Source organism: Dendronephthya gigantea, unplaced genomic scaffold (genome assembly GCF_004324835.1).
Source record: "Dendronephthya gigantea isolate DGI-Jeju-01 unplaced genomic scaffold, DenGig_1.0 000014F, whole genome shotgun sequence".
Lineage (NCBI taxonomy): Eukaryota > Metazoa > Cnidaria > Anthozoa > Malacalcyonacea > Nephtheidae > Dendronephthya > Dendronephthya gigantea.
The window spans coordinates 2,419,311-2,491,399 of record NW_021163024.1 but is presented as its reverse complement, the minus strand read 5'-3'; the positions used below and the strand labels follow the sequence as shown (position 1 = coordinate 2,491,399).

The 72,089-nt window shown below is 35.8% G+C and overlaps 3 protein-coding genes and 1 long non-coding RNA gene across 4 annotated transcripts; 2 read left to right on the top strand and 2 right to left on the bottom strand.

Moving 5' to 3' along the window:
• Nucleotides 1-36,123: 36,123 nt before the first annotated feature.
• Nucleotides 36,124-36,852, bottom strand: LOC114519758 (caspase-3-like). Its single transcript, XM_028539929.1, has one exon. It carries the CDS (start codon nt 36,850-36,852, stop codon nt 36,124-36,126), a length of 729 nt encoding a protein of 242 aa, XP_028395730.1.
• A 5,386-nt stretch (nt 36,853-42,238) lies between these two features.
• Nucleotides 42,239-43,638, top strand: LOC114519815 (caspase-3-like). Its single transcript, XM_028539992.1, has 2 exons — nt 42,239-42,314; nt 42,570-43,638. Exon 2 carries the CDS (start codon nt 42,590-42,592, stop codon nt 43,295-43,297), a length of 708 nt encoding a protein of 235 aa, XP_028395793.1. The 5' UTR covers nt 42,239-42,314; nt 42,570-42,589; the 3' UTR covers nt 43,298-43,638.
• Nucleotides 43,639-44,861: 1,223 nt separating this feature from the next.
• On the top strand, nt 44,862-55,649 carry LOC114519846. Its single transcript, XR_003686625.1, has 3 exons — nt 44,862-44,925; nt 45,215-45,470; nt 55,427-55,649. It is a non-coding gene; the product is annotated as an uncharacterized LOC114519846 (long non-coding RNA).
• A 10,537-nt stretch (nt 55,650-66,186) lies between these two features.
• LOC114519814 lies at nt 66,187-68,892 on the bottom strand. Its single transcript, XM_028539990.1, has 2 exons — nt 67,659-68,892; nt 66,187-66,804 (listed from the first exon to the last, which is right to left on the bottom strand). Exons 1-2 carry the CDS (start codon nt 68,760-68,762, stop codon nt 66,313-66,315), a joined length of 1,596 nt encoding a protein of 531 aa, XP_028395791.1. The 5' UTR covers nt 68,763-68,892; the 3' UTR covers nt 66,187-66,312.
• Nucleotides 68,893-72,089: the final 3,197 nt, after the last annotated feature.

The window sequence follows — 72,089 nt, the reverse complement described above, 5'->3', positions numbered from 1 at the left end:
CCGGCGCGGCGCCGTGCGAGGGTACTAATTCCGCCCGGAGATTAGGAATTACACCCGGGTATTGTGACAGAACATAGCGGAATCCAAAGTTGTCGAAATTCTATGTCATGGACCGTGGACGTTCAATGGTCATGGTACTTATGCGCACGCGCAAAATTTGAACGGGAAAGGACTGGTGATTAGCAACTTGCTGATTGGCTAGTAAGTAAGTAAGTAAGTAAGTAAGTAAAAACTTTATTTGACTACGCTAACCCCTACAGCATACGCTGGTTTCCAAGGAGGGCGTAGGTTAAAAATGTTACAAATAATTAGCTTACAACAGATTACAGATATAAACGAAAAGTTACAATTACACATTACACTTACATCTACTAATTACAAATTATTAATTAACACATATATTACTAAATTAGTTTAGTCTACTGGCCAGGTGTCGCACACTTGAGTTAAATAGATTAAATGATTGTATATTTCTTACTTCATCTGGAAGGCTATTCCACAACTTTGCTCCTCTATAACTAAGACTTTTCTTAAGATATTCTGTCTTGGGTTTAGGCAATTGGAGCTGCGTGGTAGAACCTCGTAGATTATAATGCTGAGAGGAAGGCGTCTTATGAAAAAGATCGGTTAATTGCTTGGGCGCTATTTCATGAGTTATTTTATACATGAGATTTGCTGAAAATTGAATTCTACGTTCTTTCAAAGTAGTCCATTTTAGTTCATTTAACGCAAGTTCAGATTGGCCGTGTTCAATTTTTACGACCTGTAATCACTCTAGCAGCCCTATTTTGTAATTTTTGGAGACGATCAGCAAGGGTGGTACCAATAGTATCCCAAACTTCGCAGCAATAGTCAAAGTGTGGTAATATGAGTGCATTATAGGCACTAATTAATGTATTTCGATCCACACAAGACTTAAGCTTTCTGATTGCTCCAATTCCGGTTGAGACCTTTTTAGCAATTTTGTCAATATGTTTATCCCATAATAAAAACTCGTCAATCAAGACTCCGAGTGATTTTGTTTCTCTTACTCTTTTAATTGGCACATCGCCAACAAATACATTTGGAGCGGCAGATAGATTATTGACGTTATGCCGTGATCCAATTAGTAAGTATTCAGTTTTTATAAGATTTAAGGATAATTTGTTAACAGAGAGCCACCGCTTGACGTTAGCAAGGTCACAATTGATGGCCACTTCTACATCAGAAATTGATTTACCAGAAACAGTTAGGGTCGTATCGTCTGCAAAAATTTTTTTTGATGAATACTGCAAAATGTTTGTATTTCAATGAAAACGTCAGCAATTTAACAGTCATTTTGCAAACTATTTTTTAAATAATGTTTCGTGAACACAATATGAAATGCGGAATCAAACAAAATCAGTGATATAAACACTGAAAAGATTAAAGTTAAGCGGTAAAAGTTAGGCCGTGAACAACTCGTACTTTATAATCCGTGAAATGGTAGGTGTCTACTTTGTTTATTTCGTGTTTTCAGTAAGAATGCATTTTATGAGCTTGGTATGTCGTTTTGCGAAGACCTAACTGACTATTTAAGGCTTTACAATATCGTTTTAACTTCAAAAAGAGTTCTCAAAAGTGTAATTCGAAGATTTGATGTAACAAATATAATTTTTTAGCTTCACCTTGTTTGTTCCGGAGTGTGGTGCAACTCAATCTCCTCCAAATAAAGAAATCTTCTTGCACACTACAATATATGAATATGCAATAATTGCAATGATAATGCAAAAGTCGAGCTTGTCGTTTATAATTCAAATAGTTATCGTTCGCTACTGCATAGTTTCCTTATTGGTAAAGTAAAATTTACTCTCTGTAAATCTTTTTTTATTCCAGTTGAAATCCTTTTACCTAGGTGAAGTCAGCCACGTGGGTGAAATTGTGAAAATGCACAATTAAAACGTCTGTACGACTGGTACGAAAGAGCACTGTATAAGTTTGTCTCCTTTCCAAATGGCCTGGCCTTTTGTCCCAGAAAATTTACAAAATTGCTAAAGCCAGTTATCTCCCACTTAAGGCGACAGGGACACATTTCGGTTAGTCATATGTTGATGAATTTTTTTTACAAGTTGATGACAATGAGGACTGTGCCAATAATGTGTTGGATACAACAAGACTTTTAGATGCTCTGGGGTTTGTTATACACCCATATAAATCATCCTTTATACCCAGTCAAATTTTAACCATCCTTGGGTTTACAATTAATTCTGTTGAAATGAAAATAGTTCCAACCACAGAAAAGATAAATAAAATAAAAGATGCATGCAAAGAGTTACTAGACAACCCATCTCTTAGTATTCGCCCAGTTGCCTCAGTGTTGGGACTACTAATTTCAAATTTTCCCGCGGCTCAATTTGGTCCATTACACTTTCGAGATTTGGATATGGACAAAACAGAGGCACTAAAACAAAACAAAGGCGCTACGCGCCTCGTCGGCTATTAGCTCATATATACGACTCAAGTTCACAGAATAACTGTTGATTATATAATAGACCAGGAACAGTCTGTCTAAAGCTTGGATTATTATTTCACTCAACTGCCCAAATCTTTCAGCCATTTTGTTTACTTTCTCTACTAGACAGATATGAGCTAATATCTGTCTAGTAGCCAACCAATGAAATTGCAGCATACTTCATATCTGGCGCTTGTGTATATAATAATTATATATTTCATAAGTATAAATTTTAATTTAGCCAATCGCACGTTTGTATACGTAAACGTTTGCTAGTTACCAGTTTTTTAACTCGTCTTAAACTCACGCATGCGCATAACTTACAAAAACGCTCAACGTCCATGACATAATGGCGGACAACTTTCATTTCGCATTTCCATTTGCGTGATTAAAATCTCCGGGCTGAATTAGTACCCTAGCCCGGTGCTTCGAACCGGTTCGGGAATTACCTAAAGACATCTCAGTTTCTACAAATTCCCTACGGAGCTAACATAGGCCCGAAGGTCGCAAAGGTTGATTAATAAACTTCCGCAATTAATTCGTCACCAACGGTGAATTTCTAATGTCACGAACGGTGCAAAACCAGTCACATGAATAATAACTGATAGAAATATATCCAATTGAACAAAGTGCCGTTTATTTTTAATTGAAAAGTACATACATTTCAAGCTATAGCTAATACATGGTATTAATGAGCTCCAGGAGTCTCATATTGACTTGTGTGGTTAAGAGGAGATTTTTTTAAAAATCGCGTATTTTTTGTAAAAAAGGCTCAAAACTTAGCAACCAGGCCTTCGCTAGAATATGCTTCCGCGGCCATTTTGAATTTACAAGTTTGGTCAAGTTTTCGTGTCGAGTGACAGCTGTTTTACTAACTTTTGGAGAATTTCAAAAGGCGAAAAGCTTCTTGAAATAAAGAAGAACATCAGGTGAGTGTTCGTTCAATTTTTTTGGTATTTTGAATGATATAATTTTCCATGGGCACATTTTTATTAGCGCGAAGGAATGACACACACCAATGGCAATGTGTAACATATTGAAATATACTGATTTTAGTGATTTATAAGCCTTGTGATAAATAAAATTTCAAATGTTACGGTTTTTATCCTAGGTCTCAACACGTCTGGAAAATATGAACAATAGTTCAGATACCGGTAAACTCGCATTTGGGTTGCAGTGGGAGAGTGGATGGTTTATTATTGCATGCTCTGTGTATAGGTTGAAGATCAGTTTATCACGACAATAATAAGACCTAAATAATCTCTTTCAAGAAACAACACAAACAAGGAGGAAGTCAAACTATTTTGATTTATTTAAAAACAACTGTCCTCTCTATTCTAACAATCAATTCCTTGTGTGGTGGGTACAGAATATAGGACATGTACTCATGTAGGACAATTGATGGGTCAATCATGGGACAGTTCATTCCAAAATTATAAAACTATAAGTAAGGTAATATATATATGTGGCTTTATTGTTAAATATATATTATAATAGTAATAAAAAGTGTTTTTCCAATCTTGAGTTGTTTCCACTGTTTTAAAGAAAGTCTGCAATAAAAAGTAATATAGGATTTTTCATATATGTAAATACGGATTTTTCATATTTTTTATCATGCAATGGAAAATTCCTCTATAAGAGATTTATCAGGACAAATCTGGGGTTAACAAGAAAGGATGCTGTAGACAAATTTAGGATGTAGGATCCAGAGATAGGCATTTAGGATGTAGGATCCAGAGACAAGCTGGGGTCTGTATTTGCACAAATTTGTGCAACATGTGTTTGTTTAACCAGGATAAATAAAACCATATACAATCTCCATAGAAATATAAAATGGGTTTAAAGCCAATTGTTTACACAGCTGACAGCATAGCTCTTTATTTTATATCCAAAAATCAGTTAGCAACACTGGGCTATTCAAGTAAATACAGGTTGTGTATATAGAAAATCTGTTTCATGTTGAAACATTGTAATTTTGTCACACAAACTCATATTGTACAAGCCAATTTTTGCAATATTTTCATCTTTGCCAATATTCTAGAAAGACTGAAGGTTATAAAAGATGCACTAATGTTGGCAAAAATAATGCAAAATCCAATTATTTAATTAACAAGTAAATCACTGTTGCCAAAGAAACACCTTGTGGATAGATAATTAAGGCTAAAAAACAATTTAAACAAGTTTTTATATTCAGAGCAAGTTATAACCCTGGACAAGCCTTGAGAGTTAACCAGGGATTGGAAAACATCACAGGACCACCTTAATTGAACCCAATGGAAATACAAATGAAAATAGTCAAATTCTGCGAGGACCATCCACCCCAAATTTTTAAACCACCTTTATTTTGTAGTGTGATACATAAACTTCAAGAATAAAACTACCTTGGAGTGTGCCAATCAATATTAAACATTATTTTTCAATTAAGTGAAGCCTTTCACCATGTTTGTGCTCAGTCATGCAAAAAGCTGACATTTTCAAAATAAAAAAGTCTCATAATTCTTTTTTTACGTTTCTTGCTAGAATATGGCTTCCATTATGATGATATTTGATCTTAGAGCTACATAATTATCAAACATTTTATTGTTTAACCAATAGCTAGAGTATTCTAAAACCAACAAAATAAAACCTTCAATTTTTGCTCAATGTAGGGAAAATGGAGTGACTAAACTCTTTAGTTAGTAAAATTTCGCGAGGACCATTCGCTTAGAATTCCTTGAAACAGGCACTGTTTTTTTCCATATACATTGTAGTATAATGTAATATAGGTCCCACAGTGTGCCAATTGGTCTAAACTTAGAAATATCTACAATATGATAAAATTATCGACACCCTAAAACGTCCGAAAAAATGGTATACAATAAAAATATTTGCCGATCAAAAATGAATTTTTATTCTATCAGTATTCTTTAAAACAAAAATAACTTGACGTTTATTTGCGCATACGATAACGCTTTTACACATGGAATACAGTTTTTTTGTGATCGGCATCAATTTCAAGGTGTATTTGCAGTATAATTTTTAAGGCCGTCGTTAATGAGGCTTTCAGACCTGAAAAAAAGGTCGCTCATTTAAAAGGGAAAAAACTTAATAACCTGGGGTCAAGATCAAACCGATCTTGGCAAGACACAACATTTGGGTACATATGTTGCCATCCATAGAAATATTTTCGAGATCTAACTACATAAGAATAGAAACAAAAGAGTTAAGATAACCATACCTTTGTGTGTTCGACATTCGAAGAATACGGCCCCAGTGTTCGAGGCGCATTATTCTCATTTGAAACGTCGTGGACCAAGCTAATGTACATCCATTACAGTCAAATATGTTGAATTTAATATTTCGTCTCTTAGATGAACCATCGAGTATGTTTTCATATCAAAAACAGAACAAAATTTAATAAATTCACTCCTTTGTCGCCATGTTCCAAAAAACAACAAAATTTACATATTTTTCGCAAAGCATGACGGTATTTTTGAGCCCAAATTTCTCAATTTTTAAAAAAATCTCCTCTTAAAGTTACAGCGAAATATTTTGAACGCTTTCACATGAGCTGAGTTACCGAGATTTGACGAAGCGTAAAATTTGACGAAGCGTAAATACTGCCAAATTTTGTTTACGAGTTTTTAAGAAATTGGAGACTACCAAAGTCACTTTTTTAACCACCGGACAGAGAAAAAGTCAAGACAGAAAACACAAAACTATATAAGTCTTTATTCGCTACGAAAGCGTAGCATGTCAGAGTCAATCACTTTCTTCAAACTTCTGCATTCCATTCAAATTTTTCTTGTGTCAACTTTCTTTTTTGCTACTGACATGAAAAAGCATCGCTATGGAAGTGATATATACTGTACAGAATTTCTAAGCCATACCCATATGCACCTTTCGACCTCTCTTAGGCCCTTTTTCTATGAGCCGAGCTGACTCGCTAGAGGCGAGATCCCGCTTCCCAAGTTGTTTCTTTATGTTTTGAAATTTGACTCACGTGTAAAGCGGGCCAGTCACGTATTTTTCTCACGCAAACTATATAATACAGCAAACCTATTGCCTGGTGACTCGCATAACATTCGCAATGCAGCTAATTTTAGAATATATAAATGCCAAAGAAGACTGCAACCTTGTACCGAGAGTCTTTGGAGAAGACTGGTTATTAATTACGTCAGCACCCTGATTAAAAAGTTTCATTTTATAAGGTCGATTTATATATAGAGAGATATATGAAAGACATGCATACATTTAACACTGGTGATTTTAAAATTTCTCTTCTGGTTTATTTAGATAAGTGTATCGCGTATATACCAGTGCTATATGTAATTAGTGACCAGTCAATAAACAGCATCAGATAGATATAGCCCCGAAATGTCTGAATGCTTTAGTATTGCATAGTCTAATTTGTGATGTTATAAGTTTTACTGGTTGCTGCTAACGAAGCCCTTGTTGTTCATGGTTTGATGTGATTCTATGTTTGAACTAGAAGCATAATTTTATTGATTCTCGCAAGAAATATTCTTAAATATTCTGAAAAAATTCTTACTTGGTGTCATACCGAGTTGTATTCAAATTGCGACACAATCGAGGGACAATTAACAGTTAATTTGACGGCTATATTTTTCGCCAAAATTTTTTAGAAAACTAAAGACAATAAATGCATCTTGTGGGATACGGATGCCTAATGCAGAAACACAAGGTTTTGTTTCATTCACGCCCCTAAAAAAATATAATCTATCTGTTTACAGACAGACTGTCTCTGTTATGCAATGCAGTTCAGATAATCATCAACGATTAAAGAAATTTATATAAATTGACCTGATGAGTGTGGCAAGCACTGCTTGTTATACGGAACTAATTAATTTTATAGTGAATAAAATCATATGAAGTAAACCAAGTTCATTGGTTTTATTGATATGATCACGTGTATACCAGTGCTATATAATTAGTGACCAGTCAATACAAAGCATCAGGTAGATTTTTAGACTTATATGTTTAATATGTCTCAATGCTTTAATATTTCCTACTGTAATTTGCGGTGTTAAACACAGCTTATTACTACAGCTTTTGCATTAGATTCATCTGATTTCTACATAGAAATTATTAACGATTTTAAATTTCTAAGAAATCTGGTTTTAGTCATTTAGATGAATAGGCCTATAACCTTTGATTTGATATCATACTGAGATAACATAGAAAGAGCTTAGCATCAAAATGATCAAATTAATGTGGTACAACAAGACGCTGTCACGCTACTTCCTGGTTATGTTGGAACTTATCTAACGTAGAAAGAGTCAATTCATATACGAACCGTATAATAATGTTTCCTTATGGGAAATTTGTCGATGACTTGACTCTTTCTATATGTCAGATAAGTTCCAATATAACCAGGGAGCAGCGTGGCAGCGTCTTCAAGCAACTTAGCATCAAATGTGGTATAACGACTGCCTAAAATAGACAAAACACTTCTCGACGTTTTGACCTGAGGACCTTCGTCAGGAGAGTTAGTGTGATAATATTTATTTTATAGTTCGTATAATATTAGTTTACTGTAAGTAATAGTGGTGCTAACGGCACAATCATGACAGTGTGAGTGAAACACAGAAACCTAACTCAGCCGTGATTATTTTACCGAAAGTTCATATAAAGCGAGGAAACACTGACATCTATCATTATATATTATACTGTCTTGTCTCCATTCTCACTCCTCACTTTCTCTGCTGCAATCCTGTATACTTTCAGTTCGTGCTGTTATATATAGTTATATGAAGAACGTTTAATCTTAACAGATATTATATATCTTCTCTCTCCGGGTTATTTGTGTTAAATAATCTAACTGAATGAACCAGTAAAAAGCGATTAGTAGAATGTTGTTTCATACCTGAGTTTTATATTGAAACAAATAGTCCTTTTAGTTCTTGCCAGTTCCGGAGCTGGATTATGATTTGGAAATCTCAAAATCTGTTCATAGTTTTAATCTGATTATTAAAAGACGCTGCATGGCGTAACTTCCCGTCGTTTAGGAATTTGCGGTATTATATTTCTGACACGTTCTGTGAGATTTGCTATAATCTCCTTTCTGCTCTTTTTTGTGCAACACCAACGCTATTACGCAAATATTTTCAAACTAGACGATAAACTACAGTTCCCAAAATCATGTATTTAACGACAGAGCCTGAGTGTCATTTTTACGAGTACCGAAAATAGAAACAATCACCCTATCATTGTTTCGTGTGATTAACTACTAGTTATATAACTGTTAAGCGACGTATTTTTTACATCGAAACTACATAATATTAATATGTTAAATGAAACTCATCTATGCAGGAGCGTCACGTATACGGGGGGTGGGATATTGGTGCAGCGTGCACCTCGACTTTTGGCAAGTTAATCATGGATTTGAAAGAAATGGATCGCAATGGCCCACGAGGGGTATAAAATTCTGCACAAGAGGTATCTGAAGGCCACATATACTAACAACGCATACCAAAATATTTCCCCGATGCTTGCAATGCCTGCACGTCTTTAGGCATCACAAGAGAAAATCATCACGGGAAAATCAACTAAGCATTTCAGCACGCGTGGCAAAAATGATCAAACATGCTAGATATTTGTCTAAGTCGCCGTAAAGTTAGGCGCACACGAGAGCAACTGGCTTACGCCAATGGCCATGGATGACATCTGCTAAACACATAGCTCTCGTGTGCGCCGGCCTACTATACCGGATTGCTTTCAGAGTGGATCAAATTTTGTAGCCGTTAAAAAACAGCAAAACATTTTACTGTCAGAGATCGAGATAAATATACCAAATCTATCAAACTTAAAAGCATTTGCTACTAACCATTGCTATTTAAAGGCAAACGAAGATATCGTGACCAGCGAATCCGGTGTAGTGTCACTAGTGTGGACGAGGCCTAAACTAAAATATGAAGAAAAATAATTAGTACATAATGATACGAATCATATACGCTTACTATACGTTGATTAGAAATGTAAAAAAACAAGCATAAACTAAATTGCGAAATGAGGCTCCATTGACTCAAGCGCGCGTGTGAATGATACTAACGACTATAGTGTATGTCACACACAAATTGAGAGAATTATATCAAACTCGCGCAGTAAAATTACTTTCACTTATATTAGAAAAGCACACAGCGTTTAGGAATTTCCTAGACTAAAAAATATAATTTGTAATTGAGGAACCCTGTTTGTCTTGTCAGTGTCCGTCAATTATTATTATTACGTATTTCGAAACGACTGTGGAGGTCGGCTTCCCGTCGTTTAAGAATTTAAACTATTTATTTATATTCCTTGCGTATTCTTCCAGATTTGCCATTTCCTTTCCGCACTTATTTATACAACACTGATGCACCACTGAAGTATACTTAGAGTATCTAATAGGTACTAGGTGTACATACTTTCAGAATATAGATGCGATAAACTACAGTACCCAAAACAATATCTTTGACGACATAGCGTGATTGCTGTTTTGATGATTATCAAAAGTTGAAACAATCACACTATCATTGTTCTGTGTGCCTCGTACCAGCCTCGTACCCAGGCGCATTAAAAGTAGAATATATAACGTTGCATTCAGTTGTGATTAATTATTATATAATTGTAGTGTAGTGTGAACTGTTTTTCAAACCAAAGCTATATTATAATGCAGGCATCTGATTTAATCTGATTATGAAAAGGCGCTCCATCGCGTTCGCCTGTATTCAAAAGCACACTAACACCAGCCTCGTACCCAGGCGCTTTGAAAATAAAGCATATAACGTTGCATTCAGTAATTGTATAGAGGTCAGCTGAAAAAAAAGGCGAGCGCGCGGGGGCGCCTCAAGCTGAACTCTATACAATAACTGAATGCAACGTAATACACTGCCGGCCAAAAAGAACAGCTCAAAACAAGTTAAAATGCTCTCAAATGAACGTAACTGTCCCTTTAACAATATACGAGTAAATATAGACTAGATTACATGCTAAGCTATATGAAATATTAATATTTTGTTGACCCTCCTTTGGCCTTATAATTGATGATGGCCTTACACCGGCGTGGCATACTTTCTGTTAAGGTGGTAATCTTCACGGTTAAAAGAAATTCATCCTATGGACAGCCTTTACAGCAACGCATAAATCATGGACGCTTTATGAATGAATTCCTTTCTTGCACTATCCCCTTGACATTGTCCCACAGATTTTCAATTGGGTTAAGGTCTTTTGACTGTGCAGACCAATCCATTTCTGTCACTCCCTCTTCCTGAAACCATTGTTTGACTATATCTTGGACGTGTGGCAGGTTGCATTACAATATTGAAATATTGCGTGGAATAAGAGAATTATCCAAAATGCCTATGAAGCTCTCTCCTATATTCGCTTCTTTTTTATGAATTTGTATCTAAACACTTCTTTTTCACCGCTAGTGTACCATAGAAGATAGATTGTTACGATTCCTGTTACAAACGATAATAGCAACATTTTGAGCAGTTCTTTTTCACCGCCAGTGTATATTTTACTGTTAAAACGCCTGGGTACGAGGCTGCTCTCACACTCATTGAGTATGACATGGGCATTTTGTGATTACTGATCAATGAGAAAGTTCAATATTAATCAGTTGAAAGATCTAAGGTAAAACACTGAAAATCAAGTTCCTATTGAGTGGAAATATCGCCTTGGAAACGGAAACTTTAAGAGAACACTCATTCATTTGAGATCTCCCACTAAAAGACTTTGAGTGTGCCCGTGAGTGAGCTTTTAGCATACCCGTCGCGTTTAGGATTCTACAGTATTTCATTTGTATTTCTGGAATAATCTGGCAAGATCTGCTATTTCCTTTTTCGTACTTATTTACTACAACACTTTTATTTTCATACTACACGTTGATATTTTTGACGATTATTAGAAATGGAAACAATCACCCTATCATTGTTCTGTGTGATTAATTACTATATAACTGCAGTGTGAAGTCTTTTTAAACCAAAGCTATACTACGCCCCACCTACAGGGAGACGGCAGGGAATCTGCATTCCCAGTTTTTGCAGTTTGGTCAGTTAAATGCAAAGTTGGTCGGCAATAGCGCACGATTGAGGGTCGGTAACAATTTTAATTGCAATATTAAGTAAAATAATTGGACATGTCGTCCAACTCGTCTGTTGGTAAATCGGTTTTAAAGTAACAAATAAGATTTTCAAAGTTTTCTATGCATAATAATGTCTCAGATCCCAGCTGTGTTACATTGACTGTGTGGATCAAAGTTGTGTCCTTTGATTCATTGGCACTTCAGACCAGCAGCGCGAGTCAAACAAAGTATGCATCATGCAGGTTTTCAAAAACATTTGCTGACGATAACGAAAATTTTATAAAAGGTTTTTAATTTTAATATTAACTACGAATAATGATACAAAAAGTTGATACAAAGCCATGGTGCATTCTATAAATTCTCGCCTCTCTTAATTGACACGGGCTTTTGACACAGCCTGGCGCGGTACTTTACGTGCATAAGAAATATCAAAGGATAAAAGACTATTATACATTGAGTACAGATCCTTAAGTCTTAGTTTCTCGACACAGCCCAACGTGGCTCTTTTTACGTGCATATCAAAGGGTATATTTGTTTAACTAAACAGGTGAGCTATACGTCGAGGATGAAAAGCTATTAAAACTTGTTCACAAGTGAAAAGTTCTGTACGTCGGTGTTTGCAGGTCGTTGTTGTTGTGATTGTGGTTGTGATCTCACGAAACAAACAGCTTCTCTTAAAGTGCTGACATAAGTACCAATTTGCTTTCTTTCACTTGAACTCTGGACCTCGTCGCCTTTTTTGAAAGCTAGAGCGAGAATTTCCGTAAGACTCAAGTCGAATGCCTGATTTCGCAATGCTTCACTCAATGCCCTAGCAGCAAACGATCCTTCCTCTGGGTATTTTGGGTATTCATATCCATCAACGCTGGCATAAGCAATCAACACGTCGCGTGTCTTAGGAACGTAAATTGGTACAACAAGTCTTGCTTTTTCACGTAAAAGGGTTTCTTCGTCAAGGCAGTTAGTTATAAAGAAAAGTTTTGGCTTGCCTTGCAAAGTGGCTATTCCTTCAAATGCTGAAACAATTTCTTGAACGGTAATAGTTCCGCCATCAGTTGTGCGTATTTCTCCTTTAATACCATGACTTGATATGAAGATGGCGACTGCGTCATATTCACTGAAATCTCGCTGAATGACGTCTTGGAGAAGTTGTCGTATTTCAACCAAAGAAAGATTACTCGTTTCGAAACTTCGATAAAAACAAAACAAGCAGACTCGCAAAATGCTTTAATAATAGGCAAGTCAAGTTCAGCGCCAACGCGTGGTGGTAGTCCACTTTCGGGGGGAAATTCGCTGTTGTCGATTAATAAAGCAAAACAATTCTCCATCTTGTACCGGCGGTCAGCCATGAGTACTGATTCAGTTAAACTAAAAGATGATGAAAAATATAACTTATACATAATAATACGAATCATATACGTTGCTATAAGATTAGAAATATGTCATAAAGTATACAGATTCTGTAACTTGAAATAAGGAGACTTTAGACTAACATTTAGCTCATCGTCCGGAATTTTCTTAAAATACATTTGTAAACTTATCATATTTGTATAACTTGTCAAGATTTGTATTACTTGTCAAGATTTAAGTAATTTAGCTATGTCAAGATTTGTTAAGTATTTTTCTTACTTTAATCTCAATTTTTGTAATATCAACTGTCAACCCTCACCCACTCTATCTCCTCAGTACTAACAACAAGTTTGTCACACACGAACTGAGAGGTATATATCAAATGCTATCAGTTGAATATTTTTACTTCTATACATTAAAAATGCACAGTAAGTGCAATTCCGGCGGGGCTGGTATTCATCTCTTAATTGTGCTAACAACCCGCATGAGGCCTCAAGAGTTTCGGCTTGATCAATTTATTACGACAAACTAATACAGGTAACAGAGCCCATGCAGATCCAAACGAAACATCTGTCAAGTCGAAGTGTATAATTGTAATATACCTCTGTTAAAACACAATAATAGAGAACCTAGTTTCTTATTTGGCAAAACAACACAGTGTAAAAAAAATGAAATAATCCGCATTTGGAAATATGCAGCATTTGTAACACAACAAGACGCCTGTTCTGGCGTTAACTCCGGCGCACGTTCCAGTCTTCAATATAGAGCTTCTGAACATAAACAATACAGTTCATATTTGCATTTAGATGCCTTGCGAGTTGCGAACCTATAAATGTTTGATTGCGAAATTTAGAAGCACATCGTACTTTAAAAAGTATAGAAGTTCAATTGTTCAAAAATGTAAATAAATCGCATAATACATTCGCTTTGTCTTACACTTTGCCTTTGGAATTCGCGCTTATATAGTTATATTAAATCTTCAATCCTGTGCAAACTACGACGTGTCAACGCGCCCATACACGACCACATCATCTTGTTAAACGGCGAAATAGCAGCGATATTATTAAAATCTACATGTATTAAATATATTCTTACCCCAAATCCCCAATTCAATCTAAACCTAATCGAACAGCATGAAAATAACGGTTTATTTGTTCCTCTTGGAGGAATTGCCGTATCATGCGAGCGAAATCGAATCGCGCATCGGAAAATTAGCCAAAGCTGTACACCACAACTCTTGGGAGATAAGACTGGGACGTATATAAATACGGTCACATACACATTTCAAATACTAGAATGGTTCGCGCCATTTCAGACTTGCGACGACGAAAAATAATAAAAAAAAAATAGGTGCGAAGTGCGTACATGTGGGTAGCCTCTAAAACATTTGCAAAACATTGGCTGCGATAAGGGCGGATTTCCACTTACAGCGAAATCGTTCGCTAGCGAAATATTTGCATATTTTCTTTTGAATTTTAACAGCATAAATAAATTAGTTCCACTTGACTGTTTCGAATTCAAAAGAAAATATGCAAATATTTCGCTAGCGAACGATTTCGCTGTAAGTGGAAATCCGCCTTAAAGGTATGGTTTGGCAAAGAAATTGTATTCAATGTCAAACTTCAGGCTGCTATAGTGGCAAGTAAATATCAACTAATGCTTATAATTTTTGCGTTGGGTACATTTTTGACAACAGAGTGGTGACATATGTAGCTAAAAGTATAGTTACAGAAGAAAGGAAATGCGTAGTTTTCGAAAAAGCGATGGTCGGTGAGCGTTGAATTATGTTAGTCAAAGCAATGATTTAATGTAGCCATGTCATTGACATTGTATGCGAGTTTTCTAAGGAAGTAAAATTGGTCAATATTAGGGGTCAGTTAATTTTAAACAACTAATAAAGCATTACCATATAGAAAAAGGCAGTAACAATCAGTAGTATCAGTACCAAGTTGACCTATTTTATGAATTATAATACAATATTTCACCTGGCTGTCAATTTTTTGCCTGTGGGCATGCAGCTATTAATACCAAATGCTTCAAAGTTTAAAAAGAAGCTTTTATTTGAACATAACTAACAAAACAATTTTTTAAAAACAAAACTTTTAACCCAAATGCATTTCAACTAAACAAAAATCTTTAAAATATTGTTCAGATACATAGATGAGTCCTTCAAAATTGTTATGCTTAAATGTTAATGTGCATATCAAGTAGTTTATCCTCAATGAAACAAAACTTTAAAACAAACGTGCATTTCAACTGAACAAAAATCTTTAAAATATTGTTCAGATACATAGATCATACATACATAGATTGTTCAGATAAGTCCTTAAAAGTTGTTAATGCGAGACATTTGAAACAATTTTGGACTCTTTGTTATATGTTACTGTAAAATGATCTGGCAGATCAAGTAGTTTATCCTCAATGAAATCTTTGTTAAGATCTTTCTTGTCCATATCATATTGACTAGTGGCAAGAAAAACTGCTTGCATTATTGCATCATCAAAGAACATGAGAGAAACCTTTTTCTTCGTTGAAACCTCCTCAACCAGTGCCTGGGCATACCAGTGTTGTACACATGCTGATTTCTTTTGCAACATGGAGCATTTTGGGTTTGGGCATCTTACCTTTGTCGAGTTTGACAGAATGTTTCCATTGTCAATTTTCTTTTTGCATTTAAAGCAAGATGAGTAAGGACTCACATTCTCAACTCCCATCAGTTGAACAGAGCATGTGGTAGTTGGCAAATCTACAGCAACAGCCAACACATCTTTCAATGGGTTTTCAGGTTTGATGGAGCTACCTGACATTGCTGTGTTGAGGAATACTTCCCCATTATATTTATCTTTTTTCACCCGTACATCATTGAAGGTATAGGTGCTCCCTTGTTGCAAGGTACCTACATATTTTTGCCATAATATGAATTTTGTTGTATCGGATGAATCTACAAGAACAACTTCTTGAAGGGTTAGGTTTTTGGTTCCAATATTAGATTTAGGTGGGTGAAGGAATGCCACTTTTGCCTTTAACAAAACAAGCTGTCCAACACATGCACTTTTTGCAGTTGCAATGTGCATGCTGATAGGGATTTCTTGTTTGTCAAAGTTTATGCTGGGAAATTGCTCAATGGTTACATCATGACCCATCACATAGTCTTCTGCATTAGATTTTGTATCAATTCGAAATTTCTTTATTTTCACAGGACTGTTTGTGGTGGTAAATTGCTCAAATGTTTTTCTCTTGGGTGGGGAAAAGCAAATACCACGAACTGTCCTCTCTTGTGTTTGTAGTTGAAAATCAAAGTATTTACCTTTCTTTATTGGGGAGAGGTTGTGGATGTAACCTGAAATTTCAGTGCTGTCATTTGATAGGCTTTGTTGACTTGTGGATGGTTGTTGACTACAATGCTGATTTTGGATGGTATTTGAAGAGAACTTGGGAGTTTTCTCATTTTCTACATTTTTTAACAATTCTTCAACATCAGCTTCACTTATGTCATCAAGAGCGAGTTCTTTCTGACAATCATTTATAGCATCATGAGATTTTTCCTCATCAACATTTGTGACGTAATCAAGTTCTTCCATATCATTATTTTTGACGTCCAAATGAGCTACACTTTCCTCACAACTCATACCTTATTTGTATTGCAACTAAAATACAAAAGAGAGCAAACAAAAAACTTAGTTACTAATGGCTAGGTTTAGTTTCAATACCTGCACAATAGCTAGGTTTAGTTTTGATACGTGGCCTTTCACGTGAATAGTACCCTGCTCTATGACGAGCAGTGCGAGCAACAATGGCTCCAGGTTATTTGTTTGATTTTGATTTTTGATACGTGCACCTCCGACACGTAGAGCGCCTGACAAACCGTCAGTGCAGGCAAGTTTGCCCCGAATATATATCTACGCTCCAATAATCCGATTGCGATCGAAATTCCTCGACCACGGTAGAAAAACGAGCGATTAAAATAACAAATGTCAGATAAAATACACAAACTTTAAAGTACTCACCTTTGCTTTAAAATTTGACAAACGTATTAACGTAGTTCGGTTCTCTCATCCGAAAGCCATGAAATTTTCCGGAAGTAGAACGAACAGTACGTTCGTCATTTCTCGTTCATCTCTCGTATATCCGACGATTGCCGAACATGTGGCAACAGACAGACAGACACATCCGGACAGTTTTTCGACTACATAGTGGTTAGCCGCGCATGCGCAGGCTACCCACAACAAAAACAAAACAAAACCGAGGCGAATTTTCAACTCCCTCGCTGACGCCGGAGTAATAATTACCTAGTAGAACTATTGCATGAGATTCATTTGATTTCTACATAGGCCTACTGATGATTTCTAATTGCTAAAAAAACTGGTTTTAATTATCCAATCCCAGGAAGAATTTTTTATAAGAAAGCACATAGAGTTGCACATCAAGAATATACATAAGGGTATATTCTAATAGCTATAGGGTTCCTATATGTTAATTTACTGTAATAGTTATAAGTGGTGCTAACCATGAATCCCACTCTGCAGTGTACATGCAGCACTCTTTTTGAATTGACACAAAAGGAGTATTCCTAAAATAACTCCAGCCGCTGTTGTGTTATGCAAAATTGTTCAAATTATATTTTTTAATTTGGCTATTGAAGAATATCTTGCCTGATAAATCCAGTGTTTATCATGCAGTCAGGTGAGTAATTACCAAACTGCTCAACCATGATTTTCGATATCTAACTTTCACAACTTGCGTTGCTGGATACGAATACGCAATCACAGAATTTACCTGCGTAAATACATATTCCGCAGTTCCGGAGATCTGTAAACGTACAAACGATGTTCTTAGAGCAGTTGGTCGATCTTCTATGTTGTTGCATACCAGTGATGTTTTCCGAAGTTCACTGGTCATCGAGGCAGAAATCCTCGTTTGACGAAGACAGCAATAAAAACCTATTGAATGTACCAACACCACTCATTGACGTAGACTTCGAATATCAAGAATTTCCCGAGACAGACCAAGAACAATCAAGAAGTATTTTGGAAAATACAGCAACTTTCTACGGCACTAACAGCTGCGATGTTTTAACAAATACTATTGCGGGCCGAGTCCCCTTTAATTGGTTTGTGCCACACAAGACAAAGACAGGTTCCTTCTTGACATCGATTTGTCAAAGTCTCCCTACAGTTGCAAGTATAATGTTATCAGCGATAGCTATCAGCATTTTTGCTGGTGTTTTTGCTTATCTGGACCTGGAAACAACTGATAAATGTATTGACATTCAACACTACTTCAATAAATCTATTCCATTCCAAGTTATGAAGTGGAAATTAATTGAATCATTTCAAGTATTGCTACTCAACTTTTGGTTTCCGGCGACAATCGCTTTATTATTCGGTAGAAAAGAATTCCTTGAAAAGTTCAGATCCTTACTGTACATTGGTTTAATAATGGGACTTTTAGTCGTGATATACAAGATGTATTTGTTTATTTTCACCGCAAATCATAACTTCAGTGATACGTACAAAAGATATCCTGCAAATTTCATATTTTTACTCGGCGTCATACTGAGTTGTATTCAAATTGCGTATGCAACAAGACAATCAATAACGAGCGTTGTGTTGAGAATTGGACAGATTTTTGTATTTGCTTTGCTCGTGGCAATTTTTTATCGTTATTTAATCGCTCCTTGGTTTAATCGAGAGAAAAATGAAATTTACAAAGCAATGATTGCTGGCGTTTTTCCTTTTATCGCCCTGATCCCAGTTGCAGTTAGTAAGTACATGGTGTTGTGTCACTGCTAGTTTGTTCACCTGCCTGTCGTATATTTTTTACTTCAATTATTTGGTTCCAGTCACCTTGTACCGAATCATGCAGGCTGAACTAACCGAATTAAGATTGTTTGTAGCTTTTTCCTTATTGCACGGAATATTCAACATCTTTGCTCAGGTAAGCTATTTTTCATTTTTTAATTCTAAATGCGCTGTTAGACTATGAAATTTTCTTTGCAACTTGCAATGCAATTATAATTTTTAGGCATGTTAATTTGTAAACAGTGTTTGAAATGCTAAGAAAGCGTTGCAGATAGTAAGAAATGTTTGTATTTGATAACTTTACATGTGTCAGAAGTAGAATTGCATTGCAGTTGCCAGGTATGTTGCATAGTGTAACACTAAGTGTAAGGTTTGGCCAAATTTTGTTCTATCTTCAATACGGAATCAATAAGTCAAGAGTGAGTATAAAGAATGACTACCGCTAAGGGGGTCGAAACATCAGTTTAATAGTTGACACCACCAACAATTCTCAAGGCTATGCTAAAACTATACGCACATTACACTACAGGGAAAGGCGTTTAGCTTAAACGGTGTATAACTCCAAAATAGAAAACAAAATGATCTATTTATTGAACAACAGACCAGAAAAATTTCGATGTAAATAGTTTAATTTTCAATGGAAGTACATATTTAATGCATAAGATGCAGGTTCAGTCATTCACAAGATATATGAGAGTGTTTTTAAAAATTAACATGGCTTATCCACCGTTGAAGCTAAACGCCTTTCGAACAACCAGCGCCAAGCTAACCGCTTTTACAAAAATCAGTGGTTAAACTGAGCGTGCACGCAGTGAATTTTGGGTCACTGATCTATGTAAAAGACTGTGGTGTGCCTATATTTGTAGTCAAAAGCGCCTGGGCACGAGACTACTTTATTAAGCAAGAAAAAGTCTTCCGGGTAGCATAATATATTTGTAGGCATCAACAAATTTCACCGGCTGTGTTCTTTCATCACGCATTGCCCTGGTGTTTTTGTCGCTATGCAGTCACAAGCGTATATTCTAAACGGAATAATAATACGGAGTATACATGAACCCTGGTGATTTGTGATGGTTTAAAACGAAAATCAAATCTATGTAAAATCTTACCAAATGTTTGTCATGATTACTGTAATTGCAGCTTACGCGACATTTTCGTGAAAATTTATGGGGTCGTACGCTACGATTATTTAAAAGAGATGGTTGGAATCCAGTTCCATATTCCTCACCTCACAACAGAAGATTACAATTAAGCAGATCTTGAAATACAAGATATGTTGTCTCAATTTGGAACTCTCCTTTTGAGTCAAGTTTATATGATGCTTTATCGTTTCAGCACATTTGATGTTGCCTTGAGTGAAGAAATCAAGATAATTTACCCTCGTGTTGTAATTGGCTTAGCCATTGAATTCGTATTTGCCTGTCTTTCAACTTTTATTCAGATTTGGTTGTATAACATCGCTATCAAAACTATCTGGTCGAGATACTGGAGACGACATTTACTTGCCAATGTTTTAATTGTTGTGGTGACTTTATCGTATTTCTCTCCTGTTTTATTAAGTGTGTTCATGTCTCGCATGGAGAGTTTGATCGAGAAAGGATTTTTTGCACGAAACTGTACAGAATCATTTACATATCACACCACCTAAATGCTATAAACACAGCGCTGCACAAGCTTATATTTAATGCGTTCTTTGTTAGTATTTACCACACGTTTCCGCTTTAAGGCTATACCTTTAGCTTACATATGGCTTGATTTTTGAAGTAATTTTTAGAAATTTAAAGGAAGTTAATATTGAGATTTCCACATTCCCCGGCATAGGTCTTAGGCTACATAATTTATTACCTCGACCTTGATAATTCCGCATCAATCACAAAAACCTCATCCAGTGAACTCAGTCTGTTTAATTAATATTTGTTAGTTGGATGAAATTATTGTTGTTGCTCATCAACCAGCGTACACGTATCACAGAAATGTAAGGGAAAAAACAACTATAGATTCTTTGAATTCACACTGAGACATTGGAGACAAGTACATTCTATAGTCAAGAGCTTTATTCAAAGTATTGAATTCAGGAACATATAATTTATCCAGATCAATAAAATACCATAGTCCATACCAAACTTTCTACATATAGATAATAAAGTTAATGCAGGTTGCAATGCTTTGACTGAATGAGTAATTCGAAAATTACTTATACTTCCGCTTGGAATACACAATTTCTTTCAACATCGCATGCAGGTTGGTTTACATCATTCTGCTGTGCAGTGACTTAATACACAAAAAATTTGATGAGCTAAGATCAATGAACTTGATTAAAGGTTATGGTTCATACTATGATAATCAATCCCAACCTGCCTTTGTTAGCCTCGCGGCCACAGGTTCTTGGGGTATAGTTCGAATCAATGTTTCACTCGAATACTTTACTTATATTATTATCTAAAGCTACTAGTGATCTATACTTTTTATCAAATATCTAACTTCGACTCGTATTACTGTGTCTCTCTCTTTCTCATTATAGTCAAGTCTATAGTTATAGTTTATAATTAATGCTGCTTACATCTTGATGGGGGAAGTCTTAATTTCGACACAGTCTGACGTGGCTCTTTTTATGTGCATAAAAGTGTCAAAAAGTGCATCAAAGTGAAGTGTTCTGTGGTCTAACAGGTTACTGTGATCTAATGAAATAAACAGCTTTTCTTAAATTGCTGACATAACTTGCAATTTGTTTTCTTTCCTCTGGTCGCTGGACGGTCTGGAACTCGTCGGCTTTTTTGAAAGTTAAAGCGAGGATTTCCGTCAGACTCAAGTTAACTGCATGATTTTGTAACACTTCACTAAATTCCTTAGCGGCAAACGATCCTTCCTCTGGGTCTCTTGGGTATTCATATCAACACTGGCATAAGCAATCAACACGTCGTTTGTCATTGGCACATAAATTGGTACAACAGGTCTTGCTTTTTCACGTAACATGATTTCTTCGTCAAGGCAGTTAGTTATAAAGAAGAGTTTTGGCTTGCCTTGCAAAGTGGCTATTCCTTCAAATGCTGAAACGATTTCTTGAACGGTAATGATTCCTCCATCTGTTGTACGTATTTCTCCTTTTATACCATAACTTGATATGAAGATGGCGACTGCGTCATATTCACTGAAATCTTGCCGAATGACGTCTTGGAGAAGCTGTCGCATTTGAACCAAGTTAAGATTATTTGTTGGGAGACCTTCATACTCAGTAAATCCAGCGAATCTACAAAATTTTCTTATTCTATGCAAGTCATGTTCAGCGCCAACGCGTGGTGGTAGTCCACTTTCGGGAGGAAATTCTCTGTTGTCGATTAATAAAGCAAAACAGCTTGTGATCTCGTACCGCTCAACCATGAGTACGGCTGATACAGAATAAACTAAATAATAAAGAAAAATAAAAAGCACATAATGATACGAATCATAATTACTTCGGCGTCAGCGACGGAGTTGAAAATTCGCCTCAATTTTTTTTTATTATTTTTCTTTGTCGCAAGTGTGTTTTGGCGCGAAATATACTAGTATTTGAAATGTGTATGTGACCCAGTGATGTGACCGTATTTATCTATGTCCCAGTTTTGTCTCCCAAGATTTGTGGTGCACAGCTTTGTCTCATTTACCGATGCGCGATTCGATTTCGCTCGCATGATACGGCAATTCCTCCAACAGGAACAAATGAACCGTTCTTTTGATGCTGTTCGATTAGGTTTAGATTTAATTAGAGTCAGAGTATATTTAATACATGTAGATATTTTAATAATATCGCTGCTATTTCGCCGTTTAAAAAGACGTGGTCGTGTATGGGGTTGACACGTCGCAGTTTGCAAAGGGCTAAAGATTTAATATATAAGCGCGAATTCCTAAGGCAAAGTGTAAGACAAAGTGAAAGTATGATAAAATTTATTTAAATTTTTGAACAATTGAACTTCTGTACTTTTAAAGCACGATGTGCTTCTGAATTTCGCGATCGAACAACATTTAGGTTGGCAAGGCATCTAAATGAGACTGTATTGTTGATGTTCAGAAGCTTTATATTGAAGACTGGCACGTGCACGGCACGCCGGTGTTAACGCCAGAACAGGAGTCTTATTTACTATAATTATGTTGATTAGAAGCATGGACATGCAAGCATGAATCAAAATACAAATGATCGAAGATGCCATTGACTAGCATGTCACACACAAACTAAGAGAATTATATGAAAGTCGGACAGTAAAATTACTTCCACTTATATTTGATCAGCGGAAAACTTTTGGAAATTTTCTAGAGCACTTTTTTTATAATTCGGGTGGGGGTGTCCATCTCCTGTAATAAGATCTGCATGATGCCTCAAGAGATTTAAGCCCCATTTACACTACACTCGATTTAAAAGCCCCGTTTACACTACGCGCGATATTTGGTACGGCACGGATAATGTCCCGGTAGTGCCACTTTTACAAGTTCTAGTGAACATGCACAATTCAACGAGAATGAACGACTATGCAGTTATGTTCATAAGGGTTATGTTAATATAAAACAAAACACATTTGTACCAAACTGCTTGTACACATTTATAAATACATAATTACAAAGATCTTAATTTTTGGATTATGTAAATAATGTTGAAATGACATTCAACCATTACACATTTGATGTTAGGTTTTTGGTTTATACGTTTGCGGGTAGCGATATTTTATACTCAATGAATTTCTCTGTAACTATTCACATGTTTAATCATGCAATTTTTGTTCGGCTCGACCTTTCACAAATAAATTGAATAGCAATGCCTTAACTATGCTGAGTTTTCTTTGGGGATTCATCCCTATAATTATACATTCATGCGGTTTAAGTGTTACGTTTTCAAAACAACACAATTGTTTTCTGAGATGGATGACTTACGGCTGTATTCTAAAAGCTCACTCACACTCACACTCAAGTTAAACTCGAGTGAGCTGCTCCCAAGTGTGATTGAAGTGTGAGAATAAGTGGAGTGTGAGTATAACTTTGCACTTTGAAAGGGCTTACTCATTTGTTAAGCAAACTGGTCAAATTGGATTCAAAAAGCTTACTCAAGTGTGACTAACTGGAGTGCAGTTCAGTAAACAATCATGTATATAAGAGTTTGATTTTCTCGGCTGTGTCCAAAGACAACGTGCAGTGAGATGTCCCAAGGCAGGCAGTATTTTTCACAACTAGAAAAGTCACTTCTTACAGAGTTTATAGTGGCAAAACACAAAGACGTCCTGGAAAGTAAAAGAAATGATTTTGGGAACAATATCCCAGAAAAACGCGTTGTGGGAAACGTTATCGCAAGAATTAGAAATTAGCCACTGTCGCCCAGTAAAATACCATGAATTTCCCCTCGTTCAAACTTTGCACATAAGCGACTGTTATCAAAAATTCTCGCATCGTGAACGCTACCTGACCAGCGTGTGACAATATTTAGAATTTCAAAACTGATTTGCTCCGCAAACAACTTGCACGTTAATGGAAAGATACCCTTTTCGATTTCGATACAGTTCTGCATTTTGACCCCCGGGAGATGTAATTTTAACGTGGGTACAGTCTATTGCTCCAACAACGTTGGGAAATGCACCAATCCGCCAGAAATTAAGCTTGCTTTGCTGTAGCATATTCTCATTAGGGAATGTTATGTGATTATTCTTTAGACGAGCAATAGCTTCCGACACGCGTTTTATAATGCGACTTGCTGATGACTGGGATATTTCACATAAGTCCGCACATGCTAACTGGAACGTACCAGTCGCATAAAATCGGAGAGTTATCAGCAGTTGAATATCAGCGGGAATAGGTCTTCCCCTGTCGTTATGTGCACGTATATGTGGTCGAATAATTCGCAGCAACTCCTGAAAAGCATCCTTAATTTGTTAACCTTTATCTCCTCCTAAATTGCTCATCGTCATACGTGTCTATATTGAACGTATATGTCTTCCGTTTATTTCTGTTATTGAATATAATATTATCGACGGCATTCAGTCTATTTAGCCATCTGCCGGCCACGTTTTTATGACATACACACTCGTGAGGGCAGTTCAAGAGAGGTATACATTTCACTCACACTTCACTCCATTTTTAGGCCTCATTAGAGGGTGAGTAACGTCTTTGAATGACTGGAGGGTGAGTGTAACAATCAACTCAATGAGTTCGAGGAGGATCTCATTGAGTTGTAAGTTTCACTCATTGAGCATAAGCGTCCACTCGTTAAGTGTGAGTGTGAGTGAGCTTTTAGAATACAGGCGTTAGTCACTTATAGAAGCAACCTTGACTGCTTTGCACTTGATGACTTGTTGACAGTTTTATTCAATGTTTTATTTTCTGTGTAATTACTGCGATTAGAGCAAATATTGAAATATCGGAAGAAGACTACCTGATATTGAACGATGAGGTAAACCCTTTGTTTCAATCATCCTAATTGAGAGTTTCAACAAATTGGTAGCCCTTGCGACGTTAAAATTTTCGTTTCCTAACCTTACAATTTGACGAGGAGGCACTGTCCGTAGCAAAGTCAAAGCTGTTTCCCGAATAGTTTAAAAGCATTTAATTACATAGCAAGCAAAGGGCTATGCACAACTCAAGAGTGCATTGCTTGAAATATACTGCAATTGATATCATCACGGTGATTGACACGCTAATTGTTCAACTTTTCCGTAAACAAGTCGTCTGAGTTTGAAGTTTTATTTCTCCCTTGTCGGTGAATGGTTTATGCTAATCGGCTTTGAACGGAATAAAATTATCACATTCGTCTAAGTGCTTGTCGAAAATTCATATTTAAGATCTCATCCAGTAGCCACGCGAGTTTAAACGAGTGCCGAAAACTGAGTCGCTCGGTTAATGAGGCTATACTCGTTCGTTCTCGTCGGAATTGTGCATGTTCACTACTTGCACTACCTAAATAGGTCGTCCGAGCGCGAACCAAATAAAACTAAAATGGATACCCGTGTCGTGCCAATAAATTGAGTGTTGTGTAAACGGGGCTTTAGCTTACATGCTTTTAAACGAGTAATACAGCTAGAAGAGGCATGCAAGATTCAGATGAAACGGCTGTTAAGGGTAAAAGGGCCTCCACAGACTAGGGATTTAGGTGTCGACAACTACTTGTGGTCAACAACTAAAAGTTTTCGACAACTAAAAAACGTAGTCTTTCGCGCAAGTTGTCAGCAACTAAACTCTAATTATTAGTTGTCGACAACTAAGCAGTTTCCCTTGTCGAAAAGGTTTTCGAAACAGTTTGCTTAAATGTAGCATTTGTAAGCTTCTTACAGCAGCTGTTGCACTTGATTCATCTGCTTTCTACATAATAACGAGTTTAAGTTACTGAGAAATCTGGTTTTAGTAATTTATGAATATAAACTTTGATTTGATATTAGATAACATAAAAAGAGTCAAGTCATCGAAAGATTACTCATAAGGAAACATTATTATAGGCTATAATAATGCATGTCAGGGTTCGTATAATATTAGTTAACTGTAAGTTCAAGTAACGACACAATTATAACAGTGTGAGTGAAACATATAGAAACCTGCAACTCAGCCGTGATTATTTATTATTTTACCAAAAGTTTATGTAAAGCGAGCAAACACATCTATATCATTACACTTTCTCTGGTGCAATCCTGTATACTTTCAGTTCGCGCTGTTGTTTATTCAGATGAAAAACGTTTTTAACAGACATCTGTTAAATAATCTTGCTGTGCCAATAAATTGAAATTTCTTCCACTGAATGAACCATGTATAGGAAGTAAGATATATTAGTAAAATGTTGTTTCATACCTGAATTTTATATCGATGCAAGATCCTCTCAGTTCCGGCAAGTTCCAGAGCCGGATTATGATATGGAAATCTCGAAATCCGTTCCTATAATTATATAGTTTTCATTTCATTAATAAAAGACGCTGCATGGCGTACCCTCCCGTCGTTTAAGAATTTGCGGTATTAATTTATATATCTGCCATAATTTCCTTTCTGCTCTTTTTTTGTACCGCTACACTAACGCACGAAAGTAAGCGCAAAGTAGCTAATACGTAAATATTTTCAAACTAGACGATCAACTACAGACCCAAAACCATGTATATTTAACGACAGAGCCTAAGTGTTGTTTTGACGATTACCGAAATAGAAACAATCACCCTATCATTGTTTTGTGTGATTAATCACTATTATCTAACTGTAATGCGAAGTATTTTTTACACCGAAACTATATAATATGACTAGGTTACCTGCAAGGTAGAGATTGCTGCGAGCATTTTAGGGTCCAGGTGAATTGTTATATGAAATGTTAGTAAACTAAATCCGTTTTAACTAATAGCAATAGCAGGTTTAAAAAACGCAAAGTGAACCTCTATTGAGCGTTAACTCGCTGGGGCTGTACATGAATTAACACCTATTAGCGAGAACACTGTGAATGACGTCAATATTTAGGTCAATATATGCTACATCAACGCTGTCTTGCGAGTTGCAGCTCGTTTAATCAAAGTCTTTAGAAGCAGCTAGTTTTAAAAATATTTTAACATACGAATCACAACAGGAGTATTAACACTAATAGTAATATTAGGTAGAATTTTGCGCGCGTGGCGACATTTTCCCCGCAACAAAGCGAAAATACAGGCCCAGTAGCACATGTTTAACGAAATAGAACATTTTTTGGTAACATGGATATTTGTTTTTTAAATATGCTATTTGTCTTTTTTGTAAGAGTCCATGTAAATATTTGACTTCATGTGAAGAGTAACAAAACATCATTTAATACTTTGAACTTTGAACGCGCTCGAGAAGACGTGTAATCAGAAACCACGTGAAGATCCGGTAAAAGCACTAAATAACAAAAACATTTCGCTCATTGTAAAATAGGAATAAAAACATATGCCTATGCTTACAGTAACCTAATTTTAAATAAGTCAAACATTTCACGAATCTGAGCGATTCAGTCAGGCAATTTAGACGATCAATTCAATTGCATATTTTATCTGCGACTGTGTCATGTTATTAAACACGACTCGCAAGCGTCAAGCCGCATACTTAAAACATCATTTGATGCAAAATATGGAAATCAGCAAAATAATACAAATGTCAATGGATAAAAAAGACTTTAAAGCATTTGTATGTAAGACTTGATTTGCTTCACAGCACTGACAGCTCAACTGCTAAAGTAAAGCGAATTAGCAAATTGGATAGTACATCTTAATATTCTAGAATGATTTATATAGTTCGTATTTAAACAGCATGAATCTAGCTGTGATCGATTGCATGCTTTTAGCGTTTTATAAATATACCAGTTAGAATTGTAAACAACTGTAAACGTAACATATGAACGAAAGATGAAAATATCTTACCTTGAATAGTCAAAATAGAACAGAAGCTTTGAAATTTAACAAAAATTTGAAGATCCTGTATATGAGCGAGTTTAAAACGTGTGTTCTACGCATAAAAAACGCGCACGACCACAATGCCTTGCGCTAAATAAAATTTAGTTCAGAACCCCCTCTCTAAATCAAACTCATCTAGGCGGGGCCGTGACATACAGGGGGGGTATTGGTGCAGCACCTCGAGTTTTGGTAAGGCAATCACTGATGTATTTGAAGGAAATGAATCGCAATAGCCCACGAGCGACAATAAATTATTCACAACTGAACTTTCACAAAATTCTGCACAGGAGGTGTCTGAAGGCCTCTTATACTACCTACGCATACCAAAATATTTCTCCGATGCAAGTGTTAAGAATTTTTTTATTTTTATATACGCGAGGTAGGAGATCTTTACAACCAATGTTCATTAAATGTTTGCTTCTTGATCAGCTCTTGATTCAAGTTTTCGTCGTTCATATGACTTTTACTTCGTTGGTCCACCAAAGTTTCTGGTTCACTGGCGGTTCTGGTGTTGTGCACGCCCTTATATAGTGACGGTTGAGTCACACTTGCACACGTCATCAACGCAAGTGGGATGATCCTTGTGCAGCCAATCAGCATTGTAAGTATGAACAGTGTGGTTGGTCTTACAAGCTCGCTCCAGCTCTCATATTTTATTTATTTGTGGAGTTGATGCAGTAGTCGAGTTGGTCTTTTTCGCAATCGATCAATACTTAAAAATGTTCACAACTTAAAATATTTATCATCAGTAAATAGTAAAAAGTTTTTATTCGCTAGGAAAGCCTAGCATGTCAGAGTCAATCTCTTTCTTTAAACTTCTGTACTAAGACTGTCAAAAGTAGCTATAACTTTTTCAGTTTGTGTCGACGTTATCTATTATTCATTCTACTCAAATTTTTCTTGTGTCAACTTTCCTTTCAGCCACCGACACGAAAAAGCAACGCTATAAAAGTGATACTCGCACAGAATGTCTAAGCCATACCCATGCACCTGTTTAGCTCTCTTAATGACACGCTTTCCTTTTATTATTACTTTACCGCTAGCATATAAATAGACGAATTAAATTATTTGAATTCATTTAATCTGAAAACAATACACAGCAGTCGGCCCTCATTAATTCCGAAGTGGATATGAAAACAAGAGGATGCTATTTTATATAGATAACAAATACAGCCCCATGTAGCTTAATTTTTACAGGTCGGTGAATAACATTTTTAACCTTACATGGCAATGTTGTATACAACATTTTTGCAACATTTTAGCGATATTCAATAACGCAATCCATGCCTGTTTAGTTGTTGTGCGATGGGGATTATACTTTATAATTATAAGTTAAGAAACCCAAGATTATTGCAATAAAAATGGAATCTCTTCAACATAAATGTCTATTAGCTATTAATGAAATTTTTTCAAAGTCCTAACCGGTGCACATGAAAAGACTCTCGAAAGTTTAATACTGAGAATAGATGAGAAGATTTTCCTAATTATGGTCTTATGAAATAAACAAGTTTTCTTAAACTACTGACATAACAAACAACTTGTCTTCTTCCGTCCGGCTGGTGGAAGTCATAGCCTCTTTGAAAGACTATAGCAAGAATTTCCGTCAGATTCATGTCAAATGCGTGACTTTTTAATGCTTCAAACAATTGCCTAGCGGCAAACGATCCTTCCTCTGATCTCCTGAGTACTCATATCCATCAACACTGGCATAAGCAATCAACACGTCATATGTCATCGGAACATAAATTGGTACAACAGGTCTTGCTTCATCACCTACAATGATTTCTTCCTCAAAGCAGTTAGTAATAAAGAAGAGTTTTGGCTTGCCTTGCAAAGTTGCTACTCCTTCAAATGCTGAAACGATTTCTTGAAGAGTAATGGTTGCGCTAGGTGTATCTGTGTACGTATTTCTCCTTTTATACCATGACTTGATATGAAGATAGCGACTACGTCATATTCACTGAAATCTTGCCGAAAGACGTCTTGGAGATGCTGTCGAATTTCAACCAAGGTAAGATTATTTGTTCGGATACCTTCATAGACAGTAAATCCATGCAGCGAGTTCACAAAATTACCCCACATTATGCAAGTCACGTTCAGCGCCATCGCGTAGTGGTAGTCCACTTTCGGGAAGAAATTTTCTGTTGTCGATTAACACAGCAAAACAACGTCTCACTTCAAAACGTCCAGCCATGACTTCTGACAAAGATTTTACTAAAAATTGAAAAAATTACGAAACACATATTGACATAGAACTACATACATACATACATCGCCTTTATTTAAAACACGGTAAACCATTCAGTAAAATACATGTAAAGATGATAAATTACTCTAAACTATAGTATATAAATTATGTAACCGATATATAAAAACTACTGTTCTACCAGGTTGCCGTGTGGGGGTCGGATTAAGCTAAATAGAATTACAATTAATTCTTAAAGATCTTTTAAATGAAGATAGAGATTCAGAGAGATGCAAGGGCTCAGGCAAGCTATTCCATATTGAAGCTCCATTAAAACTGAAGGAGCGTTTAAGATAGTCAGTTTTAGGTTTAGGAACGAATAGTTTGCCATTTGTATTTCTGAGACTATAGTGATTAACTCTAGTGACAAACAAATCTTGTAAATACATATAGGTGTTAAATTGTTCCTGACTTTATACATCAGAATCGCTTTTTGCATTTTACGGTTGACATGCAAGTTATTCCAACCAAGTTTTTCAAGAACAGAGCTAGAGGAGGCATCATAGGGAGAGCAAGTTATAACACGTGCAGCTCTATTTTGGAGTTTTTGAAGTTTGTCGCTCAATTTACTACCAATGCCGTCCCAAACAGGAGCACAATATGAAAAATATGGCTCAATTAACCCCTGATACACTCTAACTGCTGTATCGTGGTTGACAAAACTTCTTATTCGTTTTAAAGCACTTATTCCTGATGATACTTTTTTAGAAATATCGTCAATATGTTTTTTCCAGGTCAAGTTTTCGTCAATAGAAAGTCCTAGTGATTTAATACTCTCTACCTTTTCGATTTGTTTCTTATCGACAATAACATTAATATCATGGTCATCGAAAGTTGATAGTCTTTGACGAGAACCGATAACCATGAATTCGGTTTTGGCAATGTTCAAACTTAATTTATTAACATTAAGCCACTCTTTAAGTTTTTCAAGTTCAGTATTCATAACTCTTTCGAGGTCGTCAAAGTTATTACTTTGAAAACTTATATTCGTATCATCGGCAAACATTCTTGGTAACCCCTCATTCAAACATTCCGGTAGGTCGTTGATGTAGACCAAAAACAAAAGAGGACCAATAATAGAGCCCTGTGGGACGCCATAAGTTATTGGACAAGTTTCAGAAAGATTCCCATTAACAAAGCACCTCTGTTTTCGATTTGATAAATAAGAGTGAAACCATGTCAAAGCAATTTCATCTACTCCATAGTGTTTTAATTTAAGTAGAAGTATGTTATGGTCTATGGTGTCGAAAGCTTTCTTCAAGTCAATGAAAACAACTCCATTTAGGAGACTGTTGTCAATATTGACACTCCAACTATTAGTAGTCTCCAATAGGGCAGTAAGAGTGCTGTGATTTGGTCGAAACCCCGATTGATATTTGGACAATAAATCATTGCTCGTCAGGTAACGATAAATTTGTTCGTGCACTAATTTTCCGAATATTTTGGCAACAGCCGAAATAATTGATATAGGTCGGTAATTGTTTAAATCATTTCTTGCTCCGTTTTTGAAGACAGGAACAACTTTAGCAATTTTCCAATCATCTGGATAAATTCCCCAGTTGAGAGAAAGGTTGAATATTTTTGTCAACGAAGGGGCCAAAATATCAGCAGCTAACTTCAAGATTTTTCCAGGAATGCCGTCAAGACCAGTGGCCTTGTTAGAATTGACGTTTTTAAGTAAACAAATTACATCTTGAATTTCTATTTCACTGAAAGAAAATACTGCGTTTGTAGGTTTAATAAAAGAGATGGGATCAATATTTGAGTGTTCAATGTTGCTTGCAAGATTTTCACCTATCGAAGTAAAGTATGAATTAAAAGCATCCGCAAAACAGGTGGATCAGTTATCACTCTGTCTGGATGTTTAATTTCTTTAACTGTAGCTACGTTACTAATTTTACGAGAACTTAATTCATTTATGATCCTCCAAATTTGCTTCGGATCTCTCTTAGTAACATCAATTTTGTTTTTAAAGTATTCACATTTGGCTTGCTTTATAATATTATTTACTTCATTCCGAGCATTTTTGTATTGATTCCAGTAAAGAGTATTTCGTGTCTTGTCATATTGTTTTTTCAAATAGTCCCTTGCTCTCATTTTTTGGACAACCGCAGAGGTTATCCATGGAGACTTCTTTTTACCTATACGTTTCTTCTTAATAGGGGCATGCTTATCTAGGACTTGTGTAAGGTTTGTTAACCATTGAGACCACATAACATTAGGATCGTCTGACGAGCAAGAATTATTCCAATCAATCGTAGTTAAGTCGTTCAAGAATATGCTTTCGTTAAAATGCTTTAATTGTCGTTTATGAACAAACAAATTTACAGTTTTTCCCTGCCAACTGAGAACTTTTAAATAAAAAACCAAGCTAGCTTATACTAATTTACGAAGGAGGATGTTATTAACTGCACGTGTTAACATAATTTCAAGGTTTCTAGATTCTCAACTATACACGAACTAACTGTACCTCGAAAACAAGGGCCGAAGATTCCGTCCGCAGTTCGTTAATTTATTTAACTTGTAAGATATCTAAAATACGACTCTAAAGTGAATCTCACCCCTATGTATACGCCAGAGTATTGTGAATATTACCACCCTTTCCTGAATACCAACCCCTGGTATGTCTCACACGGAGTGAGAGAACTACATAATTAAAGTTGCGCAGTAAAACTGTTGTTATATATCAGGCACAATACAGGTTTTTTCGTGAACCTTATGGACTATTTTTATAATTTAAGTAGGAGTGTCCATCTTTTATGTTGTGTTATGATTGTTATCTCCTATAGTTACCATATATACATGATCTTATCATAAAAAGTTATGCTGTCAACCCAGCAGATATTTGCAATCATCCTGTGGCTCAAAAGTTTGATTCAGAGCAAAAGGATGTGAGAAAAATTATACGAATTGATCTTTACACTTCTTGACCATGCAAATTTCATATTTTTTTCTACGACGCCCTGTAATTTGTTAGAATCTCTAAGTGAACCTAGGCTCGATCAAAACAAGTACGTCGCATGAAGACTGAGAGTATTATGAACAACTCGAAAAAATTCTTTCATATTATTGCTCTGCCAATATCACCGCTCTTTTGCTCTGCATGATACTCTAATATTCATGCAATTATAGAACTATAATATTTGGTGAACATAGAATACTAAATATTCAATCGATTGGTCAAGTTTGCTGCTTCAATTCTTCAAGTTTCTATTAACCCGGAATTGAAGAACCGAGGAATGGATGATTCAACCACTACATTAGCGAAATTCGCAACAGCAACAATTTTTGTAATGTTACCAACGTTGCATGCAGATGTGCTGATAAAAATATATCTACTGAAGAAAATGCCGTTGTTTTATTATCGAAAAGCATGTCATTGGTTGAGAAACTTTGTAGAAATGGGTAAATAAACAAGCAACACTAAGGTATTCACGTCTTGTGTATACCATACGATGCAGTGTCTGTCATTTTAAGTGCCTTTATTGTATCTCTCGGCATCCTTCATTTCTCAATTCTTCTACATGTCAGTCATATAGCACACGAACGGTTAATGAAAATGAATAAAATGTTTCATACCTTATTTTTACATCGCAGCGGTTTCAGCAGTACCTCAGCTGACTCAATTCTAACGAGTTCCCCAGTGAGAATCGGGTAAATAAAGACATGCCCTACTTTTACATTCATAGCGTGTAGGAATTTACCATGCACAGTGTGTTCTCCCAATTATTTTTTTAACTTCTATAAGATTTTTATGATATTATCTCACCTCTAAGTATACACCACAGTATTGTGAGTGTTAATGACCACACTCTTGAATACCAGTTTTTTTCCCGAACATTCTGGACTATAATTGTAAAATTTAATTTGTAATTAATGAGGTGCAAAGATTGATTGATAAACTTGGGCAATTCAGTAATTAAGTTTCCATCTGTTTCATAAAAGACGCTGCTAGGTTTTCTGTCCTCCAGTAATTTACACTTTACAATTTTATTTTGCCGATTGCCAAGAAAAGAAAGAATCACGCTATCAATGTCCAGTGTGTAGGATGTCCGGTATGGGCATTTATTCCGGCTATGTAGACGGTAAATACCATAAATACACTGCACTGAAACTGAGCTATACATATACAGTGTAAGCCTGCGACACAAAAAATAAAAATCGTGAGTAATAACCACAGTAGTGCAAGTAGTTATGTACATATGTACAACTGTTACGTATTTTTCTTACGCAAACTATATCATAAAGCAAGCAAGCCTATTGTTTGGTGACTCGCGTATCATTTGGAATGCACCTAATTTTAGAGTAAATCCAAAAAAGAAGACAGGTTATTAATTACGTCAGCACTCTGACTAAAAAGTCAGAGTCATTTCATAAGATCGATTTGTAGAGATGTACGATAGACATACATTTAACACAGGCGATCTTGAAATTTCTCTGTTTTTTATTGAGAAGATAAGTATCGCGTATATACCAGTGCTATATAATTAGTGACTACAAAGTTTCAATACAAAGCATCAGATAGATATTTAGACTTATAAAATGCCAAAAGGTCTCAATGCTTTAAACATTTTTTAGTCTAATTTGAGATGTTAACTTTTACTGGTTGTTGCAAACAAGGCCCTTGTTGTTCATTGTTTGATTTTTAGAAGCGTAATTTTATTTGATCGCACAAGAAGAACCTGCAAATTTCAAGTATTCTTACTTGGTGTCATGCCGAATTGTATTCAAATTGCGAGACAATGGAGGGCCAATTTACAGTTAATTTGACCGCTATCTTTTTCGCCAAAAATTCTATAATTACATCTTGTGGGATACAGATGCCTAATGTAGAAACACAAGGCGTTTGTTCCACGCCCCTAAAAAAATATAATTTATCTGTTTATAGACAGACTGACTCTGTTGTTCAACGTAATTCAGATAATGATCAAAAATTAAATAATTTGTAGGATATAGCTATATACATTAAATGTTAAGGTGAATTGATTTATATTCTCAGATTCAGTATGCATGCATATGTTACTTACTAAAAAGGTTGTTACTCCTCTATATCAAACTTGCAAACAATAGGCCAGTAAGCGGTGAGGTGTGTGGGCTCATATGCTTTAGTTTTCAGTTCATTATTTAGATCAGTGTTCCTCAGACCTCAATTCGAGAACGACAATAAATTATGACGATTTTTTTTATTTTATCAACCAACTACACAACCTAATACAGATACAACCCGAACACAATTATAAAAATTAATCACTTATTACCACTTAGTGTGAATACTTGTAAAATATTGGTGAATATTTAATACATAAGTTTTGCATTGTATCATACCAACAGTTAAAAGAAAATAATGGCGATCAAAATCATTCTACAATATTGATGAACTTTATCGCGTTTGGGAACACATCTACCCGTCTTTCAACCTTCTAAAAGGCGATGTAAATAAAGCTAGAGTATTTACGAGCAGCTCTGACGTGGAAAACTGGCGATGCCTGCCAACAACAAGCAGAAGTTGGATCTGTATATAAGGTGCCTAATATGCTCAAAGTATACAATTTCTTACACAATTTCAATCGTAAAAATATTTTTATACTTGGGTATCTCGAGTTTTCCTCAAATTTTCAATGGTTAAAGATATACAAGCAGTTTGTTTATTTACAAATTAATTGAATCGGGAAATATACCCGGGAAAATGCGCGTATCGTGTACTTCACGCTATTTCCTACCAGCGCATGCGAGGATAAATGTCACGGTGTAAATGTCCCCTCTGTTGTCCTACTAACTATGCAGTGCACAAAAGAAGTCTCTCGAAAGAGTTATACTGGGGATGCTTCTCCTAAATCTGCCGGTTTAATGAAATAAACAGGTTTTCGTAGATTGGTGACATAATTAGGAACTTGTCTTCTTCCGTCCGGCTGTTGGGAATCATAGAATCTTTGGGAAAATATATTGAGCATCTCTGACAGGCTCATGTCAAATGCATGATTTCGTAACACGTCATCCAATACCCTAGCGGCAAACGATCCTTCTGCTGGGTCTCTTGGGTATTCATATCCATCAACACTGGCATAGCCAACCATCACGTCATATGTCATCGGAATATAAAATGGTACAACAGGTCTTGCTTCATCACGTAAAATGAGTTCTTCTTCAAGGCAGTTGGTTATGAAAAAAAGTTTTGGCTTGCCATGCAAAGTGGCTATTCCTTCAAATGCTGAAACGATTTCTTGAACGGTAATGGTTCCACCATCCGTTGTACGTATTTCTCCTTTTATTCCATGACTTGAAATTAAAACGATGCATGCGTCATATTCACTGAAATCTTGCCAAATGACGTCTTGGAAAAGCTGTCGCATTTGAACCAAGGTAAGATTATTTGTTGGGAGCCTTTCATAGACAGTAAATCTAGCGAGTTGACAAAATTCTCTTATTCTATACAAGTCACGTTCAGCGCCAACGCGTGGTGGTAGTCCACTTTCGGGAAGAAATTCTCTGTTGTCGATTAATACAGCAAAACAACGTCTCACTTCAAAACGTCCAGCCATGAGTTCTGACACAGATTAAACTAAAGGTTGAAAGAAATTACTGAACAAATGTTGACATAATAGTCATGCAGTTTAGATTAAAACCAAGCTTGTACTAAAATTAATTACGAATGAAGATGAGATTAACTGCGAGTGTTAACATAATTTCAAGGGAGGTCTCCAGATTTTCAATTGCACCAACTCGTCACTACATCAATCCTTACCGCAGTTAGTCAAAATTTATTTAACTTGTAAGTTTTTTAAAATGTTATTTCTTAAATGGATCTCACCTCAATGTATACCCCACAGTATTGTGAATGCTACCACTCTCTTGAATACCAGCAACTGGTATGTCACACATGGAGAGAACTAAATGATTATACAAAATTGTGCAGTAAAAGGGCTTTTATTTATGTTTAAATTTGAAAGGCACAATAAAGGTTTCGTTCGTGAACGTTCTGGGCTAATTATATAATTTAGGTGGGAGTTAATCTAATATGTTGACATCTGCATGAGGTCTCAAGAGTTTTATCTTGATTAATATCTCCTACTGACAACCGAGCAGATATTTTGCAATCAGTTTTGCATCCTGTGGTTCAAAAGTTTCATGTTTTTTTTACCACGATTGTTAGAATTTCTAAGTGAACCTAGGCTCGATCACAACTGGTATGTCGCAACGTCGAACAAAGACTGAGAGCATTATAAACAGCGTTTATTCTAAGGAAATTTCCTTATAAAAGTTTGACTCCATTAAGGGGCGGGAGGACTAATTGAGGTATTTACATCTAAACTAATTGAGGTATTAATTAATTCCTGATGAATTACTTCGAAATGAATTATTTTATTTAAGAAAGACTAAATCTACTCAGTCTTTCAAGTATGCTTGTTTTATTGAGCCCTGCTGAAACTCGGCTGAAACTATAGCCTCACGGCTCCCCCCTCTTTAAGGTCTGGCTACGTCCATGCCGACTTTAAGGTTGTCATCTGCATGAGGCACAAAGATTTCAAGCTTGATGTATACTTCCCAGTTAACATATCTCAGTTATAAAGCTAATAGGGCCAGGATTTAGACAAAACACGGCTTTTAGTTCGTCAGGTGTATTACACAGTGATGAAACCTTTAAAGGGCCTGGATTACCATAACAGCTGGTGCCAGTTAGCTAATCAATAAAACAATTAGCACAATGTAGAGAAATTGATGTAGTTTATCTTTGAACCTGAACAAAACGTATTTACTAAAACCATTGAACGAGCTCTTTGGTTTCTGAATACTAATGATTTTCGATAACTAACAAATCTAGTTATTAATCAATCGTATCAATTTTGTATTGCTGCCACATATAACGTGAGAATTTGGAGTAAAAGTTGCTCTTAAGAAAGATATCAATGTCTGATTATAAGTTAGATTTAGTTATAGGCGAGGGTAAATCGATTATGATTTTTGGCACTTCACTCGGATGTAGTTACGTTCTATAAGAAACAATCTTATACTAAATTCACGAATGAAGTTGTGCGGTTAACTGCATGTCAAGTGAAGATGCGCGTGTTAACGTAATTTCAAGGCAGGTTTCTCGTTTCTGTATGCATGACGGTACCTCAAAAATAAGGTCGAAGATTAGTCCGCAGTTCCTCGAAATTTTTTTAACAATATTACCTCACCTCTGTATACGCCAGAGTATTGTAAATGTTGCCACACTTTTGAGTACCAGCCACTATAGCTGTTATGTCACACACAGAGTGAGAAAACTATGTATTAAAGTTTGTTTTTAGAAGGCACAATTAGGGTTTTCTCGCGAACATTCTGGACTAAGTGTAAAATTTAAATTGTCCATCTTTTTGTTGATATCTGCATGAGGCCTCGAAAGTTTTCATGAATATTTACGGAATTATTTACGGAAAGCTCTAACAGCTCATGAGATCAACGTCCCTCTTATCTAAAGCCCGATTGAGCTCCAGGAGTCTCATATTGACTTGTGTGGTTAAAGTTACAGCGAAATATTTGAACGCTTTCACTGACATGAGCCGAGTTACCGAGATTTGACGAAGCGTAACATGGCTTTGAGTTATTGAGATAAGCAAATATCGTGATCCTGGTAGTCGTGTAGTTGTCACAACAATAGCAACTCGTTATCATAGCATTCTTCTCAAGCAGAATGCTTTACTGAAAAATGCCCTATTTAATTTTTTATTATATTACTCAAACTAACGCAATGAACAATATATTCAATATATTGTTTTTTAAAATAAGTACCCATTATTTCGTAGTTTTCTTGCCAGTGCTTGTCAATTCTTCAAAATTTCTTTGTAATTGATAAAACAGGCAAATGCCTCAAGTCATCGAAAGGTTTCTCCGCAAAGGCAGTGAATTTGCAGTTTTCTTGTTAATCATACCCTGCATTGTGTGTCATTCTCAGTGATAGATTTACATGCATGCATTTGTTAAGTACGTATGTACCTATAACAAATTATATTAACATTTAATAAAGATAAGTAACATGTTGTTTCATCCCTGAATTTTGTATTGCAACAGTCCTTCATTTCAGTATTACCTATTGTCATCTCAGTTTCTAAAAATTCCCTACTGAGAATCAGCCGCTGACGGAAATCAATTAAAAGTTTTCACGAAATAAAAGAGGCGCAAAGATTGATTGATAAACGTCGGCAATTAATTCGTCTAAAGTTTCCATCTCACTATTAAAAGACGCTGCTATAGATGTGCTGATAAAAAATATCTAACATTCTAAGCGAAGAAATTTGAGTACCATGCAGCCACTATAGCTTGTATGTCACACACAGAGTGAGAAAAATATTTATTAAAGTTTATTTTTAGAAGGCATAATTGGGATTTTCTCACGAACATTCTGGGCTAATTGCAAAATTGAACTTGTCCCACTTTTTGTTGATATCTGCATGAGGCCTCAAAAGTTTTCATGAATATTTAAGGAATCATTACCATTATTATTATTTACGGAAAGATCTAACAGCTCATGAGATCAACTTAGCACTTATCTAAAGCTCTATTGCTCTTTATAAGTTAGCCCATATATGCTGTTATATAGCTAAGTGATAATAACAGCTCGCCAAAGTTAATTCCTTCATATTACTTTGCCTCGTAAATTTCAGCGACTTTTTGCTCTGATAATTAACCTATACCCTTTTGTAAAATTTGCACAATCGGCATTTGTGGAATTATATGACTTGAGAGCAATACGTACATATAATAATGCTAATTTGATTGATAAACTTTGCTCTGTCATATTCTTACCTACGTTTCTACGCACTTAAAAACAAAGAGCTAGCAGCATGAACGGCTTCGTCAAACCATCCAAATATCGAAAACAGTATGTTGTAATGTCACCAACGGTGCAAAACCTGTCACATGAATAATAACTGACAGAAATATATCGAATTAAAGAAAATACCGTCAAGACTTTTTTATTGAAAAATGTATGTATTTCAAGCTATAGCTAATTCTTGGCATTAATGACCTTCAGGAGTCTCATATTGACTTGTGTGGTTAAAGTTATAGCGAAATATTTTGAGCCGAGTTACCGAGAATTGACGAAGCGTAACATGGCTTTGAGTTATTGAGATAAGTAAATATCGTGATCCTGGTAGTCGTGTAGTTGTCACAACAAGAGCAACTCGTTATCATAGCATTCTTCTCAAGCAGAATGCTTTACTGAAAAATACCCTATTTAATTTTTTATTATAACTCAAACTAACGCAACGAACAATATACTCAATATATTGTTTTTTAACATAAGTAGCAATGCGTTCGTGGTTTTCTTGCCATCGCTTGTCAATTCTTCAAAATTTCTTTGTAATTAATAAAAACAGGCAAATGCCTCAAGTCATCGAAAGATTTCTCCGCAAAGGCAGTGAATTTTCTTTGACAAATTTTCTTCTTAATCATACCATCAGTAGCAGCGTCTTTTAATAAACAGATGGAAACTTTAGACGAATTAATTGCCGAAGTTTATCAATCAATCTTTGCGCCTCTTTAATTTCGTGAAAGCTTTTAATTGATTTCCATCAGCGGCTGATTCTCAGTAGGGAATTTGTAAAAACTGAGATGACTGAAAGATCTGAGATCTGAGATGAAATGAAAGATTGTTGCAATACAAAATTCAGGGAAAAAACATCATATTAATACTCGTCTTTATTAAATGTTAATATAATTTGTTATAGGTACGTACGTACTTAACGAATGCATGCATGTAAATCTATCAATCACGATCATTGTGGCACTGAGAATGACAAATAATGCATGGTATGATTAAGAAGAAAATTTATCAATGCAAATTCACTGCCTTTGCAGAGAAACCTTTCGATGACTTCAAGCATTTGCCAGTTTTATCAGTTACAAAGAAAATTTAATGAATGGACAAGCGATGGCAAGAAAACAACGAAATAATGAATACTTTTAAAAAACAATATATTGGATACATTGTTCATTGCGTTGGTTTGAGTTACAATAAAAAATTAAATAGGGTATTTTTCTGTAAAGCATTCTGCTTGAGAAGAATGCTATGGTAACGGGTTGCTATTGTTGTGACGACTGCACGACTACCAGGATCACGATATTTACTGATCTCAATAACTCAAAGCCCATTTCACGCTTCGTCAACTCTCCGTATTCGACTCATGTGAAAACGTTCAAAATATTTCCCTGTAACTTTAACCACAAAAGTCAATATGAGACTCCTGAAGGTCATTAATACCAAGTATTAGCCATAGCTTGAAATGCATGAACTTTTCAATAAAAAATCAACGGCACTTTCTTCAATTGGATATATTTCTATCAGTTATTATTCATGTGACTGGTTTTGCACCGTTGGTGACATTACAACATACTGTTTTCGATATTTGGATGGTTTGACGAAGCCGTTCATGCTGCTAGCTCTTTGTTTTTAAGTGCGTAGAAACGTAGGTAAGAATATGACAGAGCAAAGTTTATCAATCAAATTAGCATAGCAGCACCCTATGTACGAATTGCTCCCAAGTCATATAATTCCACAAAATTAATGCAGATTTAGCAAATTTTGCAAAAGTGGATAGGTTATAATGCAGAGCAGAAGGTCGCTGAAATTTACAAGGCAAAGTAATATGAAGAAATTAACGTTGTCGAGCTGCTATTATCACTTATATAACAGCATATATACTAACTTATAATGAGCAATCCGGTTTTAGATAAGTAAATAAGTTGATCTCATGAGCTGCTATAGCTCTCCGTAAATCATAATAATCAGGTAATAATACCGTAAATATTCATCAAGACGTTGGAGGCCTCATGCAGATATCAACAAAAAGATGGACAAATTAAATTTTACAATTCGTCCAGAATGTTCGCGAAAAAATCCTTAATTGCGACTTCTAAAAATAAACTTTAATACATAGTTCTCTCACTCAGTGTGTGACATACCAGTGGCTGGTACTCAAGAGTGTGGTAACATTCACAATACTCTGGCGTATACATAAAGGTGAGATAATATCTTAAAAATTTTACAAGTTTAAAAAATTTCGAGGAACTGCGGACGGAATATTCGACCCTATTTTAGAGGTACCGTCATGCATACAAAGACAAGAAACCTACCTTGAAATTAGGTTAACACGCGCATCTTCATTCGTTAGTTAACCGCAACTTCATTCGTGGATTTAGTATAAGATTGTTTCTAACTTAAAAATATATATTATTTTCATGTCAACATTTTTTCAGTAAGTCTTTCAACTTTTAGTCTAATATGTATCAGAAGTCATGGCTGCACGTTTTGAAGTGAGACATGGTTTTGCTGTGTTAATCGACAACAGAGAATTTCCTCCCGAAAGTGGACTACCACCACGCGTTGGCGCTGAACGTGACTTGCATAGAATAAGAGAAATTTGTCAAATCGCTGGATTTACTGAGTATGAAGGTCTCCCAACAAATAATCTTACTTTGGTTGAAATACGACAACTTCTCCAAGACGTCATTCGGCAAGATTTCAGTGAATATGACGCCCTCGCCATCTTCATATCAAGTCATGGTATAAAAGGAGAAATACGCACAACAGATGGCGGAACTATTACCGTTCAAGAAATCGTTTCAACATTTGAAGGAATAGCCACTTTGCAAAGCAAGCCAACACTTTTCTTCATAACTAATTGCCTTGAGAGAGATATCATTTTACGTGACGAAGCAAGACCTGTTGTACCATTTCATGTTCCAAATACATATGATGTGTTGATTGTTTATGCTAGTGTTGATGGATATGAATACCCAAGGGATCCAGAAAATGGATCGTTTGCCCCTATGCTATTGAATGAAATATTTCACAATCATGAATTTGAAGACAACAGTTTGACGGAAATGCTTTCTATAGGTTTCCAAAGAGGTTCTAATAATACGGAGCAGCCGGACGGACGTAAACAAGTTATGTGTTTTGTCAGCAGTTTAACAAAACCTGTTTACTTCATAAGGCCATGATTACAGGAGAAGCACCCTCAATATAACACTTTTGAGAGTCTTCCCTACATGGTGCACTTTATTTATCACACGCAACTTATTTAGCACATTGTAAACACTTAGTAGCAAGTATTGATGTAAGCAAGGTTAAGCAGTTTGTTATTCATCGAGCATTCCAAGCATAAATAATTAGGCTTATTGAGATATAAGGCTATAAGCTACGAACTTGAGTTTGTTATCTATACACATAAAGTGAAGTATGGTTTTAATTTGTCTTTATATGCACTTTTACTAGCTATCGACGTTATTATAATAAATGCCGCCGACACTTGTGTATTTGGTTTTAAAATTACAGCTTAATTAATAATGATATCAAAGAATTTTAGTTCTCGCATTTTTATTTACCCGAAGTCGCATCTTTATTTACCCGATTCTCACCGGGGAATTCGTAAGAATTGAGTCAGCTGAGGTATAGGTATATATATAAACAGGCATGTACAAGAATTGCCGATAGAAACAATGATATTTGTTAATGTCATATGAATGTATGTAGTCTCGGTAGATCTAAAAGGGGCTGTCATGCATGCACTACAACTCGCAGAAGGCAGAGGCACTGAAAATGACAGAATTGTACGGTATACACAAGACGTGAAAACCTGAGAGTTGCAGTTGTAGGCTAAATTCTGCAGTTAAATAGCCCAATTCTACAAAGAATGCCTCAACCAATGACGTGCTTTTCAATATGAAACACGGCATTTTCTTCAATTAGATATATTTTTATCCGAGTACATCTGCATGCAACGTTGGTAACATTACAAAATACTGTTGCGAATTTTGCCAATGAAATGGTTGCATGAAATTATCATCCATGCATTCATCTGTTCTTTAATTGCTGGTAGAAACTTGAAACGAAGAGCTTTGAACCTTTATTGTCCTTTTTAAATAAGCTAATTAAAAGCCTTTACTGCGCATGCGCAAGTTTACAACCAGTGCAGTCACAATTTCAATATGCATACTTTTTAATAATCATACGTTTTACTGAATAAGCCTGGACAAAGAACATTTGAAAAGAATATATTAAATATTCCTCCCTCCCCTCAATAGAGTCAAACTTTTCTAAGGCAATTTCCTTTGATATTTGCGCTGGAATAAACGCTGTTTACAATATTCTCAGTTTTTGTGCGACGTTGCGACGTTCTAGTCGCCTAGGTTCACTTAGAAATTCTAACAATCGTGGTGAAAAATATGAAATTTGTATTGTCAAGAAGATGTACACAAAAAACCACCTATCGTAAAACTCAATTCGTGTAATTTTTCTCTATTCCTTGCTCTGAATCAAACTTTTGAACCACAGGATACAAAACTAATTGCAAAATATCTGCTCGGATGTCAGTAGGAGATATTAATCAAGATAAAACTCTTGAGACCTCATGCAGAAGTCAACATAAAAGATTAACTCCCTAATTATATAATTAGTCCAGAACGTTCACGAAAGAAACCTTTATTGTGCCTTTCAAATTCAAACATCAATAAAAGCACTTTTACTGCGCAACTTTATATAATTATTTAGTTCTCTCCGTGTGTGACATACCAGATGCTGATGTTCAAGAAAGTGGTAGCATTCACAATACTGTGGCGTATACAACGAGGTAAGATCCATTTAGGAATTAATATTTTAAAAAACTTACAAGTTGAATAAATTTTGACTAACTGCGGTATGGATTCATGTATTGACGAGTTGGTGCAATTGAAAATCTGGAGACCTGCCTTGAAATTAAGTTAACACGCGCAGCAATCTCATCCTCATTCGCGTAATTTAATAGTATAAGCTTGGTTTTTAATTTAAACTGCATGAGTAACGAGCATTGTGTTGAGAATTGGACAGATTTTTGTATTCGCTTTGTTCGTTATTTAATCGCTCCTTGGTTTAATCAACAGAAAAATGAAATTTACAAAGCAATGATTACTGGCGGGATTGCTGTCATCGCCCTGATCCCAGGTGCAGTTAGTAAGTACGTGGTGTTGTGTCACTGTTCTGGTTTTGTGACACCTGCATGGCCTGTCGTATATTTTGGTCTACTTCAATTATTTGGTTCCAGTCACCTTGTACCGGCTCATGCAGGCTGAACTAACCGAATTAAGATTGTTTGTAGCTTTTTCTTTATTACACGGAATATTCAACATCCTTGCTCAGGTACGTTTCCTTTAATTGCTCAAACATATCAGTTTACTTCATTTAAACAGGTTGCAGCGTGGCAGCGTCTTTACAAACTTAAATTTGCCTCAAATGTCGAATAACAACTGCCCAAAAAAGACATTCTCTGCCCTTCGTGTCCTGAACATGAAAATCACGATCACCGCGCTATTCGTGAATTAGGTTGATTTATTCAGTACTGTTTGCTCGAAAGCATCTAATATGTATCATATTATGACTCATACAATCATGTCTATGCATGATACTTTGACTAATGTTCTGAACAACAGAGCGGACATTTGCATTGTGACATTTATCTGCGCATGCGCTGGTAAGATGATAGCATGGAGTACACGAGACGCGCGATTTTCGCGGGTATTGCTGCGGGAAATTCAATTAATTTGTAAATAAACAAACTGTCTGTATATCTTTAACCATTGTATATTCGCACTAAGTCGTTATAAGTGATTAATTTTTATAATTGTGTTCGTGTTGTATCTGTATTAGGTTGTGTAGTTGGTTGATAAAATAAAAACAATCGTCATATTGTCGTTCTCGAATTGAGGTCTGAGGAACACTGATCTAAATATAGTGAACTGACAACTGAACCGCATGAGCCCACACACCTCACCGCTTACCGGCCTATTGTTTGCAAGTTTGATATAGACGAATAACAACCTTTTTAGTAAGTAACATATGCATGCATACTCAATGTGAGTATATCAATGAATTCACCTTAATATTTAACAACATAACTATGTCACTACAAATGGACGACTTGCGCTTTAGACTAATTTCTTACCTCGGCGATAAAAAGGACATTTTCTGAAAGAGCTCACTAAAATAAGTAAAACTGCCAAGTTTGACCGCGAATTGTTGTAAAATACGGAAAATATAGCCATGCGAAGTTGTCGATTTTTGTATACTTTTGTATTACGGCCGGAAGTTTGTAACTAATTTAGTTACACATTTCCGCACGTAATACAAAAGTATACAAAATATGCCAACTTCGCATGGCTATATTTTCCGTATTTTACAAAATTTCGCAGCCAAACTTTTCATTTGCACTAACTTAAGTAAGATCTTCCTAGCTGTGGTGATTTATTTCCTTCTAGTTATTTCCATAAAATTTATAATCAGTCTAAAGCGCAAGTCGTCCATTATTTAATTTTTTATCATTATCTGAACTGCATTGAACAACCGAGACAGTCTGTCTGTAAACAGATAAATTATATTTTTTTAGGTGCGTGAAACAAACGCCTTGTGGTGTCTACATTAGGCATCCGTATCCCACAAGATGTAATTATTTTCTTTATATAGTTTTCTTAATATAGAATCTTTGGTGAAAACGATAGCCGTCAAATTACTGACTGTCAATTGTCCCTCGATTGTCTGAAAATTTGAATACAACATATAAAATTTGCAGGATATTTCTTGTGCGAATAAATAAAATTATTCTTCTAACATGGAATCATAAATCATACCAAACCATGAACAACAAGGGCCTAGCTCGTTTGCAGCAAGCAGTAAAAGTTAACATCACAAATAAGACTAAACAATATTCTGAAGCATTAAGACATTTCAAATGCATGTCCTTCATGTGTCTCTGTAAACCAATCTTATGAAATGAAACTTTTTTGTCAGAGTGCTGACGTAATTATTAACCTGTCTTCTTACGCATTTATTCTAAAATTAGGTGCATTGCAAATGTTATGCGAGTGACCAGACAATAGACTTGCTTTATCATATGGTTTGCGTAAGAAAAATACGTAAGAGTTGTATGGACATAATTACTTGGGCTACTGTTGTAGGCTTGCAGTGTATATGTATAGCTCAGTTTCAGTGCAGTGTATATTTATGGTATTTACCGTCTACATGCATAGCCGGAGTTAATGCCCATACCGGGCGTCTTGGTATACACACAGGACGTTGATAGGGTGATCCTTCCTTTTCTTGGCAATCGTCAAACTAACTTGAAATTGTAAATTGTAAATTACCGGCGGACAGAAAACCTAGCAGCGTCTTTTAATAGTGAGATGGAAACTTTAGACGAATTAATTGCCGACGTTTATCAATCAATCTTTGCGCTTCTTTAATTTCGTGAAAGCTTTTAATTGATTTCCGTCAGCGGCTGGCTGATTATCAGTAGGGAATTTGTAAAAACTGAGATGACTGTTGCAATACAAAATCAGGGATAAAACAACATATTACTCGTCTTTATTAAATGTTAATATACTTGTTATAGGTACATACGTACTTAACGAATGCATGCATGTAAATCTATCACGATCATTGTGGCACTGAGAATGACAGACAATGCATGGTATCAGGGGCGGATCTAGGATTTTTTTTACGTTAGTCAAAATTTTCGTAGGCCAATTTTCGTCGCCAATCGTCCTCCCCCCACCAGATTTATGAAATTTGTGAGGCTTTCCAAGCTTAATGCCAGGTTATAGTCTGCTAAATTCCTAGGGCACAGCTATTGAATGCCACAAAACATTGTGTAGGCACTGAAATGGAAGGTTTAAAAAGGGACGTTTTGTGGGTATAAAATGCCTGTTTTTATAGCAATAGTCAAATCTCGATAATGGTAGAAATTTACCCCTTCGAACAGACCTCTCAAGAAATTTTCAGTTCAAAATATTATTGTCTAGTGAAATGTAAGAACACAGGTTTATTACATTATCATTGAATTGAATCAAAGCGAAATTGCTTTATATTTATATATGTGACCTTCCACGGGAAAACATACGTTAACGCTATTTCGTTCGTTCGAAAATATCGTTCGTTATCCGTTCGTTTGCCGTTCAAACGCTTGAAGCGTTCGTTGAAACGATTTTCGAGATCGTTCATCGTTCGAAATTGCCCGTTCGAACGCTTAGGAAAAAACGTTTGAAAATTGGTCCGAAAGCGTTTAACCGTTTGATTTACCGTTCGTTGAAACGTTTGCCGGAATTTCGTTCAATCGCATTGGATTTGGTTCAACATATTAGATTAAACATTTGCAATGCTACAACTTTGCAGAAGAAGCGCAGAATGTGCTACACAGAAATACTCCCAGAAACGTATTCAGTTCCTTAGTATAGAAGGCTTGTAAAGGAAATAGTGGGGTTATATCAATCTAGCCTAATCGAATGCTATTTTGTGCGCTTCATGTTATGGTTTATGCTTAGCGTCATGCAGACAGAAGGCTATTAAGATTCAGTGCATGCAATTATTCCATTAGCGTCAAATTTCACGTCTTAAGCTTCTCTCAAAAAATTATCGTTTTTTGAATTTCGGTAATGCACTAAATGGTTAGAATTTGTGCTTTACTATACTTCTGTAGCTTCCATAAGCCAAATTTCACCGCGCACCCAAACAACTCGCAAGCCATATATTAGCATTACGAGCCATAATATGCCTTGGCAAGGTGCTAATTAAGTTGCATAATTGTCGGAAGTCTCTAAATGTATGTAAACAGACAAAACCAGATTTTAAAATGAATTGAGGGATTTTGCGTGTTACATATTAATATCGTACTTTTAAACCATGTGTATATATAGCTAATTTATTTACATCTGATAAACTTATCTGGCCTCCGTACGAAGCAGCTACTGATTAAAATCTATTCAAAATTAAGGACCGCATCCTAGGACGGACCTTTCAGCTTGAAATTCGTTGTCTTTAATGCAGTCTGACATAGCTACAAATTATACAACAATTGAAATACCCTAGGTAATATTTGAAGACATAAATACAGTGACCTAACGCGCGTTCGGTAGGGTTACGACGAGAACTAAGAGATCCTCATTTATTGGAGGCCAGGATAGATAACGAAATATCATAGTATAAGCAAAACGTGATTTATGACAAACAGCGAATTAAGGGACCCCGCAGTACCAAGTATACCTCAAGACCCCATCCTCAGCTCTGTTCGTTACGCCACTGCATGAATATAATAGCAATTTAAATATGTACGTGCATCTAGTCTAAAACTAGAGCCGGAGCAACAAGATCCTCAGTGCCCCGCTTACAAAATTGTCTTATTTCCTTAAAAAGGTATCTTTGTCTCCCCAGATCTAAGCCATCTGGCTCGATCGTTGCTGGCATGTTGAACGGTGGCAATTGCATAAATATAACTTATACATGGCATAAATATAACTCATGCATTGTAAATATTTATTTAGACTCTTAATTCACAAAAAAATACTTATATATATTGATATATGCACATTTCAGCACAATTCACTCCCCATGTATATTTTGGTTGTAATTTGATTTCTCTCGACTTGCTCCTCGAATCGGAAACGTGGAACGCGGAGAAGGCTCAAATCGTATAAATGATAGAGACTGTATGAGAGTAATGAACCTATATCAATGATGTTCATTGTGTGACTTTTTTATTACAAAAAAAATTCCGTGTTTTGTGAGGTTGAGTTTTGCGCTATGTTTTAAAGTGCGTGCAGTCCTTCATTGCGCACAACTGGGCTGACACAAGCCCAAAGGGCAAGTTGCCAAGCTAACGTTTACAAACATTTAAGTTTGACCTTTCAGATATTTTGCCACATATATTTCGCTATATATAATTCATCAGAAAAGGAGCATTGGAATTTATCTTGCTTGGACAACATATCAGCTGTTGGGCAACAGGAAAATTTTCACTAATTTTGATTTGGCCTCCCTTGATTAGAAATTACATTCCGGATATTAAATTGCAACTATGCATGGTCATTGTACCTTGAAGCCTGCCAGCTAGAGCGGCAAAATGAGCAAATTTGAAATGGCGCCTGTCAACTGTTTATGCGTGCATGAGCGCGCGGGTAAAGATCTTTACCAATAATTTCTGACTGTCCCAAATATTTGCTGGATATTAGCATCTATGGAGAAGTCAAGGCGTTTTAACGCAAGCATATATAAAGGTTAATACCAGGTATGAACACTAAATGAAACATTAGCTATGATATAAGGAAAGTCATGACTTGGCCACTTTATTAGGCGCGCTTGCAATTATTTTCCTCCAAGCATTGAAATCAGGCTTATTGATGAAATCATCAACAGAATTCGTATAACGGTTCTCTCGATTTAAACTAAAGTTTTTTTTCCCTTGAGTGTATTTGCTTGGCTAAACTGTAGCTCTCTATTGACCATGCATATATATCGAAATATGACACGCATTCGAAGTAAGATTTCATATAGATGATCATGCAATTGTATATAACAAGACGTTCTCAATTGCATTTTATGTATATGTTAACGCGAGTAAAATGTATTCGGATATAAATGCGCACTGCAATATACCTCTTTAGATTGCTTATCATGGCCGGTGGAATCAAGTTGGGCCACGATCATCCAATCATTCCGAATAAACATGACATGAAAGGTTGCCAGACATTGAAAATGGCTTGGCTGAGGTTAGAAAAGTTGTTAGCTTGGGCCGTGGTGGTTACAATTTATAGGATATATTTACTTACATTGAAACAACAATTGTTTACAAACTTTGCTGACATTTTTCATAAAAAAGGGGTAGATGCTACCTCGAAATATATATAATTATATGATATAAAAAGATTTCGCCAGACAAAATGGATTAATGCTTTCATGCATGTCTTAAATAATCTTGATTAGTTAATTTTACTGTAAGCAGGAGGCACAAATTGTGTCACAAGTAGATGTCTCGAAGATGTTGAGGATCGTTTGTTTCTTAAAATGGTGAGTATAAACTCCCCTGTGCATGCATTTGGCATTGTCGTTTCTATATGGGCGGCAGCATTGCTATATGCTTTGCAGAAAAAATTATTTGCACTCTTTGTGATTTAAAAACCCGGTTTCTATATGGGCGTCTGCTATTGCTATATGCTTTAGTGAAAATACTGTGCAATCTTTTCTTGCTGCCGGGGTTGAGTATTAAGTTGTTTTGCAGGGCGGAACTGAATTCGGACCTTCGGGATTGCGGATTGCCGCGGTGGTTTGAAATGAAGATTTCGAAAATTATCCCATTAATTTACGCGCGTTCTATTTCTTTAGGTCACTATTGTTAGGCTCATGCAGGTAGCATAGGTATTTACACAGTTACCTATGTAGATGGTCGAATATTTGGGGAAAATAAAATATTTCCTGATGAATATGACCACCAGGAATTTAGTTAGCTAATTTAATATCACAAGTAACACATGCATATGTGGTCGTATGGTCACAAAACATATCACTTACATGAAAAAATATGGCGGCAGAAATAGGGACATTGCAGCTTTAGCTTTGCGAAGAAAATATGGCGATGGTGCATGCAGTGGATAAAATAGATTATTATCAAATTTTTAAATATTCTTAAGGTATAATGATGCCCTTAGTTGCTACTGACAGTACTGTGTATAGGCGACATTCCGCGACAAGCTTGACCGCAGCTAGAGGCTATTGCCGCACGGAACATATTGTGAGCACTAGGTAAATATCCAAGCTTATATTTTAAATATTTTATTACCGCGCAATGCATTGCTGAAATTGAAATGTGGATTTTCACGTGCATAAATGGTTGGGATATTTAATGTAGTAGGCTATTTATACCAAATAAGTTTTGACAGCATGCAAGCACATGTTACTACGCTGGTTCGTATACAAACGAGCTTTGCGTATGCGATATTCTGTATAACTGTTATTAATGTCTGGTTATCATCTGTAAACAACTTAATCCTTGCGATAATTAATTTAGTCGTTTGCGCGTCAAAGAGTATAAGCAATAGTGTACAATGGAATCTCTTGTGTTTAGTTTAACATAAAATATGTATCCAGTAGCTGAAACTCAACCAAACTTAGACGGTGACCAATGACATTGCCTATGATATTATTATCGAAGCCAGGCCATTTATGGCAATCTTCGTTTACTCTCGGTTTAGAGCCGTGTTAATAAAACGGATGCATGCATGATGTGTTTATATGTCCTTAACCACCCATACATATAGTTTGTCCGTGGAGAGATTTACAAAATCTGTTACGTTGTTGCAAATAAACACACGCTGAATATTTTGATGGGTATAGTTGCAGATGATGCATTGATTAATTTGACGTAACGATGATAATTTGTACTAATAACTGAAGGCTTTCTAACGATTAATAAACCCGAATTTTGATGCAAAATGCAAATGTATATATGTATATAAAGTATAAAATAATGTGATTTAGGTAGTTTAGCTAATAAATTTAGTTAAACATTCAAATGAAGGTATAGCTATTTATATGTACACGCATACTTGCGCCAACACATGTTACGTGTTTGAAAATATTTCCTATTCTTTTAATTAGTCAATAATATCTTGCGTCAATCATACGCGCAACAGGCGTTCAGACTAATTCGTTAAAACCGTTCATAAACATAAATCGTTCAAACGGCTTCAGATTGAACGTTTATTTATCCGTTCGTATTCTCGACTTTAAACGTTCACATTTTTAGCTGAATTCGTCAAAACGTTTTTTGGGTTCGTTGAAACGTTATTACAGATCGTTCACTACCCGTTCGTTATCCGTTCGTTTTGCCGTTTCAACGAAATATCGTTAACGTACGTTTTCCCGTGGAAGGTCACATATTATAATGATTTCGCAAATATCCATAGCTTTCTAAATCTTTCGAACTGCAAAGTACAGATTATTACACTAGCTCACAATCTATACAATGCCAGCAAGAAGAATCTGGGTAATGCGAATAATCAATACAACAAATGAGAATATGAATAGGCTCGAAATTCTAAATCGATTTGACGGGCGACGGGCGAATGCAAATATATGCTAATAACAGCAGCCTCAAAGCCTAGGTAAAATATATAAGCTAACAATAACATAGTTAAATTATCGGACCATTGTTTATATGAACTTATAGTATTATCAGAGTATAGTTTACATAAACATCAACATTGGATAATTTACCTTATAACAGTACACTTCTCAATTCGTCGAACACATGCGAGTATATTAATATTTAATACGAAAACACCCATCTCTCGACGACATGTTATTTAATAGTGTCATGAATATAGCGCCCGCATAACTGCTCTATACCGGTTTTTCTTTTGAATTCCCTTACAAAGAACTATACATTCGACTGCAAAACACGGGCTCTGATCGCTCATGATCGGTGATATTCCTCATGGTCAAATATAAGTGCATAATATAAATACATAAGAGATGCCTGCGGAGGAGGCTAGTCTCTGACTCTGATCGCTTGATCGGTCGTGATCGGTCAGGAATTAAACAGCCAATAAGAAATGAAGATCAGACCAACCTCCAAAACGATCACACTTTGTGTCGCCATGGAAACTATCGATCTGACCAATCAGATTGATGAAAAACGCCCATAACCAACCTCTAAAACGATCAGACCACACCTCCAAAACGATCACCATTTTTGTCTCCTTGGAAACCACCGAATGGGCCAATCAGATTGACCAGAAACGATCAGGCCAAACCTCCAGAACGATCACGATTGTGCAGTTTGAAATTTGAATTCAGAGCGGGGATATCAAGAGAGATCAGTGTTAATTTAATTAATTCGGCCAGAAAATTAATTATGCCGCTGCAAATTTACAACTGGACTGCGTTCGGAAAAATGAATATTATTTCACTTTCATTGAATTAAATTAGTGCGGAATTTTTACGTTAGTCGCGTGATTGGTGTGACTTCCCCTAGATCCGCCCCTGGGCTGCTAGGTTTTCTGTCCTCCAGTAATTTACAATTTTGAGTTAGTCTGACGATTGCCAAGGAGAGGAAGGATCACCCTATCTATGTCCTGTGTGTACCAAGAAATCCGGTATGGGCATTAACTCCGGCTATGTAGACGGTAAATACCATAAGTATACACTGCATGGAAACTGTACATATACACTGTAAGCCTACATATACACTGTAAGCCTACAACAGTAGCCCAAGTAGTTATGTACAATCATACATCTGTTAAGTATTTTTCTTACGCAAACTATATGATAAAACAAACTATGTGACAAAAAAGTTTTATTTCATAAGATCGAGATACTTGAAGGACATACATTTAACACTGGCGATTTTAAGATATTTCATTATTGGTTGCTGCTAACAAGGCCCTTGTTGCTCATTGTTTGATATGATTCCATGTTAAAAACATAGTTTTATTTATTCGCATGCACACGAATTATCCTGCAAATTTCAAATACTCTTACTCAGTGTCATACCGAATTGTATTCAAATTGCGAGACAATCGAGTGACAATTGACCGTTAATTTGACAGCAATCTTTTTCGCCAAAATTTCTATTAGAAAAATAAAGAGAATAATTACATCTTGTGGGATACGGATGCCTAATGTAGAAACACAAGGCGTTTGTTTCACGCCCCTAAAGAAATATAATTTATCTGTTTACAGACAGACTGTCTCTGTTGTTCAATGCAGTTCAGATAATGATCAAAGATTAAATAATTTGTTAATGATATAGCTATATACATTAAGTGTTAAGGTGAATTGATTTATATACTCAGATTCAGTATGCATGCATATGTTACTTACTAAAAGGGTTGTTATTCGTCTATACCAAACTTGCAAACAATAGTCCGGTAAGCGGTGAGGTGTGTGGGCTCATTCCTTTCAATTGTCAGTTCGTTATTTAGACCAGTGTTCCTCAATTCGAGAACGACAATCAGGGTCGTAGCTAGAAGCTTAATTGGGGGGTGTATATTCATATATTCATCTTATACTCGACTGATTTCTTTTGTACGCCATTGTTCCTACGGTATATACACATGAATATATGAATATACCCCCCAATTAAGCGGTCTAGCTACGGCCCTGACCACAATATGACGATTGTTTTAATTTTATCAACCAACTACACAACCTAATACAGATACAAGTCGAACACAATTATAAAAATTAATCACTTCTCGATGCTGGCGACGGCACTTAGCGCGAATACTTGTATTGGTTAGTATTTAATAATAAAATTTTGTATTGTATCACAGCAACAGCTAAAAGAAAATAATGGCAATTAAAAAGCATTCTACGACATTGATGAACTTTATCGCGTTGGGGAACACATTCGCCCGTTTTTTAACTTTCTAAAATGCGATGTAATTAAAGCTAGAGTCTTTATGAACCAGCTCTGACGTGGGAAATTGGCGATGCTTGCCAACAACCAGCAGAAATTGGATCTGTAAGGTACCTAATATGCTCGGAGTATATACTTCGTAACACCAAAATTAAAATTTTGAATCAAAAACTAATGTAGAAGTTACTAACCAACTTTTTATACTCAATCTGAATCACCAGAAACCCATTTTGGGTTTATAAGCACTTTAAAGATGGATAAAATTGATGATCTTTTGGACGTTGAAAACATGACATCTCAATCGTGGGTTATATAGAAATATTGGATTTTTAAATTAGCCCTACGTCACTGTAAGTCACGCATACTTGGCATCCATATTGGTCTGCATTTCTTGCCAGGTTTAGTTGCTCCTGGATGATCTTTGCTCTATCTTCATCAACTTTCGTAGTTCGCTCGACCTTCTTTTTTCACGGTTTTCCCGATGATTTTTGACAGCCGCAGTAACGGCAGCTATTTCCGCGGCAATTGTTACGGCAAATGCTATCCCGTCGATACGCAGCTGCTGTTGAGACTTCGGCAGTTTTAGTTTCCGTCTCGGCTGCAGCGAAAACGCCCTCATCAGTTTCAATATCAGCTTCAGCGGCCTCGATTGATTTCCTCTGATAATTCTGTGCCCAGGCGGGTTTCCGCAATTGAAGGAAATTTCCTTCAAAATGACAACCACTCGGGAGGGAAGAATGATTCTTAATAGCATAATAATTATTCATGCATTCTTTTCACAAGTTCTTTCTGTCTCTCTTTGAAGTGACTTCGTTAATAAAAAGGGTAAACGGTTTAATGTATTGCCTAGAAGGTCAAATAGCAATCCTTTTTCTTCAGTTGTAAAGTAACATCTTACTAATCATTACCAGAAAATAGTCAACAGATCATGCAGTGACGCATTTCATAATTCTACGCCCTTGCATGGTAAAAACAACTTGAAACTACCGAACTTTGGCCGTTCACTTTTGAACCTTTATGAATTTTAAAAAGATTTAAATGCCAACGGTAACTAGACATAATTTTTATTACACACGACAGGTTTATAGGTTATAAGTTATAGAGATTCCCTTGTTTCTCCAAGCTTTATATATATTACTTAAGCTTACCATAACACACGGGTGGATCCAGCACTATAGTGCACTAATTTGCATTACAAAACAAAATGGCTATTTTTAGCAGTTTTCTTGCGTCATGCAAATTAGTGCACTAGTGCTGGATCCAACCCTGCCATAACACCATGTAGATACTAGTTTACGTCATACAAAATTGCCAATCATGCAGAGTCGTGTATTTCTGAACTAGAATTTAACTTTGCAAAATGTGGCTAAAGAGTTTTATACAAGCGGCTCCTGTAAGGAAAGTTTGAAAAGTTAATATTAAATTTACACAAAAGTTATCGTACAGTTTTGCACAGCATATTTATCTCGATTCAAGATTTCCATGCGAGACATGAACACGCTTAATAAAAGAGGAAAGAAATACGATAAATTCATCACAACGATTAAAGCATTGGCAAGTAAATGTCGTCGCCAGTATCTCGACCAGACAGTTTTGATGGCGATGTTATACAACCAAATCTGAAGAAAAGTTGAAAGCCAGGCAAATACGAATTCAATGGCTAAGCCAATTACAACACGAGGGTAAATTGTCTTGATTTCTTCACTCAAGGCAACATCAAATGTGCTGAAACGATAAAGCATCATATAAACTTGACTCAAAAGGAGAGTTCCAAATTGAGACAACATATCTTGTATTTCAAGATCTGCTTGCAATCTTCTGTTGTGAGGTGAGGAATATGGAACTGGATTCCAACCATCTCTTTTAAATAATCGTAGCGTACGACCCCATAAATTTTCACGAAAATGTCGCGTTAACTAAAGTTAAAATTATATGCAATATAATTAATAATCTTCTTTAATATTCCGATTTTAATTTCATGTTATCACGTGATGCATGCGTGTAAATCAACGTTTGACGACAATTATTTTTTATTTAAATAATCAATTTATTAAAAACACCTTGTCATTTTTACAAGTGTACTCTGTGAATTGTGTAAATTCCATGTTTTTTGGAAAAAAACAGTTAAAAATTAGAAATAATATGGTTTTTACTGAAGATATGTGCAATAGAAATCTTGCTTTCACCAGCCAGGATTCTCTTACTTTAACTTTATTTACAGTCTTTGTTAGGGAAAATGCTTTTATTAAAATGTTCCCTTCTAATAACTCATGTTTAGTACTGGAAGGGCTGAGGTTTTTTGTTTATTTTTGGGCAGTTGTTATACGGCATTTCATGCAAAGTTTGGGAAACGCTGCCACGCTGATCCCTGGTTACATGAAGAAGATGCAGATTGTATGAAGAAAGAAACGTACCTGAGCAAAGATATTGAATATTCCGTGCAATAAGGAAAAAGCTACAAACAATCTTAATTCGGTTAGTTCAGCCTGCATGATCCGGTACAAGGCGACAGGAACCAAATAATTGAAGTAAGCCAGAATATACGACAGGTCAGGTGACACAAATCCAGAACAGTGACACAACACCAAGTACTTACTTACTGCAACTGGGATCAAGGCGATGAGAGGAAAAACGCCAGCAATCATTGCTTTGTAAATTTTATTTGTTTGTTGATTAAACCAAGGAACGATTAAATGACGATAAGAAATTGCCATGAGGAAAGAGAATACAAAAATCTGTCCAATTCTCAACACAATGCTTGTTATTGATTGTCTTGTTGCATACGCAATTTGAATACAACTCAGTATGACGCCGAGTAAGAATATGAAATTTGCAGGATATCCTTTGTACGTATCAATAAAGTTGTGGTCTGCGGTGAAAATAAACATACACATCTTGTATATGACTGCTAAAAGTCCCATTATTAAACCAATGTAGAGTAAGGATCTGAACTTTTTAAGAAATTCTTTTCCACCGAATAATAAAGCGATTGTCGCCTGAAACCAAAAGTTGAGTAGCAATACTTGAAACGATTTACCAATTAATTTCCGCTTCATAACTTGGAATGGAATAGATTTATTGAAATAGTGTTGAATGCCAATACATTTATCACTTGTTTCAAGGTCCAGATAAGCAAAAACACCAGCAAAAATGCTGATAGCTATCGCTGATAACATTATACTTGCAACTGTACGGAGACTTTGACAAATCGATGTCAAGAAGCGACCTCTCTTTGCCTTGTGTGGCACAAACCAATTAAAAGGGACTTCAGCAATAGTATTTGTTAAAACATCGCAGTTGTTAGTGCCGTAGAAACTTGCTGTATTTTCCAAAAGACTTCTTGATTGTTCTGGGTCTGTTTCGGGAAATTCTTGATATTCGAAGTCTACGCCAATGAGCGGTGTTGGTACATTCAATAGGTTTTTATTGCTCTCTTCGTGAGACGAGGATTTCTGCCTCGATGACCAGTGAACTTCGGAAAACATCACTGGTATGCAACAACATAGAAGATCGACCAACTGCTCTAAGAACATCGCTTTTACGTTTACAGATCTCCGGAACTGCGGAATATGTATTTACGCAGGTAAACTTTGTGATTGCGTATTCGTATCCAGCAACGCAAGTTGTGAAGGTTAGATATCGAAAATCATGGTTGAGCAGTTTGGTAATCACACGCCTGACCGCAGGATAAACACTGGATTTATCAGGAAAGATTTCTTTAATAGCCAAATTAAAAATATAATTTGAAGAATTTTGCATAACACAACAGCGGCTGGAGTTATTTTAGGAATACACCGTTCATGTCAACTCAAAGAGAGTGCTGCATGTACACTGCAGAGTGGGATAACGCGTTATTTTCCATGGGAAATAACAACTTTAATCACGTGCGGCGCATATTTTGCTGTTTACCTTGTTGTTTGGTTTTTCTTTGACAAATGGTATATAATAAACAAGACGCCTGTTCTGGCGTTAACTCCGGCGTGCCGAGCACGTACCAGTCTTCAATATATCTTTTATATGAACATAAACAATACACTTCATATTCATTATTGCCTTGCGTACGTAAATGTTGTTCGATCGCGACATTCAGAAGCACATCGTACTTTAAAAGGCATAGAAGTTCAATTGTTCAAAAATGTAAATAAACCGCGTGACACTTTGTCTTACCCTTTCGAATTCGCGCTTATATTAAATCTTAATTCAATCCTGTGCAAATTGCGACGTGTCAACGCGCCCATACACGACCACATCTTGCATGCTTAACGGCGAAATAGAATCTACATGTATATTTAATATATTAATTCTTACGCCAATTTAACCTAAACCTAATCGAACAGCATCATCGACCCTGGTTGAACACTCGGTTGAACACTCGGAACAGCACCATCGACCCAACCTCGTACCCAGGGTCTTTAAAGACCCTGGGTACGAGGTTGCCATCGACCCTGGTTGAACACTCGGTTAAAAAAAATGATAAATAGCCGTCAAAAAGCTTTCTCTTCTGGAAATAGAATCCTATATAAAATGCTGAGAAATAAAGTTAATCGGGAATGTAAACATTGTAGGAAAACCTATTATGAAAGTAAAATTGGTCAAATGAAGGACTCTACGCCCAGAGATTGGTGGAGAGAGGTCAAAAATCTTTGTGGTATTAATAAAAACACTCGTCGTGACCTAAGATCCCTTTTACACCCTGATCTTGTGTGTGATGATTTTACTCTTACGAATAACATAAACAAAGCGTTTATCAGCGTAATGAATGATTACTCGCCTTTGACAGATTATACATGCGTGGATGCGGTTGATGATGAACCTTTGTATGTTACCGAAGAATCTGTGGCAAGGAAACTAAGAGCGATTAAGATATCTCGCGCCAGTGGACCGGATAACCTTCCAAATTGGGTGCTCAAAACGTTCTCGGACATTATCGCAAGTCCTATTACTGATATATTGAACACCTCATTTACCGAATGTAGAGTGCCTAACGCTTGGAAACTCGCAGATGTTTGTCCTCTGCCAAAGTCGTCTCTCATTTGTGATTTTAACAACGACATCAGACCAATTTCTCTTACGTCGACTCTGTCGAAAGTTGCAGAAAGCTTTGTGATTGATATGGCTTTAAAACCGGTTATGTTGTCTATTGTTGATCCACGACAGTTTGGATTTATCCCAGGTTCATCGACAACTATGGCACTAATCGATATGTTTCATCATTGGTTATCTGCCACTGATGGGACATCGTCCACAATAAGAACTGTTCTCTTAGATTTTCGGAAAGCCTTTGACCAGTAAACCATCATATACTGATCGCTAAACTATTCAGCATAGGAGCAAAGCCAACCATCGTTAATTGGATTATTGATTTCTTACGTCATCGGCAGCAGAGGGTTAAATATGATGGTACTTTTTCCAACTGGGTTGATGTCCACGCTGGAGTTCCCCAGGGTACTCGTCTTGGTCCATGGCTCTTTCTTATTCTAATTAACGATCTACGATTACCAGATCAGATCTCCCAAATGTGGAAGTTCGCTGACGATATCACATTATCCGAAGTGATTACCCAATCTAATGAAAGTTCCATTCAGGACGCTGTTGATTATGTTAACTTGTGGTCTAAAGAGAACCATCTATACAACTTAAACCTACCAAATGTAAAGAAATCCAATCATGTTTTAAGAGAATCCCTCCATCTTTCGTTCCAATTGAGATAGATGGGATAAAATTTGATAAAGTTAGTGCTGCAAGACTTCTCGGTGTTACTATTCGTGACGATTTTAAGTGGATAGATCATGTTAAAACCATAACTGCCAAGGCCTCAAAGCGCCTATATCTCTTAAGACAACTTAAAAGAGCGGGACTCAGTGTTGATGATATGAAAGCCTTTTATTTTAGTGTTGTCCGATCAGTACTGGAATATTGCTGTCAATTGTTTCATAGAAATCTCCCCAATTACCTCTCGAATGATCTTGAACGCATTCAGAAGCGTGCATTGCGGATTACTTTCCCTCATCAAAGTTATAATGAAGCACTGAAAGAGGCATTTATTCCCACCCTCTTTGACAGGCGAGAAATGCTATCACAAAGTCTTTTTAAAGATATTGTTGTCAATGGAAACCATAAACTTGCTGGTTTACTTCCCCCTCGTAATAACTGTAATGGTTTTCTGAGAAATAATAGAATTTTTAACACGCCACAATGCCGAACAGATCGTTTCAAAAACTCTTTTATAATGAGTTTTAGTACTGAAGCAAATTTTGCTAATTGATAATAAGTTGTATATATGTATTGTTTTCAATTTTAAATGATTGTATATATCTAATCTAAAGAACTCATAATTGTGACTTTGACTAAAAAGGTCTAATAAGTTGTAAATATATATTGTTTCTTATTTTATTATGTATTTTAAATTATCGTATATATTTGTATGTAAAAGACACATAATTCAGTCTCATGACTGCCAATGTCTCTTTTCTCTAATAAATTTTCTTCTAAATTTTCTAAAAGAACGGTTTATTTGTTCCTCTTGGAGGAATTGCCGTATCTGCGAGCGAAATCAAATTGCGCATCGGAAAATTAGCCAAAAATTTCGAGCGGTGCACCACATGTCTTGGGAGACGAACTGTGACGTAGATGAATTCCGTCACATACACTTTTCAAATACTAGTGTATTTCGCGCCAAAACACATTTGCGACGACGATGTCGATTAATGCAGTAAAACAACGCCTCACTTCAAAACGTTCAGCCATGTGTTCTGACACAGATTAAACTATATAAGTTGAAAAAAATTACTGAACAAATGTTGACATGAGAATATATATTTTTAAGTTATACTAAATTCATGAGTAAAGTTGCGGTTAATTAGCGAATGAGGATACGTGTGTTAACGTAATGCACTCTAACTAAGAAGTTTCATTTCATAAGATCGATTTACAGAAATATATGAATGACATGCATTTAACACTGGTGATTTTAAAAGTTCTCTTCTGGTTTATTAATTACTCGGGTGCCAGCGACGGAGTTGAAAATTCGCCTCGGTCTTTTTTTTGGCGTCGCAAGTGTGCCATGGCGCGAAATATACTAGTATTTAAAAAGTGTATGTTACCGTATTTATCTACGTCCCAGTCTTGTGTCCCAAGAGTTGTGGTGCACAGCTTTGGTTTGGCTAATTTTCCGATGCGCGATTCGATTTCGGTCGCATAATATAGTGATGATACGGCAATTTCTCCAAGAGGAACAAATAAACTGTTCTTTTCATGCTGTTCGATTAAGTTTGCATTGAATTGGGGTAAGAATATATTTAACACATGTAGATTCTGGTCCTATTTTATTAATATCGCTGCTATTTCGCCGTTTAACAAGATGTGGTCGTGTACGGGCGCGTTGACACGTCGTAGTTTGCACAGGATTGAAGATTTAATATAACTATATAAGCGCGAATGCCAAAGGCAAAGTGTAAGACAAAGCGAATGTATCATGCGGTTTATTTACATTTTTCAACAATTGAACTTCTATACTTTTTAAAGTACGATGTGCTTCCGAATTTCGCGATCGAACATTAAGGTTCGCAAGGCATCTAAAGGAGTATGAACTGTATTGTTTATGTTCAAAAGTTTTATATTGAAGACTGGCATGTGCGCCGGAGTTAACGCCAGAACAGGCGTCTTTTAACTTTATTGAGATAAGTGTATCGCATATATACCAGTGCTATATAATTAGTGACTACAAAGTTTCAATACAAAACATCAGATAGATATTTAGACTCATAAAATGCCGAGATGTTTCAATGCTTTAATTATAAATAATTTATTATTTCCTAGTCTAATTTGTGATGTTAACTTTTACTGCTTGCTGATAACGAGGCCCTTATATTGTTGTTCATGGTTTGATATGATTCCATGTTAGAAGCATAATTTTATTGATTCGCACAAGAAATATCCTACAAATTTAAAGTATTCTTACTTAGTGTCACTCCGAATTGTATTCAAATTGCGAGACAATCGAGGGCCAGACACTTGACAGTTAATTTGACGGCTATCTTTTTCGCCAAAAATTCTATTAGAAAACTAAAGAGAATAATTACCCTAAAAATATATAATTTATCTGTTTACAGACAGACTGTCTCTGTTGTTCAATGCAGTTCAGATAAGGATCAAAGATTAAAGAATTCGTAATGATATAGCTATATATACATTAAATAATAAGTTGAATTGATTTATGTACTCACATTGAGTATGCATGCGTATGTTACTTACTAAAAAGGTTGTTATTTGTCTATACCAAACTTGCAAACAATAGTCCGGTAACCCAAACATAGCTATAGAAATTAATCACTTATCGATGCTGGCGACGGCACTTAGCGCGAATACTTATATAATATTGGTGAATATTTAAAATATAACTTTCGCTTTTTATCATACCAACAGCGAAAAGAAAATAATGGCGATCAAAAACCATTCTACAATATATATTGATGAACTTTATCGCGTTGGGGAGCACATTTACCCAGTTTTTAAGTTAAACTCCTTTTCGGTTGGTCCTAATGTCGGGTGTCATAGAGGGGACCGTTGCTTAAATTGAATATCTCTGTAAATATTTAGGCTAAAAATGCTGGAATACCACCAAACGATAGCGCTTGAAGAGGTCATATAAATGCTATATTCAAATCAGCAGATAGTTATAAGCCGCACTTGTAATATAATTCAAAATACTAGCTTGCATTGTTATCTCAAATTACTTCCCGATGGCAACCATATACTTTTCGAAATTCCATGTTTGACAATTTATTTTGTTCTCTGTTGTCTTTAGACTGTCTTAATTTTGCCTATTATCATTCTGTTATAACCTCCATGTATTTTTGTATTAGGATGTGCAAAAAAATCGGAGAAATCGCCATTTCAAGATCTAAGCGACGAGCCTTGATGAGTCTTGTCACGCGGTTCAAAAATGTGACAAAAGTCTGTGATGCCCACCCCCTAGGCTAATTTTGACCCCAGAAATCGATTCCTGGCGTAAAATTGGACCAAGTGAATTGGTAATGCTTGCCGTGAGCGATGCGATAATACATACCATGATGCAGATTATGAATGTTTATGTAAAAAATCGGCAAAAATCGTCTAAAGGCTCGATTTTGAAGCTAAATAATTACATCAAAATGATCCTAGAAATGTCAACTAAATCACTGTAACCAGTTTATGTTTGCGTTTTGGGCAAAACTCTAAGGATTAGGCCGCTTTGAGGTATAATATAGAATAATAGCTAAATCGCATGCATTTTAAAGTAAATATCATAGCGAATTTGAAACATATTAGAACTAAAAAAACATCTATCTACTGTTAAATTGAATTGAATTAAATTTTATTAAATTAAATTTAAACTACAATTAAATGCTTTAATTTTTATTAAAATCGGCCAAGTATTTGCACAAAAAATGCAAGTTAAAATGAGCCAACCATTTTTAAATGTCATCTGATCAGATGACAAAGAGTTTCTAAAATGCGATGTAAATAATGCTAGAGTCTTTACGAACCAGCTCTGACGTGAAGAATTGGCGATGCTTGCCAACAACCAGCAGAAATTGGATCTGTGAGGTACCTAATATGCTCGGAGTATATACTTTCTTATACAATTTCAATCGTAAAAATATTGTTTCTCCGGAACATACTCGGGCATTGCGACTTGTCCTCAAATTTTCAATGCTTAAAGATGGATAAAATTGATGATGTTTTGGACGTTGACAAGCATAACGTCTCAATTGTGGGTTACATAGAAAGCAAATTTTAATAAATCCCCACCAATTTTCTTATACGGAAGCCATACTGGATTTTTGAATTAGCGCTAAGTCAGGCATACTTGGCATCCATATTGGTCTGCATTTTTGGTCATGTTTAGTTGCTCCTGGATGAAGGGGCAACGGAACAGGGGGGCTAGGGGGGGGGCTTTAGCCCCCCCAGAAGTAAAATTTCAAAAATCTCATGAAGAATGCCAGAATGGGAGATTAAATATACAAAATACGTTACCACGAAATCGTCAAATTAATGCTCGCCGGCGTATCAAATGCTAATAAGATATCCTATATTGTGATACGGATCAAGTGAATGTAAATTGACTTTCTTTGATCTTTAATAGTTGTCTTTAACAGCAGATTATTCGTGGTTGTATATTGTTATTATTTTCGGACCGCCATTTTGTTTGGAAATTATTTTGAGAATTTGAGAGATGATTTTTCAAATGTAGAAGATATCACAACACGCGCTGTGCCGTTTCAGTTTGCGGTGTCTGCCCATGAAAAACTACGATACTTTCAGCAAGTAAGACTCTGAAATGGCCATTTCCGAAGATCTAGAGCATGGAAATTCCAAAAAAAATTCGCATTCTTTTCACATTGTGCATTCTTTTCACAAGTTCTTTGTGTCTCTCTTTTGTCATTACTACTAAGGTAACATCTTACCAATCATTACCAAAAAATAGTCAACAGATCATGCAGTGACGCATTTCATATTTCTACTCCCTTGCATGGTAAAAACAACTTGAAACAATACCGAACTTTGGCCGTTCACTTTTTAACAACCTTTATGAATTTTAAACTAAGATTTAAATTCCAACGGTAAATAGACATAATTTTTATTACACACGACAGATTTATAGGTTATATAGAGATTCCTTTCTTTCTCCTAGCCTTATAATTTATATATATCACCAAAACTTATCAAAACACCATGTGAATAAAAGACTAGTTATCTTTTCACTGTAGATACTTGTTAAGGACAGAATTAGGAAAGTTTAAAAAGTTAATGTTAAATTTATACAAAATTTGTTGTACAGTTTTGCACAGCATATTTATCCTTATTCAAGGTTTCCATGCGAGACATGAACACACTTAATAAAACAGGAGAGAAATACGACACAGTCACCACAACGATTAAAACATTGGCAAGTAAATGTCGTCGCCAGTATCTCGACCAGACAGTTTTGATAGCGATGTTATACAACCAAATCTGAATAAAAGTTGAAAGCCAGGCAAATACGAATTCAATGGCTAGGCCAATTAGAACACGAGGGTAAATCATCTTGATTTCTTTACTCAAGGCAACATCAAATGTGCTGAGACGATAAAACATCATATAAACTTGACTCAAAAGGAGAGTTCCAAATTGAGACAACATATCTTGTATTTCAAGATCTGCTTGTAATCTTCTGTTGTGAGGTGAGGAATATGGGACTAGATTCCAACGATTTTTTGTAAATAATCGTAGCGTACGACCCCATAAATTTTCACGAAAATGTCGCGTTAACTAAAGTTAAAATTATATGCGGTATAAATTTATAATCTTCTGTAATATTCCATTTTTAATTTTATGTTATCACGTGATGCATGCGTGTAAATCAACGTTTGACGACGATTAATTTTTATTTAAATGATCCATTTATTGAAAACACCTCGTCATATTTACATTGAAGTTACTCTGTGTCTTGTGTCAATTCGGTGTTTTTGCGAGACAAGCCAAAAATAATATGCATGGTTTTGATTGAAGATATGTACAATAGAAATCTTGCTTTCACTAGCCAGGATTCTCGTACCTTAACTTTATTTACAGTCGCGGCAATGGAAGCGTTCCGAGAAATATCGAGAAACTCATTTGCTCAAATATATCAGTTGCGGAAGTTAGGAAGTTATCAGTTGCCGAAGTCAAGTATTTGATTACTCCGTAAGCCAACCTATAAATTTGAGCAATGAATTGCTTGATACTTTTCAAAACGTTTCTACTGCCGCAACTGTGAATTAATGTTCATGTTTTGTCTGAAAAAAGTACGCGATGCGTACCAAAATAAAAAAAACAACTTCAGGCGGTTAGGAAAAAGAGGATTATTAAAGACAATCTTGGAGATTGATAAAGTTTTTTTGCATATTTTCAATTCATTATGAATTCATTAAATCAGTCTCGTTTGATCCATATCCCAGTTTCAAGAAAATGCTTTGATTTAAACGTTCCCTAATATCTCGTGTTTAGTACGCGAAGGATTGAGGTTTATTGTTTATTTTTCGGCAGTTGCTATACGGCATTTCATGCAAAGTTTGGGAAAACGCTGCCACGCTGATCCCTGGTTACATGAAGTAAATGCAGATTGTATGAGGAAAGAAACGTACCTGAGCAAGGATGTTGAATATTCCGTGCAGTAAAGAAAAAGCTACAAACAATCTTATATCGGTTAGATCAGCCTGCATGAGCCGGTACAAGGTGACTGGAACCAAATAATTGAAGTAGACCAAAATATACGACAGGCCAGGTGTCACAAAACCAGAACAGTGACACAACACCACGTACTTACTAACTGCAACTGGGATCAAGGCGATGAAAGGAAGAGCGGCAGCAATCATTGCTTTGTAAATTTCATTTTTCTGTTGATTAAACCAAGGAGCGATTAAATAACGATAAGAAATTGCCATGAGGAAAGAGAATACAAAAATCTGTCCAATTCTCAACACAATGCTTGTTATTGATTGTCTTGTTGCATACGCAATTTGAATACAACTCAGTATGACGCCGAGTAAGAATATGAAATTTGCAGGATATCTTTTGTACGAATCACTAAAGTTATGGTCTGCGGTGAAAATAAATAAATACATCTTGTATATCACGACTAAAAGTCCCATTATTAAACCAGTGCACAGTAAGGATCTGAACTTTTTAAAGAATTCTTTTGCACCGAATAATAAAGCGATCGTCGCCGAAAACCAAAAGTTGAGTAGCAATACTTGAAATGATTCGCCAATTAATTTCCGCTTCATAACTTGGAATGGAATAGATTTATTGAAGTAGTGTTGAATGGCAATACATTTATCAGTTGTTTCCAGGTCCAGATAAGCAAAGACACCTGCAAAAATGCTGATAGCTATTGCTGATAACATTATACTTGCAACTGTAGGGAGACTTTGACAAATCGATGTCAAGAAGCGACCTCTCTTTGTCTTGTGCGGCACAAACCAATTAAAGGGGACGTCGGCAATAGTATTTGTTAAAACATCGCAGTTGTTAGTACCGTAGGCGTAGAAACTTTCTGTATTTTCCAATAGGTTTGTCGATTCTTCTTCGTTCGTTCCCGGAAATTCTTCATATTCAAACGACGTTGGTGTGATGGCCCTTGGTGAAACGTGTGTTGGGCCTTGGCTACGATTTAATGGACAGTGAAGTCCTGCAATCAAACATTTTATGAACGAATATAAAATATCGATCAGCTGTTCTGAGAGCATCGCGTGCTTTTTGAAATTCTAGAAATCCAGTCCAGTGGCCGAATCGTTGAAATTATTTACCGTTCATCTTTTTGTTTGCCTTTGTTACATTATCAGAGCATAATATTGAGCAAATAGTATATTTTTAATAGTCACTTGTTTCGTGAAACATTTTCTGAGCTTAACTGATGAAATAAAATCTTCAGATAATATATTCATAAAAACATGTTTCCATATATGGGGCACCTGCAAGCCCTGTGCTGCGAATGATTCTCGATGAAAGTAATAATAACGGTCTGCTTCAATCGGAAAAATTGAACTGACCGAATATTTTAAGAAACAACAACGAAAACAAGAAGGAACTGCCTCGTAAAAATTGAGACTCGTATGCACAAATACAAATATGCTGCTCTAGAAATGTGAAAGTATAAACAAACAATTCAGGATGTCTGTGCAGGTTGCTATTCGTCATCTCCAAGGCAACGCGTACGAGGTTGATGCTTTCATTGCATTTGCTGGAAAAGAGAAATGTATCGGCTAGTGACAAGGAAATGTTGTTAAATAACTTTTTATAATATAACATTTATAGTACGCGCGTGCTGATTGGTCGAGAAGCGTGTTTCTATATAACTGTATAGAAACACGGGAATATTCCCGCCGAACTTGACAAGCGAAGCGATGTAATGAGAATTTGTAATTGAATCGAATTATAATATTTGTACAAAATCTTTTTATTGAGTTATATTATAAAAGAAATAGAAAACATTTTTTCCTGTGTTTCTATACAGTTATAGAAACACTTGTGGGAGTTTGGGAGAACTCGAAATAACGTCACTGATTATTTTTCGTTCTCCCAAACTCCCACGCGTGTTTCTATAACTCTATAGAAACACGGAAAATGTTTTCTATTTCTTAAATATTTATATGAGTAAGGTGGATATTATAGATTTTTGCAATCGTATACTCATTGACCAATGAAATCTTACATTTATTCTATTAATTATTATCGGTTATAAACAATTCGTTTTGAGCCTAAATTTGACATTTTTTCTTGCTATGAAGTAGAAAGTTATCAATTTTTCCTTGCGTTTAATTGCCAAAATACTTTACGAATTTCGTAGGCTAAAATAGCCGATAAATTTCAACAAATGAAATATAAATATTCTCGATCTACATGCGCATCAGCGAGGAACGTTAAGCAAGTGTTGATAAAACAATCATATCATAACACATGAAAACTCCAAAACACCCGATATAAATTTCGTTTTGGACGTGTTAGGTCTGACTGGCTATACCCTTTACTCTCCGCCAATTTTTAGCCCTTTTTTTTCACGGCGTAGCATGATTTGTCTTTCGCTTCAATCAAGCGAACAAATCTTGACATTATCAAAGAAACAGACGAAATTATTATTTAATAATTATCAACGAAACAAAAATAAAGCATCTTAATTATAGTTTTTGTTTTATCAACAAATTTCTCGTGACTTTTCGTATTAAAAATTCAAATAGCTTTTAGCAGGTTTACAAAAGAGAGAAATTCAAATATTTTTTAGCGAAAAGTATTTCACTAGTTTCAGTTACTATTTGCCATAGACATATGTTCAATAAAGTTAAACCAATCTTAAAAATTCAACTTTACAATAAGGCCATATTCTCAATACTCGTCTGTAGATTGCAGAAAAAAAGTTAAAAAACCGATACCGAAGCTACGGTCTGAGATTTTTGTCTAAACTAACAAAATTATCTATCGACTAATAAAAATGGTTATAGAATTGTACATTTATAGTGTAGTCTGATCTTTGCTAGATGATATTTCTTTCGCATTTTATTTGAAAGTGGCATGGCCGGCATTGGCTCATATAGGCCCCGTTCTGAAGTTATTAAAGTGCAGCAAAGATTTTTTAATGTCTGAGAGCTGAATAAATACACCAAATCTATCAAATTAATAAGCATTTGCTAATCATGGTTGTTTCTTAAGGGTAGTGTCGCAGCTCCTCGCTGGAATGATTTTCATTGGCTTAACTTTACAATACATTTCTCTTTCAACCAATAGCATAGCTTCGTTCTTTAGAAAGCATAGAAAAGAATTATCCAATGGGACGAAAGCTTCCGAGAGTTGCGACATGTCCCTTTCATAACGGCGAACGAAGATGTCGTGACGAGCGAACTAAGCCATAAGCTTTGGATTTCATTCGCGTCAAATTGATTAATTACTATAATAAATAATATTGATGAATAAATGAACGATTAAGACGCAAAACGATTCCACTTATAAATTATTTTCGGTTAAATTATTTTAACCCAACAAAAAATAATAATTGAGCGGGATTACTCCTATGAGGGACGTGGCCATTACGCTAACATGTAATGCCATCTGATGCTCCTCTTTCAACTGGATTTTGTTCGGGAGAAAATGCATTGCAATGATTATACTGACTGTAATCTATGTATCCTAGATTTGTATAAGAATTGTATTATCTAACAGAAAAATAATTTTTCTGCATTGTCCTCCCTGATGCATAATATATAGCTAGAATGATTGCCTCAAACTTTGTTATGAAATTATCGTGAAACTCATATTAATTCAGGGGCGTAGGACAAGATTAGGTGGGGCACGTTCACGTGACGCCACTATGGTTGGCGCCGAGCGAGAAAATTTTTGAAATGTATTGCTGTAGATCCTTGTTTTTGAAATGGCTTTGAGAGCAATTGCGCTAGACGATAACATTTAGCGAAGCAACTGCCGCTGTCTTTCTTGAACGCGTGATATGAAACACCAAAACTCATAACTTTAAATTAAACTATATTGTGATGAACGAAAACTTTTATGCATGAGAGTTTTGATCACATCTACACATTGTGTTACTACGTATACAACCTATATACAATTTCCGATACTCCGTTATACTGCTGTATTATCAGGAGGGGGGCTAAATATATATATTATTCCCGGGGGGGACGCGGCCCCACCGCTTCCTACGCCCCTGTCATCATATTAAGCTCTTGTGTAATTAAAGCTGAAAAATGAAATGTAAAAGATTACTTTGGAGACATTATGCAATCATGTGAGCGCACTCGTGTTTGCTTTCATTTTGAAAGGAACATCTGCTTTGCTAATGAAAATTCTAGCGCTCAATTTCTATTGGTGGATTGTATACCACAGTAAAATCATTTTATCTAGAGACCCTGTGTAGTGATTCAATAAACTCATGTATATTTTGGGAGTGAAGCTACTGATATTGAAGAGCTATACATGTAATATACAAGCCTATATGGTTTATCGTTTGAAATATGTTATACACTAGATTGATGAAGTATCATTTAGTATATTTTTCGTGTTTCTTCTGC

What these genes read in the sequence shown, in the direction of transcription:
- LOC114519758 (XM_028539929.1), bottom strand. Translation starts at nt 36,852, where the DNA reads ATGGCTGGACGTTTTGAAGTGAGACGTTGTTTTGCTGTATTAATCGAC.
- LOC114519814 (XM_028539990.1), bottom strand. Translation starts at nt 68,762, where the DNA reads ATGCTCTCAGAACAGCTGATCGATATTTTATATTCGTTCATAAAATGT. An exon ending in TATTCAACATCCTTGCTCAG is followed by an intron (nt 66,805 to 67,658) that starts GTACGTTTCTTT and finishes TTTTAACTTTAG; the next exon opens with TTAACGCGACATTTTCGTGA.
- LOC114519815 (XM_028539992.1), top strand. Translation starts at nt 42,590, where the DNA reads ATGGCTGCACGTTTTGAAGTGAGACATGGTTTTGCTGTGTTAATCGAC.